General features: G+C 37.3%; 6 protein-coding genes and 1 pseudogene across 7 annotated transcripts; 4 read left to right on the top strand and 3 right to left on the bottom strand.

Moving 5' to 3' along the window:
- Nucleotides 1-2,310: 2,310 nt before the first annotated feature.
- On the top strand, nt 2,311-5,056 carry LOC147505408 (uncharacterized). Its single transcript, XM_086557942.1, has one exon. It carries the CDS (start codon nt 2,676-2,678, stop codon nt 4,929-4,931), a length of 2,256 nt encoding a protein of 751 aa, XP_086414068.1. The 5' UTR covers nt 2,311-2,675; the 3' UTR covers nt 4,932-5,056.
- A 1,579-nt stretch (nt 5,057-6,635) lies between these two features.
- Nucleotides 6,636-7,789, top strand: LOC147505407 (uncharacterized; annotated as a pseudogene).
- Nucleotides 7,790-8,110: 321 nt separating this feature from the next.
- On the bottom strand, nt 8,111-11,358 carry LOC147505406 (uncharacterized). Its single transcript, XM_086557941.1, has 4 exons — nt 10,957-11,358; nt 10,489-10,707; nt 8,705-8,730; nt 8,111-8,602 (listed from the first exon to the last, which is right to left on the bottom strand). The coding sequence occupies exons 1-4, from the start codon at nt 11,287-11,289 to the stop codon at nt 8,368-8,370; spliced, it is 813 nt and encodes a 270-aa protein (XP_086414067.1). The 5' UTR covers nt 11,290-11,358; the 3' UTR covers nt 8,111-8,367.
- Nucleotides 11,359-18,191: 6,833 nt separating this feature from the next.
- On the top strand, nt 18,192-23,319 carry LOC147505405 (auxin response factor 3-like). 2 transcript variants are annotated; one of them, XM_086557939.1, is made up of 11 exons: nt 18,192-18,652; nt 18,729-18,785; nt 18,953-19,132; nt 19,252-19,336; nt 19,463-19,553; nt 19,623-19,787; nt 21,309-21,428; nt 21,518-21,596; nt 21,687-21,843; nt 21,946-22,859; nt 22,969-23,319. In XM_086557939.1, exons 1-11 carry the CDS (start codon nt 18,332-18,334, stop codon nt 23,011-23,013), a joined length of 2,214 nt encoding a protein of 737 aa, XP_086414065.1. In that variant the 5' UTR covers nt 18,192-18,331; the 3' UTR covers nt 23,014-23,319. The 2 variants fall into 2 exon arrangements, with proteins under 2 accessions (XP_086414065.1, XP_086414066.1); XM_086557940.1 differs by having other exon boundaries at nt 18,193-18,652; nt 21,521-21,596.
- A 14,715-nt stretch (nt 23,320-38,034) lies between these two features.
- LOC147505404 (uncharacterized) lies at nt 38,035-38,736 on the bottom strand. Its single transcript, XM_086605535.1, has one exon. The coding sequence runs from the start codon at nt 38,734-38,736 to the stop codon at nt 38,035-38,037; it is 702 nt and encodes a 233-aa protein (XP_086461661.1).
- A 16,836-nt stretch (nt 38,737-55,572) lies between these two features.
- LOC147505403 (MLO-like protein 12) lies at nt 55,573-62,854 on the top strand. The gene is made up of 14 exons (XM_086557938.1): nt 55,573-55,770; nt 56,258-56,312; nt 56,426-56,583; nt 56,681-56,797; nt 57,601-57,661; nt 60,965-61,053; nt 61,164-61,238; nt 61,337-61,425; nt 61,522-61,571; nt 61,658-61,698; nt 61,809-61,982; nt 62,056-62,091; nt 62,187-62,315; nt 62,406-62,854. Exons 1-14 carry the CDS (start codon nt 55,642-55,644, stop codon nt 62,703-62,705), a joined length of 1,503 nt encoding a protein of 500 aa, XP_086414064.1. The 5' UTR covers nt 55,573-55,641; the 3' UTR covers nt 62,706-62,854.
- Nucleotides 62,855-66,212: 3,358 nt separating this feature from the next.
- LOC147505402 (anthocyanidin 3-O-glucoside 2''-O-glucosyltransferase-like) lies at nt 66,213-67,610 on the bottom strand. Its single transcript, XM_086605534.1, has one exon. It carries the CDS (start codon nt 67,608-67,610, stop codon nt 66,213-66,215), a length of 1,398 nt encoding a protein of 465 aa, XP_086461660.1.
- Between the last annotated feature and the right edge of the window lie 4,479 nt (nt 67,611-72,089).

The raw sequence follows: 72,089 nt of genomic DNA, 5'->3' as shown, positions 1-72,089 counted from the left end.
TTGATATGTCAGGCATGTGTGACTTGAGAAGAGTATTTTTCAGAACTTAAGCAGGTAACATTTTACTGATCCTCAAACTGCAGCAGTAGAATATGTAGCTGGACATTGAGATGTGATAGAATTTTGCTAGTCGCCACCATTATGATATGATTATAGTGGGTTTGTATAGAATTCGTATGAATCCTTCCACCGCAAACGCTATTAAGTTATTTCATACAAGTTTTGCTGTTTAAACTCTTGTAAAGTGCGGAACAAAGCTATGAAGACGAGTTGCTCACCACCAACACCAAACAAATACCTTGGAAGTTGTAACTTCTTAGGATAATGGCCTTCCATCTCATTGCAAACCTTGGTTTAATAATGGCGGTCATAGTATTGTACTTGTACAGAATCTGATTACACTATATGTAGGGTTTTTTATTTTATTTGTTGTTGTTGTTGTTGTCAGCTAGCTAGGTGGACCGTGGGGGTAGAAAGTCCCCAACCATAGCTAGGTTGGGATTGAAAAAAATGTTTCTTTAACCTGTGCTTTAGTTACTTTTGTGTTTACTTCTTGATATGCAAACTAAATTTATGGTAGTTTTATGATACATTGAGCTGCTTGGAAGTGATTTACTGTGAATTTGGGGAACCTAAAACTCAATTTCTGCTAGTTATATACTTATATGGGGCATTAGGCTGCTGGTAGTGTTTTACTGTGAATTTGGGGATGCAACATTGCAACCTATTACTGGCTTTGTTTGTTTTTGGAGATACCATCTGTTTGAGGAGATAGTGATAACATCTGTATTTTATTTTGGTTTGGCGGTGTTTTGCTTGCTGGTAAGTTGACTGGTTCATAAGTAGAGTGACGAAATTCTGAGAACAGACGAACAGTTGACCCGTGTCATGTACACAACTGCACAAGGTCACAAGCAGCATGCAATCCTTCATTAGTTAGCCCAAAATAAAGAGACCTTCATTAGTTGATTGAAGGCCCTTTGAAGTTAAAAATTGACACTAAACGGCTGCTGAATTTAGTTGGGTGGTGCCATCTTAATTAGTACAGATAAGTTGTCTTTATCTACGGACAAGGGTATTTATAGCCCAGAGCTGGTCTGTAATCTCCAGTCAAATTAGTCGTTTTGCATGGTACCAGTACAAAATGTCAGTCAAAGAATAGGAATTTGACCAAAAACTATGCAATAGTTAAGAATGAGTGAAACACTATTACCAAGGCTCATCTATGTTGTCTGTTTCAGACAAATAAAGAGGGCAAAAGGGTAGATAGTTGTCCATGTTCCTTCTTTTGGATTCTTCTTCTCCTACCAACGTTCACGGTTCAGTTGTTCATCAATCATGTGAGCAGATTTTAGAGATTCACCTTTTGTGTTTTTTTATTATCGAAAATGCCACTTTTGTTGTCTTTCTAGGAAAAGCATCTGTCCTTCACTGCACACGCGACTTGTGTTTGGGGTTCCCAATTCAATTACCTGATGACTGATATAATAAGCAAGAAGTATTCCACTGTTGGATCATGATGAACCACGTTAACCTGAAATTCACAATAATCGAATCCATCTGAGATCTTCTTTAAAGCCTGAAAATCTCTGCTCTGACTTATATTTCAGAATTGATAAAGAGCAACTTCTTAAGGAGTGCATCCATGCTACCCTTGTGAAAAAAGTTTGGACTCTTTTCCGTCCAACCAAAACCCAAAATTTGAAAAGGTTTGGTGGCCATATTTGTGAGAGCATTCCCAATGCAAGTGAGTATAATGGGCAATTGAAAGTTCTCACTTTTTTGGAGCAAAAAATTCTTGTCTAATGCAAGGGTGATAAAGTTGGTGAATTCTAACTAAGTCAAAACGAGAGTAGTATTTACTACCGAGATTTTTACTGAGTTGTGAATTTTTGAACAAAATATTTTATTATGTCTCGGTTTTTTTAATTTTTTTTGTTTTTTTTTCCGGACAGAAATGAAACATTCCGTCCCGCGTGTTTTTTCGAGTTTTTTTTAAACTTTTGATGGAATATTTTTTCAATTTTTATATTCATATAGAATCAAACATTTCATCTGAGATTTAAAATCACTTTTGCATTGGGCAATATTTTTTAATTTTTCACCACAAAATAGCAAAGAAGTAAAATAGCTCTATATGGAAGTGGAAAATAATCATTTGCAATTTTGCATTGATAATGTTTTGGAAAAAAAAAACGTAAAAACAAGAGTACCATAAAAAGAGTACGTTTCTCATCTTTACTGGCGTTGCATTAATACAACTAGTTTTACTAATAGCTTGTGTTACTGTTTCGAGAAACACCTCCTTGGTACATTTGGCCATGGATATGGATGGGCAGGTATTGGGCGTAGATAGCTGATCTGACTCTCTCTGTAAAGTACAAGATTATTATTGACTGAATCCCATTAAATTAAATGAAGTTAATCCAAAGTACCAAACAACATGATCCACGTGGAGAAGCAAAAAGAAGTGAGAAAATACAAAAGACCAAGGGGTACTTGTGTCACTCTAGAGTCTAGTGATCTAGTCATCTAGTGAGCTTTAACGGCTATCTTCTCCATTTCTTAACTCTGCAACTCCAGCCCTACCAGACCATAAAGATCAACACTTTCTTCTCAAATATCAGTATATATCTCATTTTTAGAGCTTTTTGAGTGAATGGGTCAAGTTTAAAATGGATTCTGAAAGACCCCATAGAAGTGGTACTAGTACTACTCCTACTAGTAGTGACCTTTTCATTTGTTTTACCTCAAGACCTTCCTTTTCATCATCATCATCAATGAAACTTTCTGGAAAATCAATTTTGAGTCCAGGTCGTAGTGACAAGTATAGAGAACCAACTTTGTCTTATTCTTCTTCAAGAAGAAGACTAGTTAGAAGTAATGGAAGTATTAAAGGTGGTCATTCTTCACCTATGTTTCAGATAGGAAGTAGGAAAAGAGGTTATGGTTTTGAGAATGCTGAACCAAGTTCACCTAAAGTTACTTGTATTGGACAAGTTAGAGTAAAAACAAAGAAACAAGGGAAGAAAATGATGAATATGAGATCTAATAGAAGGAAAATGGAACGTACCACCCCCCAAGGTGGGATTTTGCAAGAGAAGAAAGAAGAAGAGTGTTTGCCACATAGAAATCAGAAGTGGGTACATCTTCCTTTAACAATTTGTGAAGCTTTAAGGGGTTTTGGAAGTGAGTTTAACTGTTTTTTGCCTTGTGGCGGAAGGAATACTTGTTCTTCAAGGGACAGAGGTGAGAAGAGAAGGACAATGAGTTCTTGTGGAGCTGTTTTTGCTAAGTGGTTAATGGCTATGCAAGAAGGGGAAGAGGAGAAGAGAAGAGAGATAAGAATAATGGTTGGTGAAGAAGAAGAAGAAGAGAAAGGAGAGAAAGGAGATGATAGAAGGTTTGATGAAATAGTGATGGGGATTGAGGAAGAGAAGAGACTGAAGGAGAGTGAAGAGTTTGAGTTTGAAGAGGCGAGAGTGGGTACTTGTATTCCACCTAGAAATGCTTTGTTGTTAATGAGGTGTAGATCTGAGCCTTTGAGAATGTCTGCTCTTGCTAATAGGTTTTGGGCTCCTATTCAAGTTGAAGATGCAGATGATGATGGAGAGAGTGAAGATGAAAATGAGGAAGAAGAGAGATATGAAGAAGATATGTTGGATGAAGACTGTCAAAGGAGTGGACTTTCTGTAAACCTGGATTCAGAAGAAGTTGTTGAAGATCATGAGAACATGGTAAAAGAAGAAAACCCTTGGAAGGAACAATTGGGCCCAGCTGAAATTGTAGAAGAGCTTGAAAAATCAGTTGAAGAAGAAGTCTGCTTGATGGAAGAATGTGTTTCAGCTGAAGTTGTTGAAGATCAGGAAAGCTTAGTTAAAGAAGAAGACCAATTGAAGGAACAAAGTGGTTCAGCTGAAGGTAGCCAAGAACATGAAAATTCATTAAAAGCAGAAAACTCATCGAGTGAACAATTGGTAAAAGAAGAAACCCAGATAAACGGACAAGGGGGTTCAGCTGAATTAGTTGAAGAAAATGGGAGTTTGATTAAAGAAGAGGGGATTCCGTTGAAGGAGCAATGTGTTTCAGCTGAAATTGATGAAGAGCAAGAAAACTCAATGAGAGGAGAGATGCCATTGCAGGAACAATGGGGTTTAGCTGAAGTCGTTGAAGAACATGAAAAGTCAGAAAAAGATGAAACCCCAGTGCAGGAAGAGGAAGAGCAACACTTGGAGAAGGAAGATCCACAAGAAGAACAAGGAGCGCAAAAAATGGAATTCAAAGAAGTAACCATTATAAATGAGTCTTCTTTTGAATCTATTGAAGTAAATGAAATCCCAGAAACAGAAGAAGCCAAGATAGAACAAGGAGTGCTGATAGAAGAAAAAAAGGAGGACGAAAGTAACTGCTGTTCTTCTAATGAAGAAACTTTAGAAGGGATAGAGATCAAAGAGAAGACTTTAGAAGAAGAAGAAGAAACAGAACAAGAAGAACAGCTGGAGGGAGAGAGTCCAAAAGTACATGAGAAGAAAAAAACTGAATTGCCTGATTGCCTGTTGATGATGTTGTGGGAGCCAAAGTTATCAATGGAGGTTTCAAAGGAGACATGGGTCTGTAGCACAGACTTCATTCAACGTAGGCCAAAGCAACAAATCGTTCATATAGATGGTGGAGATGAGTCATCCCGGAGCAAAGACATCAAAAGCTCTAATCCTGCACAACAACTAAACCAACAGTCCTGTCATCCTGTGCCGTCTATGACCACTATGATAGAGCAGAAGCTAATGAATGCCGTGGCTTATGAACCTTTCGTGTTAACTCGTTGTAAATCTGAGCCGTTGAGAACTTCTGCTAGACTTGTTCCCGAGGCTTGTTCTTGGAAGAATCGGCAGCTTGGACCGCCTTCTTATGAGGCTGGAGTTGGTTTCTGAGTTGAGCTGATAGAGAGAGATAAGTCATGTTTGTTTGTTGGTTTTGTTACTTGTGTATATCAATTTTCTGGTTTACAATTTGATTTATCAAGATTTTAGCTTAACTTATTTTAGGTGCCTTTATCTGCCTTCTGTTGGATTTGGTTCTCAATTAGACCTTTGTGAGCTTAGCCATGCGTGTTTTTGTTTTTTAAGAAATACATTTTAGTAGATAGGTAGGAAACTTTATTGATTTTGCGAGATTGTGAGTGTATTTTCAGCCGATAATGCTCTCAGCAGACTCTCCCTGTCATATTAGCAACAACGTTCGCTATGTTAGAAGTTTAATGGTTTGGTTGTAGTTTGGTTCAGTAGCAGCAGCATCAAGAAACTCAAGTGCATCTTTTACTCCTGCTTTATGTTCCATTGTAGGTAGTTTCTGTTTTTCTGGCATAATTCTGCCTTCTGAGTAGTTTGAACATGGGTTTCGTCACTTTCGTGTAATGTCCTTTACTCTTCGAGTAATTTCAACATGAGTTGCCCAAGTCTGCGGCGCCTTGATGATGCAGGCACCACATTAATTACCTTTTCTGGGGGCGTCTCTGTATATATATGGATTGCTTGAGATAATGCAAGGCTTAATGCACATACCCCTGCCTTGTGATCTTTGATAGAGCACCAACGATTATGTACCCTGTCTAGTAAGTCAGTCATCCAGCTTCCAAGATCAGCGTCCAAGTTGCTTGGGCACCACCTGGTGAGAATTACTTCAAACTGGTGCCTTGGGTTGCCCCGGTCCGAGCTGGTATTGGTGCTCTACATTACTAACATGGTGCGTATTGTCCGTGCCTATGCTAGTTGAATTCATCGCCATGAAGACCAGACGCTGTTGTGGTTAAGGGCCAATTGTCAATGGAGAAATCGAACTATCCCACTCCACTTCTGAGGTTATTCATGTTTACTACTGTTTTTAGTAGGCAGTGGTGCAATCAGTTTTGTCAGAAAACCTATGTTGCTGACGTACTGGCAAATGATGCATCATCTCAAGCAACTGATATTGGATGTTCCATTCCAGATGTGGTTGCACCCAACCCCCTTCTGTTTAGGTTCCTTGTTGTCCCTTTAAAGAATTATGGCGTTTCACAAGTATTCTGTAAGAAAGAGCTATGACTCTGTGAGCAAACATTCTCCTAGTCCTTATGGTCCTACCAATGAACAGATGCGAATCTCAAGGATTAATTAATAAAATATGGATTATAATGATTTCACATTTGCACAAGTGCTTTGCTATTTTTTTTGGATTGGCATAGAGAATTATTGCACAAACACATTAAAAACTGTGGACAGAATTGGGTTGATGGCACATTGGCACCATGCTATATATCTTTCCTAGTTTGTCATGATAATTTTCATTTCTGTTCTTTTTGTGGGACTAAATATGCTCACAGCGAAGAGCTGGCTGTAAGCCTACATGAGCTCATGAGAATGGTAGTTAGTTCAACACTTCAACTATCATATATGTGGGGCAAATTGGTTATTATTTACAGTACAAGAAAACCATCTGACTTTAAGCTATTCTTGGTGGCTTTCATCAAGTTTAAGGCAAACTTTGTTTAAACAAACAGTAAACAGTGTCTCCAAATCGAGCTAATTAATACACTCCTAAGGGCCTTTCTCATATCATAATTAATAAGTTTAAAGTCTTAGAAGTATGGAGTTGAGAGAAAGAATTTGAGTTGGATTTGGCTTCTTTAAAGTTGAAAGACAGCCTAAAGCTCCAAAAAGAGTTGCAACGGTTTCGAGAACAACCCTAGAGCATTCGTTTAGCTAGTTAATTAAGAGAGAAAATGGAGTGGCACAAGAAATACCTCGATATGATGTTGGTTCCAAGTGGTTTGTTAATCATGTTAGGATACCATTTCTTCCTTCTCTACAGAATCATATAACATCCCTGGTGTACAGCTATAGGTTATGAGAATCATAGCAAGAGAGCTTGGGTAAAGAGGGTGATGATGCAGGTAAGACTAGGATTTTTATCGTCTTTTGTGTATGCTAATAATGTTGTTAACTTAGCCAAATTCTCTCACAACTTGAATGGATCTTTCCCAGACTGATCAGAAAGAGATTAGTATTGCTATTTCTGTAATCTCAAGCAACACTGGTGCAGCGACCTCCTTTCGTTACATACTCCATTACTCTAAGCTCATTCATTGGTGCACAAGTTGCAAGCTCAGACCAAAACTTCATCAATAATAGCATCAAATGTATACGGCGATAGAAGTTCAACAATTGTGACCATCACATTAGCATCCTATTTTCTTGTCGCGTTTGCCTCTTTCATTCAATCGGCAAGGTACTTCGTTCATTCTACCTTCTTAATAAGCACACGAAACACTGAAGTGCCAGTTGTGTACATGCAGCAGGATGTGGTAAGGAGAAGTAATTTTTGGTCACTTGGACTTGGCGCTCTTTACTTTGTTGTTACTTTGTTATTATGGATTTTTGGCCCAATTCCGATGTTTGCTTCCTCAGTGATCATGGTGTCAGTCCTATACGTCCTTGATGCTAATTCATGTCCAATGCATGAGTATCAATTTCCCAAATTAAAACTCACAGAAGGAAATGAGAGTAAGACTCCTTCCTTTGGCATCGACGAGTATGGTGGAGATAAAAAAGCAATTTTAACGGTCTCAGTGCAACAGTATTGCATGTGGATGACTCGAAAGAGATCTAAACCAGTTCCTGAGAAGTGGGAACACTAGGTAGATACCTCAAGGTTCAAGCAGTATAAGGCGTGGCAGAACTAATATTGCCCCACCCTTGTTTTGGTCCCTTTATTACACCCCCACCCCGAAATTGCACACAACAAAGTTAACAGTCAACTCAAGTTGACTGAGTTGACTTGGATGCGTAATATATTTGGGGAGACCCTAATTTACGATTGGGGGTTGGGGGGTGGTTGAACCCTTTTCTTTTTCTAGTACATGTCTGGATTACGGGTGCTACAGAAACAGTCATAAAAACTATCACTCAATTCTATGACGGAGAAGAGCCTGGATACAGCTGTGATAGGGTCATTTGGCTGTTACATCTTTTTTCTGGTTTACCCTCATTCAGCTGGCTTGGTGAAACAGACCTTTTGTAATCAATCATATTCTATATGATTGTAAGGATAGAGTTTCATAATCAACAAATTTAAATATTCGAAAAGAAAAAAATTTCAAATCTATAAGAGAATGTAATGAAGATTGTGCAGTAGCTCATATTTTACAATTCACAAGACAAAATATGCTACAAAAGATAGGTGATAACTGATAACCATGTGAAGAAGAAGACGCCTAATACCTCATCTTTGGAGATGCCTTTAGACTTAGACGACCTTGAACTTGAACAAATGTTCTGTATAATCCAAAAATATTGCAGCTTGAACATACTCAACATAGCAACCATATCTTCATTATTGAGTTGTATCTGATTTATCATCACCGCTGCCACTTGATTCCTTGTCATCTACAGTACCAGTAGTCACTGGATTTGTACCTAGCTTCCCTTCGTCTTGACTAGATGTGGCCTCACTTTTAGACCCATCCATGAATGAATTAAGTGCAAGTTGGCCCGAATAAAGAATTAGACCAACAGAGTTGATGCCGAAAACAAATGTTGCGAGATAGCATATTCCATTAATAATAGTTCTGCACATAGGAAATGAGTGATGTTCAGGATAAAAAATTATTGAAGACTGGAAAGGGAAGCATATACAGTAAGACAGAAATTGTGAAACCTTGTGTCCTCACCTTATCGTTATTGTTATCTGACGAACCTGTAAAGAAGTAAAAACATGGTCTCTTAGTAAGGACCTTGTCAACAATTAAAAGATATGTACCAGCTCAAGTGCTATTACATAAAGCAAAGACAGTGATCATGGGACAAAACACAGAGATAAGAATTCTCTGATCCAAGTTTGTAATTTTCCGAGAATATCTTCCTTTGGCATATGCATCAGGCATTTGAAACACAAGGAGTATTGAGTATAGACACACAATGTCCATTATTTGACTTCGAGGACCTATACATCTGAATATGAGGTCTTGGGTTCGAATTCACCAGCATCCTAGTTACTGACCACATTTAAAACAGGTTTGCCAATCAAACAAAAATAAAATAAAATAAAATGAGGGCTAGGTTACGGTGATGGAGTCGTAGCGAAACAGAGGAGTGGCTTTAGGTTTCAAGAAGTTCTGCTTGATCTGGGGGCAGTCACTAAGGAAATGAGATGAATCTTTAGAAGCTCATTGAACTCTTCTGCTTTTTCTCCTCTTCATATCAGACGAATAATTAAAATAAAGAAAAATTAATATTTTCAGGGATTGCGGGCAACCTAACCAATGATCAATCTGGTAAATGTCACATACAGGAAAGGTTAAGATAATAAAAACATCTGTTATTTCAGAAACATTTCCCTACATAGACAGAGTTTTTCTTCTTCGATATCTCAATGCATTTATTCCATTTTCTTCGTCAATAAATATTATTTACTTATTTAGTTTAGAAAGGTTAAGATGCATTACAACTACTAAGGTCAGTTGTTATTTATGAACAACTGAACATATACATTAAAAAGGATAAGAATAAGTTATGATAACATACACATTTCAATGGAATAACAAGAACAAAGAGACCGAAAGTCATTGAAAACATGAAGACAATCGACTTGATAAGCAGAAACAAAGGGTTATACAAATTAGAATGCAATACAAAACTTAATGCTCGTCTAAAGATGATCCAGGTTCACTTTCAGAGAAGATCTCCTCACCAAAAAGAAAGGCTTATTGGAAAAATCACTGATAAATTCCTCAACGCGAAAAGTTATTCATAGCATCCTAATTATTTATAATTAGATTAACATCTTAGGGTGTACACCAAATCTCTTTATATTCTCTCTTATGTATCTGCAATCTGAGACAGCACATAACTTTTACGCCATGAACACAGACCATATAATCAAGATACCTCTGGCGCATCAGAACATATCTAGGGTTCTCTAGAATTCACTGAAACAATATAAAATTATTAAGAAGGCCGTTGTTTATATATTTTTGCTGTGTGGGAGAAAATGGGATGGGGGTTTGTTTCCTTCACTAGTTGTGCTAGGTCATGAAACATAAATCTAGCTACAGAGTTGTATATATCTTCAAAGGAGCTCGCATCGAAGCCTCTTCTGTGAGGTCCACTTGTCTCTAGTAGTGTAGTCAGGTTCGGTAGTTTGCTGGAAGTAGATAGAGTCATGCCCACTTTGAGCATTCCGTGTAGTAAACAAGAAAAACATTCAGTATCAATGTCTAATAATGTAAGAAAAATATGGATCATTCTTTGTCATTTATGAAAGTGTTAAGCATTGACACTCCAAAAATAAAATTGTCTAAATAATGCGAGTAATTCAAGTAATGCTTTGTATGTGTAAACCGGAGTCCAATTCATGGTTCCGGAGCATCCAAATTTCCTAAATTATACTGTAAATACACTTGAGTTTAAACACAAATTAACCAAATTTTAAGAAAAAGGTGAAAGAGTTACAAACCGAAAAATTATCTGATATGACTTGGCGATTGAGACCAGCTTCAACAGTGGTAGCAAACTTGTAAAGAATGAGCGTAATTACACCAGCCGCTATCCCACCTAACAATGCTTGAGCAGCTGAAGGAGGGGCACTAGGGTCTTCTGTAGCCAGCTTCATTCCTTTCAAATTATCTAAAGCCTCCTCCTTAATACTTTTCTTAACACCATCAGACCTATATTTCTAAACAAACATATAACCAATTCATTCAACTTGATAATTACCACATTACCAACTTCATCAATATTAAAAATGTAAAAGATAGCATTTTTTTTTTCTCACTAGTGGACTTAAACCTCCAAAATAACACATACCCACATCATAAAAACTGAAATTAAATACAAACACATGAACTTACAATCATAAAAACTTAAAACACATGCCCACTTCACATAAGAATTTAAAAAATAAGACAAACAGTTAATAATATACCAGTTCTTTTGCGCGTTTAGCGCGACGACGGAGAGAGCGAAAGAGGAAGACAGAGATGGCACCAGTTAGAAGTACACTAGTGGCAACTTGTAAAGGTGTAGGGTCATCTGTAGTAGCAAATATGGATGTAGGTGAAGGTGGCAGTTCAACAGGTCCATCTGCTGTAGTTGTAGTTGGTTGTTCAGTGAGTTGAGCAAGAAGAAGACATGGTTTGGTTTGATGTTGGGGTGGAAAGGAGAGAAGAGTGTTGGGCTTGCAAGGGAAGTGACAAGAAGAACAAGGATGAAATGAGGTGAGAGAGTTGGGGGAGAGAAAGAGATGAGAATGCAGCATGGCAAAGTGATGAGGTTCACTGTCGAGTGTTCATTCAGTTCAGAAATCGTTTCGAGGTATATCCTCTATATTTTCAAATATGTTTTCCATTATTATGGACAGGTTCAGGGCCTAAACCCAACCCAACCCAACCCAAGACTTTAATAGGCCCAACTTAATCCAATAAAGGTCCAGAAATGCTCAACTTCAACCGCTTGGGCTTCTTATTTGAAAATTTGGATTTTCCGTACATACACACAAACAATTGCACCCCCAACAAAAAACACACCCTGCACTTTGGGGGTGTAATTCAAGTGACCCTTCAAGTGGGAGTATATGTCTGAAAATCCGTTGAGAAGGCTCTATTGGCCCGTAGAATAGAGTTTGTCAGTCGTTCTCTTTCAGGGAATAGAGTGTGTCCAGAATCTGCACTACTTGTAAATTCTCGCCCAAGTTCAATGGAAGAACAGGAGAAAAATGTTGAAACAACTTGAAGAGCAAAAAGCCCTACAAAGGTTATTAGGTGGTTGTTGGCACTCTACCAGTTAAAAGTTAAAACCAACTTAAAAGTGAAATATCGTGTGTCCAAACCGGACGACATTTATGTTTGAGCCCGCCAGCCAAAAGTTCTATATGGATAAATTTTTTTTTTTTTTTTTGCAATAATTATTCTATATGGATCATTGTGCACCTTAATTTTGTTCTCTTATTTTTGGTTCATAGAACTATAGAAGTGATCTTTTCTTGTTACTTCTTTTGTTTGGTTGATATTTTTTTTGTCACCTTGACTTGATCCCATGATCAACTATTCCATATATAGGTCACGGACTAATGGGGTCGTGGTTCATAGAAGTGATCTGAAGTTAAGAAAATAAAAGCAGTTCAACTAAACATTGCTACAACTTCAATACCGCGTTTGCTTGCTTTTTCTTCTTTTCTTTTCTGTTCTTTTTAAAAAACGTTTTTTACTTTTTCAGTAACAACCAAACATGAAATTTTTTAAAGTAATTAAAGCGTAAAACCTATATCTACTTTTTTTTTTCGATAATCAACCTATATCGTTTTTTACTTTTTCAGTAACAACCAAACATGAATTTTTTTAAAGTAATTAAAGCGTAAAACCTATATCTACTTTTTTTTTCGATAATCAACCTATATCTACTTTTCATTGATGAAAGGCCAAAAGTGATATGAAATCTTTACATTAAAATTCTCTTTAGATGATAGTTTAGAGTTTGGACTGACCATATTAATCATTATTATCCTTTGTGCATGAGTAAGTTAAGACCTTATACTTGGGAAGGATAAAGACCGTCAAGTGTGTTTGAAAATGATTTTGTCCATTCCAAATAGGCGCCATAGCATGGTCACATGTCATTGAAAATAAAAGACACGCATAGAGGAAGGACATTTTGTTTGATGTTTGAAGTAAATCTTGAACGACAAGAATCACACTTTAGAATCATTTAGTCTGAATCGTTGAATCTGTGATGGCTCACAAAGTGTTTGAAATCTCTACCGACACTGTATCTGTGATGTGCACGTCATGGAAGCCATGGCATATCCAACAATTCATTTCTACTCAACATTAAGTAAAACCACGGCCCAAAATATCGATATCGATGAATATATCGGTGTACTCAAAAACCGATATAGGATATATCTATTTTTTTGTGACCAGTCAAAATTTTGTTTTGTATATCGATATATCGGAAATATCGTATATTATATCGAAAATATCAATAATATATTGGTCAAAGTCAACAATATCAGTCAAAGTCAATAATTTATATCGGATATATCGGTCGATATATATCGTTATATCGGAAATTTCGATATATATTGAGAAAAAAAGGATTCTATATTCGATGGATATATATCGAAAATATCGATGTCGATGTACCAAAATACCGATATATATCGGCGATATTTTGGTCCATGAGTAAAACAAATGAAAACTTATAACTTTTGGCCATAGTTTTCATTATGCAAGTAAATCGCCATTACTTTGGTCCACGGATCATATGATTCATATCACATATACAAGGAAGAAGTTGGTCGAGGTGGTTCAAATTTTGTTTTCGTGTTTGAAATTGAAATTTAAGAGCATTCACAAAACTGTTAAAACTAACATCGTATCACCTAAGGGTAATAATTTGGCCCTCATGTTCTCAACCTGCCTTAATCCCGCCTAAAAAATACGTGTTAAAGCCCTCAAAAGTTAGCCCTCATAGATTTGAGGGCCGGGCTAGAGCCTAAATTTTGAAACCAGAAAATTGGGTATAGGTACACAGCCACAAATTTCTTAAATTAAGAGGAAATAGCAAAAAAGAAAATCGTTTTTCCTCCATAAAAACTAAAATTTGACATCTGTCTCAAATTTCAATACTGAATTTTACAATTTTGACCTCTTTTATTAGTCCCAACTAGGAGTGTAAAAAAAAACCGTTAACCCATCATCCGGTAGGACACCCGGTCTTCACCCGCCACCCAAACCCACACAGACCCGAAAATAGACCCGCCCTGCCCCGCCACCGTTTTTACGCGGGATATGGGTGTAGGTTCTATGTTCAAACCCGACCCGTCAAGCCGCCCAACCCGTACCGTGTCAAAACCGTTGACCCAATCTCTCTGACCCGCACAATTTCAAGACTCAAATATAATATTTTTGTATTTTGTTTATATTTTCTTTTAACTTTTGTAGGAATTTGGGAGATATGAACACAAACTTATGAATTCAACATCAATTTCAAATATTCAAGTTTGAACATTGGGCAAATATCAAAAGTTCAAATTCAATTTTCGAATTTTGAAGAAAACGGATTATTCATCCTTATATTAGTTTCGAATTCTTTTAGTTTATATTTTATTGTTTTGTACCATAGATCCTCGCTCCCATCTTCATTTTATCATGCTATGGAAAATAATCATTTTACAAATGGTAAATCACGAGAAATAAGTTTTAAATTTGCAGATATGGTTTTGGGTTCAAGTTCAAGTTTTTTTATTTTTGTTTATTTTTCATTGATTGATTCCATTTTTTTTTCTATCTTGTGAATTGGAAATATATTACTTGCAGAATTTGAAAGTTTTTTTTTTTGGTGAAATTGGATTAAAATGATAATTTCCGCCTGACCCGGATGACCCGCCCAAAATCCTCCCCGTAAGCTGACCCAACAGGCCGGGTAATGGTACTAAGATATGACACTTCAACCCGCCCTGCCTATCGAGAACCACTGGATTTGTATCCCCTAGACCCGTCCCGCCCCGACCCATCACTATTTGACCCACAGTTGACCCAACCCGCCCCGTATTACACACCTAGTCCCAACTAAAGAAGCAACTATTAACAAAAAAAATCTACGAACTAAATCAATTACCAAAGAGTAGTTGGTTAATCAAAATAACTAAAATTCATCCGAAATCTACAAAATTTCAATTAAAAGTGAGATGAATTTATGAGAGACCAAAACAATGTGGAAAACATCAACTTCAAAAATGGAAAAAATGTATGTTGATTACAACTAATTTCAATACAGCTTTAGCAATTTAAAATGCATCTCTGATAATTTTGAATAGTATGTTTAAGCTTTGTTTGATGTAATTCAAATTGTGAAAGGACAAATGGTTTTTTTTTATATAAGACAATTGTATTATTTATTTGTAGTACATCTTGGAGCAATACAAACACACCCTTGCCTGATGAGTGGCCTCGATTGACGCACACACCTACAGCTTGCGCATAGTAGATTTTCGTATTATTTATTTGTAAAAGAAATTGGTAGTTACAAATAAAAGGGTAAAAATGATAAATAAAAAGTTTTGAAAACAATTAATACACCCAAAAAGTGACGTGTTGCTAAAATTGGAGTAAAATCAAAAGATAATATTTATCTTTCTCTAGACAAAAGACACGCTAAAAGAAAGTGTCTGGAGCCCAATTTCTTGATTTTGAAACATGAGTCTCCCCTCACTTTGCCCTAAGTTTTTTTGTTATTTGACATTAACATATATGTATTCTAACTTAACTATAAAGAGTAGATTAGAACATAACATTTTTTGTAATTGATTGAAGGAGATCGATGTATATAGGTCATATATAGATAAACAAATAGGAAACCTAATCATTTGTCTTTCGGTTTGCTCTCCAAATGTCACTAGTTCGATTCCCCTTAGGATTATTGGTAAGGTTGGGCCCAATTGAATTTCCAACCAAAGCCTTGGGATTAGTCGAGGTGCACGTAAACTGGCCAGAACAAAAAACAAATAAATGAACATGCAATTCTAACCTAGCAACATGGCTAAGTAAAGAAAGTGTAGATATTGTAAGACTATCATCTCTATTTCTCTTTTTTAAAGATATAAGAATTAGTTTTATATTTTTAATTGAAATTGATATATATAATCAAAATTTGAAAAAAAATTAAAAACCACTAAAAAAAATAAAGAAAATTAGTGAAGTATAATTCGACCTGACCCAACCCTAAAAATGTGGGCCGAAGAGCGGATAAAGGCTTGAGTTTTTATGTTATGGCTCTACTCGACTTGGTCCTCTACACAAAAAATAAGAGCGGGCTGGCCAGGCCGGCAGGCCCTCAAGTCACAAGGGATTTTTGATTTGAGCGCAAGGATCACCTAGATTACCATCTTGACCCAATTCATCAAGTAATCTGTACTTGATTTTAAAATTTAAAGTATGACACTTGATGCATCAATCAAATAGCAACAGACAACCTTTTTACCAGAAAAAGGAAAAGAAAAAATCTCTGTTCTCCTGCACCAACCTTGGTCAAGCCTAAAATTATCATTACAAAGCAAATATGGTCAACCTTGGTCATATTCATTTCTTGATCAATTATTCGTAACAGCCTTCATCATTACACACATTCCTTAAAATTGCAATTTAAATTGGTTATCTATCAATCTCAAGGAACAATAAACAGACCCTTTTTTTTGGATCAAGGACCATATCTAACTGATAAATAATCAATGAGATACCGATTACCCAAAAAGAATCAATTCAATGAGATACCTTTGCATTCAATGTGACTATAATTAGTCAGACTAAGAAAGCTTTAATTGTTATACCAACGGGTCTGAAAAATGGGAAGTATATTTTTGCGAATTTCCTTAGTGGGTAAAAAGATTAAAGTTGAACGAAGATACGTAAATTGTGTTTAGTGTTTAGTGGATGGTAGACTGGTAGGTGAGGTGGAAACAAAAGAAGCAAAGTGAGCTAAAAAAGGAGAGGTGGTAATGGAAAACTGAAAAGGAAGTAAAGGAGTAAAAGGACTAGTTATGGACTTATGGCCTTATGGGCAGTGAATAGCATTGTAAGTTTGTGAGTCATTTTGGTCAGATTATTGAACCAAGCTCCAAACCACTAGATTTGGATCTATGTTCCTTAGCAGTTATGGGCTAGATAAAGACATTTACTTTTTTGATTGTGACTTAAGTGTCTATGCAATGTGAGTATATACCAGACCCTACTACTCTTTATTTTTGGTAATCAAGTATATACCCTACTACTCCAGCAGTGAAATAAGCTCCAACAGTGTATATTGAATCTGTAAAAGCTCCAAATTTGTATGTACAGTTGTTCACTCGTTTTCTCAGGCAAAAAACATTGAGTTGCATTTTAGGAGTGCAACTTGATTCCAAATAGGGAAAGTGGGAGTACTCGAGTAGAGCTGAGAGGTGATATATATTAGAAATTTAGAATTGAATTTCACAGCTCCTACTACATCATGAGGTCATTAATATATTAATATACTAAAAGTAAAAACAAGTTGAAATCTGATAAGAACCTCGGTATCAACCCGACCAATAAAACTGTATCAGGTGACTAGGTGAGCCAAACCATTCGAGTTTGGAGACACTTCTCAAACGACTCAAAGTACATAATTCGATCACCGCGAGATCCTATTTACATACTGATTTAAGTACTTTGTTTCTAGGCGATTGTTCGTTCGCCACGAGACACAAAACATCCGAGTAGGATGAAAAGATGGAACCCCCATTATGACATTTTTTACTTTAGGAAAGGGTTGCCACCATTCAACTGTTCAGAATACTAAAAAAACAAACAAAAAACTGTTCAGATTTCAGAATAATACTAAGTTCTTGCCCCCCTAGCCAGCTATAGTGCTATACTACAAATTCATGGTGCGCTACATACACGCCAACATTGATTGATCTTGGACCACTGTTTCTTTTCAGATCTGTCCACACTCCACAACCATTCTAATTGATTGTATTCATTTTTATGTTTGTGATTATGCGAACAAGATTCCACAAGATGACAAGATTCAGAGATATACTCTATCAACCACAATCAACAAAACCACTCATTGTTGAGCCGTACTACAAATTGCTTAAATTATTATTACGTTCAAAATAACAATCATGAATCACGAGCAGTTAAGTTACAAACTTTTTACAACTCTAGCTCTTCAGAATTCAAAGTGAACTAGTTCAGTTGGGTGAAAAACAAAATAAACATGCAGGCAAGATTTTGAACATGGTCAATGTAGTAATTTGGTGAAAAAGAAACCCCTTGTTAATAAGACTAAAAAAGTCCCGCAAATACAGGGGGAGTCTTAAATTTTGTCTTTAAAAGAGTTAAAGACACATGTATTTTATTTTTGCCACTGATAGCAACTTGACAATAAACCAAAGAACTGAATCTCTGCTCACTTTTTACTTTACTTTATATAATCACACACCTTCTGACTGACTGCTGCACACCTGCAACCCTCATCACCTGCTTCAGCCTTTTCTGCTCTATATGGCCTATTACACCACTACATACAATCCCAAAAAGCCATAAAAAGAAAGAGAGACAGTGATGGATATGATGTATGAATAGTGGTATTAGTACTATAGACAGTGCTGTAATGCGCATGGGGTTAAGTTCATTAAGTAGAGTTTTGACTTAAATAGTTAAGCTTAAAGATTCTTATAACCAGCTCATTTTAAGATATATATGCAGGCATGAGTAGTGTTTCTTTCTTGTTGCCACCTTAAACCACCTTTGCTTATTTGTCTAGAGAAGTGTTCTTTAATGGAGGGTTTAATTGATCTCAATAACACTGCTGTAGAGGAAGAAGAAGAAGAAGAGGGTGGTGCTGGTGTTTCTTCTTCTTCACTGTCTTCTTCCACTACTACTGCTAGTTGTTATACTTCAACTTTGTTATCTTCTTCTTCTGTGTGTTTGGAGCTATGGCATGCATGTGCAGGACCACTTATTTCATTACCAAGGAAGGGGAATGTTGTTGTTTATTTGCCTCAAGGGCATTTAGAACAAATTTCTGAAATACCCTTTTCGGGTTTTTATGATTTGCCTCCTCATGTCTTTTGCCGTGTTGTTGATGTTAAACTTCATGTGAGTTTGCTAACCTTTTTCCCCTTCTTTAAAATGGGCATTACATTTTTTATTTTTATTTTATTTTTTTTTGCAGGCTGAATTGGCAAATGATGAGGTTTATGCACAGGTTTCCTTGGTTCCTGACAGTGAGGTGAGTTCTTATTGGTAATATAATTTTCTTTGATAGTTGAGAGTGTAATAGAGAGATTTTCATTGAACGCTGTGATTGGTACTATTTATTTTTTCAGATTTTAGTAATAGTTGAACTGTTTGATTGGATAAAATGTTAAAACTTGAATCCTTGGTTTTTGGAACAAGATTGAGAAGAAATATGAAGATGGGGATTTTGAAGTGGACGGGGAAGAAGAAGAAGTTGATGGTGGGAGCAAGTCGATGACGCCTCATATGTTTTGCAAGACGCTTACAGCGTCTGATACGAGTACCCATGGAGGATTCTCTGTTCCTCGACGTGCTGCTGAGGATTGCTTCTCTCCTCTGGTAATAATGCTAGTTGCAATTTTTGGTGCATTGGATGTATAATGTTAGAATATATTACTTGTCCTTCTAGTGGCTGTTTTGCTAAAATTATCCTATTGTCTGTTGTGATCTTTATTTAGGATTATAAACAACAAAGGCCATCACAAGAGCTTGTAGCAAAAGATTTGCATGGTGTTGAGTGGAAGTTTAAACATATTTACAGGGGTACGTGGAGAGAAACACATCAAATAGAATTGCAAATACTTATGATTGGAAATTTACAGCTTGGATATGCACTTTCCTCATTCAACATTTCACTGTTTGAAACCGCATGCTTTCTTTCACTTCCAGGACAGCCTCGGAGGCATTTGCTTACAACGGGGTGGAGTGCATTTGTTAATAACAAGAAGCTTGTATCTGGGGATGCGGTGCTCTTTCTCAGGTATATGAATGTGTTTGCAGATTTTCATTTGTGTAGTGTTTTATAATGCTAAGCATAATTGTTTGGCAGGGGAGAGAATGGAGAGCTAAGACTGGGAGTTCGTAGGGCATCTCAATTTAAAGGGGGATTTCCCTTTTCAATGCTTTGTAGTGAGAGCTTGAGGCCTAGTTCCCTAACAGCTGTGGCAAGGGCCGTATCTACAAAAAGTGTCTTTCAAATCTACTATAGTCCAAGGTATTAATAAATTCATGGGGTGGTTTCCATCTTTACAGATTTCCTGTGACAGGTGATGATAATTGAAAATATATGGTACCCTAGTTTACAAGGTTTTTCATAATCGTTTCAGGAAATTGTTTTCCTGAATGAAACCAAATATGCTGTGAAACTGTAAAACAAAATGCCTGTCTCTTTAGAATTTTGAATGTTTTGTGATGCTTCTTTGCTTGTAGTTAAATTCTCTCAAAATTTTGGTTGTCGTGATTTCTAATGCTATCTTAGTGGTCTTCTCCATTGATAGTATACTTATTCTAGGAACTATGCACTTACCTAATTGTGCTTTTTATTGGTGTGAGTCATAAGAATGTCTTCATTCTTTTATTTGGGATACAAATACAAGTTTATATGCTTCACCTTGGGGAGTGTTGAGGTTTGAGCAGCAGGTTTATTTGAATAGAGTCTGTAGGCCGTAAGTACACCCAGGCATTTAGGAATATACCCGTAGAATATTATGTTTATAATAGATCACAAATAAACACCTAAAGTAGCCTCCAAGGTACCGTATGACGGTATGAGTATTCTATTTGTTTATGATACGAGAGGCTACAATTAAAATGAGTAAAAGAGGGCAAATAAAAACATTGCAATTGAAGCAAAAAAACCAATAGAAGATGCACATAGGACTGTAGGAGACTCCAAATAGTTGAATGCAAAATTTGCTTTGTAAATAGTAAAATACATTTACATGATTTCTCATTTGTTTTGTTATGAACCATGATTATCTATTTTTCCAATAGCTGTAGAGGATATCATGGGATGAGCATATATTAGTTGAAACATTATACATAGGCATCTGTTGGAAAGTGCCTCATACTCTGAAGCATGGTTGGTTTTTTCACTTTTTTGTGGTATTACAAGATAATGGAGTAGGATAAGTTTTAAGAGTATGAGATCTACTTTGGACGTAAGAGATGAACTAGTTCCAACGTTTGAGTTTGGATGGTTTGCGCCCAGTTATTACTATGCAGTGAGTGTCAGAGAGATACTGATATGCTCTTTTTTTCCTTTTTTCTGTTTTTGATGCTTGGGTGATGTATTTGGTTAGTTTAGTAACATTCTCATTCACACTAGTGAAATATCTCTATTGGTTTTTGCTTATTAATTGTCATTTGTGGTTTTTATTTCGTATTTACTTGTGAAGTATTAGTTATTCTGTCGCACCCGACAATCAGCAATGTGTCTACAAGTCAACAGTGTTCATTGTCTATTCTGACACTGCCATGTTTGAAATGGTAACTTATGAGTTAATGATAAACTCCAGGGAGGGACATGTTAATGAGAGTGAAAATATGATATATGCAGTGAAATGATTGAATTGTTGGTGGAGGTTTTTTTTCTGCGTGCAAACATTGGGCCCTTGTTCAAAACCTATTGTTGATTGTGATGCAGCTTATTAGCTCTGGGCAATTTTATTGTTTCCTGGAGGTCAGTTTTCGTTTGTAATTGTCAAGTTCTTTAAGCAACAAGAATGTGGTGCAGGGCAAGCCCATCGGAGTTCGTAGTACCTCTCCATAAATTCTCAAAAGGCTTCGATCATTCATTTTCTATTGGAGCGAGGTTTAAAATACGGATTGAATCTGAAGATGCAGCAGAGCGAAGGTCTGGAAAATTCCATTATAAATCTGAGAAGCACATTATTGAAATTCAGAAAAATATTATTCACAATTTTTTTGGCATTTCTTCTGTAGCAGATACACAGGATTGATAACTGGGGTGAGTGATCTTGATCCTGTTAGATGGCCGGGTTCAAAATGGAGATGTCTATCAGTATGTCTATTGACTAAATCTTGTTAATCTAAACGATCACTATAATAATAATTTTTGGGACACTGACACTCGTAAAGCTCATTTATACAGGTAAGGTGGGATGATGATGTTGAACTCCGTAGGCACAACAGAGTTTCACCTTGGGAAATTTTACCATCCAGTTCAGTTTCAAGTTCCAACATTTACTCCCCACCTGGCTCAAAAAGGAGCAGGATTAGTCTAACCAAATCAGATCCTCCGGTTCCTAGTAGGTCCTTGCCACTTTTCAAGACTAGTATCTTTAATAAATCTATTTTTCTTTAGTGTTCACATGCAAAAATGAACTTGGATATGCCCATTCTTCTTACAGATGGAGTTGGGTTTTTGGACTTTGGGGATTCTTTAAGGTTCCAGAAGGTCTTGCAAGGTCAAGAAATTTTGGAGTTTAACACTCCTTGCAATTTTACTGGATTGCTAAATCATCTGCCAGCTGAAATGAGAAGATACTTTCCTGGTTCAAACAGCTCTGGAATGGCTGCAACTGGAACTGCTTCAAGTAGTTCTGACATTTCCCATAATCGCATAGGCTTTGGAGAATCTGTTGGACTCCATAAGGTCTTGCAAGGTCAAGAAAATTATCCAAAACCGCAGCATGGAAGAGCTGCTGTTGGTAATCATGTTCAAGCTGATTATGACAATGTCCACAGATCTGTATCTGGAAGAGGATTGTCGTCAATTCTGTACTCCAATGATGGCGCTTTGCAGCTGCCTACTCCATCTTTACAAGTGTCTCCGCCGTCTTCTGTGGTAATGTTCCAACAACCAAGTGCTCGGGTCCTATACCCTCACTCTGCATATGCCCTCAATAATCAGGAGAAAAGGGAGCATAGTAACCTGTTTGATGCTCATGAATCCTTTGTTGACAAGCTGACATTATCTACACCTTACAGATGTTCCAATACTGTTAAGGATGTGCAGATGATTTCTCCTTTAGATCTCTTCAATGAGCATAAACAAATAGGTGTTCTCCATTCTAGTCCCCCCACTGTGACTGAAGCAGATTCAAGAAGCTCTCCACATTATGTTCCGAAAAATAGAAGTGGTTGCAGACTATTTGGTTTTCCCTTGACCAGAGAGATTCATGTAACAAATGAAGAGGAGACCATTGGAACTCCATTTACTGTGTGCTCAAATCTGGATGCTTCTTCATCGCCTGTTGCTATAAGGCATTCACGTTTGCATGCTCCCAAACCCAGTAAAGGATTTGGAGGCAGTTACACAGAAGTAAGCTTTCATGTATTCTGAACTCTGAAGTACCTGTGCATAATATTTATTGATTTTCAATGTACTTTCTAGTTGAATTTGACGGGCTAATCAGCAAGAAATTTTGCAGGCAGGACAATTGATCTCACCAAGCGTGATGCGTGTCCTGATGTGATTAGTGTACTGGAGCAGCTGTTAACTCCGGAAGGTTGTCACTTGTCATTAATTTTGAAAAGAATGGGAAGCCGTATGTATGAAGTCCATGCTATTTCATTGTTCTTGGAGATGAAGGCTGAAGCAACCGTTCTCCTTTTACAGATGTCGAGAACTGAGCTTAATTAGCTCTACATATGGTTTATTCATCTCTTTCTTTTCAAACTTGAACGTGTTCTTTCTGTATGTTGTAAGCAACTCAGTGTAATGTTTCTGCATGGATTTGCCAACATTGTTTCCGAAACGTGATATCAAATGATTTCACGTCTATCAGTGTGACGCGTCTTTGTTGTAGAATGTAGATAGACAGTTTACGCCTCTTCTTTTAACTTGTAAAAAGGGAGGCAAGTTGGAGACAAAAGAGCATCATCAACGCCCCGCTGCTAAAAGCAGTTGCAAACGCGCTGCTAAGACCTTATGTATGTTGGAACAATTCACTTATCTTTTCACCAATTGCAATAGTGCCTATTTTAATTTTCACCAATTCACTCAAATTTTTTTCATCTCTACTTTCATTCTTTAACAAAATGTCTTAACAAAAGTTTAGCGGTAGAGGAAATTGGGGAGGTAGAAATAGCCAACACTAAAACCAATAATATAGCCAATATACTCATACTCATGTTTAAGGTTCGTTCAAAAAATTTCACAACTGTAGAAAATGAAATTTTATGTAATAGTTCAATTTTTATTTCAAAAGATGTAGTTTTTGGAACAGGGGAAAATAGGTTTGTATTTTTTGAAAAAATTGTTGCGGAACTCAACAAACGTATAAGCGACTTTGGTTATGTAGGCCAACCACGAACTGGTAGATCAGTTCAAGCTCGTTTTCACCAAATCTAGTATGCGGTAAGTTTATTTCAAGATTTTCATGATAAAAAATCGAGAGTGAATGTTAGTGGTACTAATGCAGTTGATACAATGTCACAAGCTTGTAGTATTTATTCAACTGTTGGAAATAAGCCATTTAAATTTGAGCCCTGTTTTTGGGTTTTACTTTCAAGTCCAAAATGGAATCATGAAGCTAAGCTAGAGATGATAGTGGTTCGAAAAAACAAAAAACAACTTATAGTTGTGATGTTAGTGGTGGAGTCAGTGGTGGATCAACAACTAACAATATTTGAATAGCCAATATTTCGTTGGAAGAAGAAAGTCAACCATCGAATGAGGTGCTCTTTCTGTCAATCTTGTTGATAAACACCCAAAGGAAAAAAACTCGGAAAGTTTAAGAAAGAGATCTTCCTGATGAAATTTGATGGTTGTGGTGTGATTGAAATTTGGTTGTGTTTGTAAATGGAGAAGGTCGATAATAAACAATTAAGTTATTACTTTGAAATATCTAGAAGAACAACAAACCTAAAATGACAAATGCTTCTCTCAATGAAAAATGATAAAGAAGAGGAAAAATTGAGACTTGAAGCATAGGAAAACCAAGATATCATAATGCTTGATCTAAGTAAGTTTAGCGGTATTCAAGGTACATATTGAGAAGCTAAACAAACAACTATTTATCATAAGTGGGTTGAACAAGAACAAGGTACTCATGCTGCTCCTTATTTTCCTAATTATCTAAAATTTCCAACCTATCCTATGTTGGGGAAAACGATATTAATCGATCTCCACTAAGATAGCTTGCACTTGGACAATCTACTACTCCAATAAAAAAATCTAATCTTTCACTACAACCAACAGCTACAATCCTAAACTATGGATATATAACTATCACAAAACAAGCAATAAAAATATAGAGAAAGTAAAACACACCACAACACAAAGATGTATCGTGGTTCGGCCAATGATGCCTACTTCCACAAGAGCTAATCCTTTTATAAGAATGGGAAGGAAAATTACAATCTAATAGGACCTGGGCACACTTGAACTCATTTCTTCTCCCGTATGGAACTATAAGATTTTAGGTTCACAATACCCAACAATCTCCACCTTGAACCGAAATCCAAGGATCTTCATTTGTTCATCACCATTGCACGATATCATGCCAGACTTTGTAGGTGTCGAGAGGACAAGCTCCACCTCGAAGATCACTCCATGTCGTTGGATTCCACTCGGGGTACACTCTCTCTTGAGCATCCATGTCTTCCAAGAGTGCCATAGTGTATAGGGAAACAACTCCATCTGAGTTGCACCATCTTGGCAACTCCACCTTGAATGACTTCGTCTTCAAATTCTACATGATCTGTGCCGTTTATTTGTCCCAACCGAACTTCGGCTCTGATACCATTTGATAGGACCTGGGCACACTTGCCAGGCCTGGGCCTTCATGCCCATGGGATAACTAGTACTGATATTGTCCCCCACTTAACCACCCATTGGGTTTGGGCCATATCTTGGCCATGGGTGTGGGGTTTTATCCGAAAAGGCCTCTGTACTAGTTAGTGAGCTTCCCACTTTATTAACCCATGATGAACTCATTTCTTCTCCCATATGGGACTATAAGATTTCAGGTTCACAATACCCAACACAATCACTCCTCTCAAGTCTCTCCAAACTTATTAGATCACTTCTCTCTCTTTACAAGCTTTTTCTCTTTGCAAGGGTTTCCTCTCAATTTTGGTTGCCCTCAAAATTGGGTTTCTATTCAAGACTCCATTACTAAAAACCTAACTTTGGTTTTTATAATAATCTAAAATTTCGACGCGTCTGTAAAATTTCGGTTCCAACCAACATGCCAATGTCGAAATGTCATGTCTCGATGTGTGCAGATCGTTTGAAGCCAAACTTCTAGACGAATGGGCTCTTAACGATGTTTGCAGACCGCTTGAGCACCTTATGAACGACACCATGAGATCACTCAAGCTCCTTATGAACGATGTGAGCATATCGTTCGAGAAAGTGAATTCCAGACGAATTAGCTTATAACAACCCAAGCAGATTGCTCAATCCTTATGTGGGCAATGCCACCATGCCGTCTAGACTTCATTTAGAACGATGCCACCAATTCGTTGGTCACATGGTGAGGCCAACAATCTCCCCCTCCCAAAACCATGAGGGGGGTACTCCACACATTCCCGAATAAACAGAAGGAGTGTGCTACCATTCCGGCGGTAGCACAACAAACATCAAACTTTGGTCATCATATCTGACCCGTTCTTGTCGGTATATATGGATCTTCTCAATGCACAATTGCTTATCTTCGAGAACTTCTCTAATCCAATGATAACTCATATGTATGTGCTTGGATCTAGAATGAAAACTCAGATTCTTGCTCAAATGAATGACGCTCTGACTGTCACACAAATCTACAAACTGGTTATGCTTTAGCTCCAGTTCATTGAAGAACCTTTTCATCCATAGCATCTCTTTTCAACACTCTGTGGCCGCAATATACTTGCTTCTGTAGTGGAAAGGGCAACACACTTTTGCAACTTAGATTGTCAATAAACTGCTCCCCCTGCAAAAGTAAACAGATAACCGGAAGTGGATTTTATCGAGTTAACATCACCTGCCATGTTTGCATCTGTGTAGCCTTCAAGTAAAGTTTTACTCCCACCAAAACATAAACACGCCTTGGAAGTGCCCTTGAGATATCTCAATATCTACTTAACACCTTCCCAATGCTCTTTACCCACATTTGACAGAAATCGGCTTACAACACCAATGGCGAAAGCAATATCCGGTCTTGTACACACTATTGCATACATCAAGCTACCCATTGTGGATGCATAAGAAATCTTTTGCATTTCTTTCTGCTCATGCTCACCCTTTGGATACTTATCTTTGGTCATGCAGAACTGGCCACCAAGCGGACAATTGACTGGGTTCACTTGATCTATATTAAATATCTTCAACACCTTCTCAATGTAGTTTTCTTGAGAAAGCTATAACTTCCCACTCTTTCTGTCATGAGTGATCCGGATACCAAGTATCTACTTTGCTTGATCCAAATCCAATATCTCAAAGGACTTACTCAAGTCTTTCTTCAGTTTGGATATCTTGTTGATGTTTTGACTAACTATCAATATATCATCCACATACAACAAGAGCACTATAAAATCCCCATTAGGAAATTTATGAACAAACACACAATGATTAGAAACGGACTTCATGTAGCCATGCTTCACCATAAAGGACTAAAACTTCATGTACCATTATCTCGGTGCCTCCTTCAACCCATACAAACTCTTTCTCAGTTTGCATACCAAGTGCTCCTTGCCTTTGACCTCAAACCCCTCTAGCTAGTCCATGTAGACATCTTTTGCAAGATCTCCATGAATAAAGAAAAGTTGTCTTGACATCTAGTTGCTTAACCTCTAGACTCAGGAGGATGCACTTCTTCTTGCTCAGGTGGTGGTTCATGCACTTCATCTGCATCTTCTATCTCAATAGGTTCTATCCCATCATGAGCAATAGGATCATCATCATGAGCTTCAAACCCATGACTCTCTGTATTCTCAATGCCTTCTGCACGTTCCATAGTAGGAACTTCTGGTTTTAAGTTAACAATCTCATCAATGAAAGTTTCTAGCTTCTCACCATTCTCAAAGTCTGCTATTGTTTGGTCTTCCAAGAACATAACATCTCGACTTTGGATTACCTTCTTGTTGATCGGATCATAAAGTTTGTAGCTAAACTTCTCATCCCCATAACCCAAAAAAATGCACTGCTTGACTTTGTCATCAAACTTGGATTTCTCATCCTTGGGAATATAAACAAATGTTCTGCACCCAAATACCCTCAAGTATCCATAATCAACATCTCTACCTGACCATACTCTCTCTAGATAATCACAGACCATCAAAAACATTCCTAACTGGTGTTAGCACTACTGAAGTATTATTACCAGCTATTTCGCTCACCACAGTATGGTCTAGAACGGTATCAGCTAGCTTCAAACCCTATAGGTGTTTGGGTGAGGAATCACACAAACACACCAATGATCTTGTTAGAGAGGTTGATAGAGAGTGAAAGAGATTGTACCACCAATGGCTGCCTACGTATCCAAATTGTTCTCTGGAATCAAGTCTAAAAAATGCACGTAGTTCTTTGTTTGAAATGATTGTTGGGTATTTATATGAATCTTATTGCTTAAAGTACCCTTTCCTTATTTGATGAGATATTTCCCTCTTTGTATGAAATCTTTCCAAAAGCTTTATATAGAAAAAATCCCTTGACATATCTCCGGACTTGCTATATATAACTTGGGTGCCATATTAGTGGACAGTGTCATTGCTCCAATAGAGAGCATGCCCGAATGCCACACTAGTAGGCAAGTGGGACTGCCATAGTAGCGGGCAAGCAAGCCCGCCTCACTAGTAGGCAAGCGATGCCACAGTAGCGGGCAAGCAAGCACGCCTCACTAGTAGGCAAGCGGGACTGCCATATTAGTGGGCAAGCAAGCACGCCTCATTAGTGGGCGGCTCTTATAGTAGTGCCCAATGATGGTCGTTCGTAGGGGTACAAGTACACTGGTACATGCACCGCCCCCTATTTGCCGGATGGAGTTCGTTCCCTGCGGCGAAGAATAGACATCACATTACTGCAAAAGAATGAAATAGTGTGATCGAAATTTCTGCTATGCCATGTGAATAACTTAGTTAAGGTTAACTTAACTTAGAATGCTTTGTAATTGTGAGATCGACTGACCTAGCAGGTAACTCGGATCGAGTAAACTCAGTGACTTTGACCATGTGCAATTAATTACATTAGTAAGGGTAATTTAGTAAATAATGACATATGATTGCTAATTGGACCCATGGAAATAAGGATGACGGCAAATCAAATTAGGGAACATGTGCCTCACACTAATAAGCTTGATAAGTGCTTGCTTAACTAAGAAGGAATTAATCTAAAAAAAAAATTGTGACCGTAAAAGAAGGTGTGCCGAGGATCGGTTGGGGTTTGCAAACATAGAGTTGAGTGTGGGTACTTGCAAGCTTTGGCCTTTTGATATAGAAAGAGATATTCATGAAAATTGAAAAAAGAATCTACCGACCTTTGAATTGGGAGATTGAATCGTGGTTGCCTACCTATAAGAAGGTAATGTTATTTTGTACTTGCTGAATATTAAGTGCTACCCGTTCCAAGTATTTAAGGTTTCGTATACCTCAGGGCGATATGGTGAATGGAAAAGAAAACGGTGGTGAGATGAAGGCTAAAGCTGGTGGCAATATGCGGTGGACAATGATGAGTTTCACTGACGAGATGTTCAACGCAGATGGATAGAGCGTACAACCTTACCAACAAACAAATTTGCTCGTAGTACGACCTCTGATGAACTAACAAGAATGTTCCGCTTGAAGAACTTCTGCATTGAGCAGCTTTCGGAATATGACAAAGGACACCCGGTGAAGGAGGGGGAATTAGTGGTGACTTTTGCACAGCTGGAGTATGGGTTGATGATACCTCTTGACAAGGAGGTGTCTCGAGTTCTATCTGTGTGGCACATTCCACCGATTCAAGTGTCGATGTCATTATGGTTGGTCTTTGTGAGGGCACACGCTTTGGTCGAAGTATACCGGTGTCCCTTTGGGGCAGATGAATTATTGCTCTTGGTACGGCCGCAACGCTATATAGAAGAAGATGGGTCCTTAATGTTTCATGTGGAATAGGCATATCCAGAGATGAAGTTTAAAGGATTACCGAAGGGGTACCAAAACTGGGATAAGTACTGTTTCTTAGTATGTGGAAATTGGAACCCTTATGCAACCCGTGTCCCGAATAGGATTATAGGTATGGAACACGAAGGTTGCACCTGCACAATCACTATCTTGTGAATTATCACGGACTGTTACTGTTACTGACGTTTTTGTTTTTAGGTGATCGGCCAAGTATCACCTAAAATCTACCGTTTTTGGAACCCTTATGCAACCCGTGTCACGAAGGTTGCACCTGCATACTGTTACTAACATTTTTGTTTTTAGGTGATTGGCCAAGTATCACGGACTTTGACGTGAGCATCTCAGATTTTACTTTAGCATGGACAGGGACGAGAACATCTGGGACTTGTCATGGCCTAATGAAGTGCTTCGTAGCTGCCATTATAGTGAAGAAAAACATTGTGGACATGCCCTTGATGTTCCCAAGTGTCCATATGGGTCGCGATGACAGGCTCCCCGACAACAAGTAACCATGTTAGAAGCTCGACAAGTTGGTGATGAGCAGCGTGACAATAAGCAGAGGCCCCTTGTAACTGCGTCTCCCATTTTAGAAACTCGCTTGAAAACGCAGAAGAGAAAAATAACAGATGAAGCTGCCAATGATGGCGTTGAAGAATTGAAAGCTCTTGAAGTACTCCCCAAATCTATGACTTTAATGGAGAGGCGGAGTAAGCGCAAAGCGAACAAAGACTTTAACGGGACTCACCGACCAAAAACTATAGTTGCTAATAAGAGTGTGGAGGTTGGTGTGAAGGAAGTTACCTGGGCTGAAGGTACTCCAGATGATGGGCGTTGGCTGTCTCTTGTTCCTTTGACTAATGAAGGTACAGGGAGTAATATGATTGTAATTGAAAAAGACTCTGAAATTATCCGGGGACAACCTCAGTCTATGGAGATAGAGCAAAAGTCAGCCACCCCCAATGGTGCTATGGAAGAAAGAACTATGCGTGATACGACGAGTGTGTCCATACCTGTTGGAGATATTACCTTAGTTGAACCATTAGAACTTGTCTCGATAGTTTTTCTTGATGATGAGGTGATAGAGGCGTTAAGGCCTCATGCCGACATAGATTTTTCTACTGAAATGGTCGAGGAGTATATGCATAACCAACTTTTATTACCAGAATTAAGATCCAGTAACACGAAAGAGGTAGAGGAAACTTCAGAACTATGTATCCTTGGGATGCAGACGTTGCAAAAGGTAATACAATTATACCTGTTGCCTCTCTATATTACTTAGCATGGCCTATTGAAATCGTATTCAACTCGTATATATATATGTATATATCTTTATTTTTGTAGGCTATGGAAAATTTCGCTAAGCTGATGGGGGTGTTAGAGAAAGAAAAACATGCAATGCCAGGACCGTTGATGGCGGATTTAGTACAAAAAGAGAAAGAGGAAGCGAAGGATGAGAGTGCTAGAGCCTAGATGGAAATGATGCTTTTGCAAGAGAAGGTGGTAGCCTTGTCGTGCGAAAAGGAGGAGATGGTGCAGGCGATAAAAGGGAAAGATAAGGAATGTAAGAAGGTTATGAGAGAGTTGCGTGAGGAGAATAAGACACTATCTGAACTGACTCTTAAACTCTCATTGGCGCTGCTTGAGAAAGCTTAGTTTGAGGCTGTGTCAAAGAAGTACGTTGATGTGATAAGTCGAGCGCGAGATGTTATGAATGGCGCCTTGCAACATTATACTTCGTTGTACCAGACCTGCCCGAGGAAAGAGGTTTGCGGGATATTGCTTCCAAGTGCCTTTGAGGATGCAATAGAAGACCTTGGGCTTGAAGATGGAGTAGGCGAGGGCGCTATGGAATTGGGGGATGGTTATGATTCTTTGCCTTAAAATATGGCGATTTGGAGTAACATAAGTAGCTCTTGCGATCGTCTACTAGATAGGGGTTGGATAGGTTGGAAATTTTTGCACTTCGTTTTTTTTTTCCCTTTTTGTTTGGATGTAAAGTTGGAATGTGAGACGAATAAAATACTTATGTTGCGCCATAAATTCTGTATTCTTGTTGCAAATGACTGTACATGGACGACCCAGTGCAAAAAATTGAGAAAGATACTAGTTTGTATGAGTGGTCCATGTGGACGATGTAAGTCTGGGCTTCTTCTGAGGTTAGCAATGTTGTGTTGCTTGCCACTAATGATAGAAGGAGCCATAGATAGTTTTTTATGTTATGGAACTAGAACGTAGGACAAAAAATTATGACTCAGTCCATTTCGTTACCATAGATAGTTTTTTTTTTATGTATACTGGTGATTGGATTTATATCAGGTTAAAGAAAGTAAAAATTAAGAGTATACATAGCCAAGCTAAGATTGTAGGGACTATCGTCACTCTGGGTGGAGCCATGCTCATGACATTGTATAAAGGCCCTACTATTGACATGGTGTGGTCGAGAAGCTCAACAAGATAGTGGAACCAAAGAAGACTTCCACATTTCTCAAAATTGGGTTGTCGGGACGCTTAATGCTCCTTGGCAATTGTATTGGCTGGTCTGGTTTCTTCATATTGCAAGTAAGAGTTTTGTTTTAGCCATAGGGTACAAGCCGTTGGATTGCAAACCAACTTATATTCGTGTGGTAGAAAAACATGGACATTTTATTGCAATCGAACAGCTTGATCCCTTTGTCCATACGTTGAATTTTTACAATAAAAAGTATACTCTTGCATACTAATATATCGTGTTTGTATGCGTTTGTGTGTTCAGTCGATCACCTTAAAGGAATACCCAGTGTTTGACAAAACAACTTTGCTTAAAAGCCAATTAGCATCCCTTGCCAGCCTGAACTAAGAAATATTTTGCACCATGATGATGAGCTTGAATCAAATCATCTTTTTTGAAAAGACAATAGGAAATATGAAATTTAGGCCACTCCTAGTGTTTGACTACTTAAGGCTGCTCAGATGAATGTGATTTGAGGTTGCAGCGTTTAGCTTCTTTAATTTGCTAGCCAATATGGCATGTTTGTTTATTGGAATTGGAATGCTTTAAATTAAGTGCCAGTGCATGCACAGTCTCTTTTATAGTGAAGAACACCTAGGTGATAATGCAAAATTTGGGAAATAGAAATTCAATATTGTTGATAGACACGATAAACCATTTTGCATTTATATAGTCATTCCCGTTTGATTGCTATGTGATTTGTGATGAGTGGGGTAAGGTATTGCAAATGCCAACTCCACAACTTTCTGGTGCGTGGGGCAAGATGTTGCATATGCAAACCCCATGACTTCTTGATGCGTGGAGTAAGGTGTTGCAGACGCAAACTCCACGACTTTGTAATGCGTGGAGTAAGTAAGGTTTTACAAACGCAAACTCCACGACTTTTTGATGCGTGGAGTAAGGTTTTGCAAACGCAACCTCCACGACTTTTTGATGCGTGGAGTAAGGTTTTGCAAACGCAACCTCCATGACTTTTTGATGTGTAGAGTAAGGTTTTACAAACGCAACCTCCACGACCTTTTGATGCGTGGAGTAAGGTTTTGCAAATGCAAACTCCACGACTTTGAATTTGTGTAGGTTAAATACCAACCTCACCTAAACTAAAGTGGTGGTGACTGAACTAGAGTGATTTGATGTACATTGCTTTTGAGGAATTTATATACACTATGCATGCCTTGCTGAATGGAAGTAAAGAACTCAAATGTGGAAGAATGGAATTTTATTGATGATTTGAAATTTGAAACAACATAGCTAGTTTGTCTCATGGAAAAGCACTAAGGAGCTGTCAATCAAGCTACCAATTTGTACTAATGGGAAACCAATTTAACGATAAAAATGCCTAAGATGGAGCGTATTCCATGGTTTCGGGAGAGGGGTTCCCAAAATTGTGCGAAGGAAATATGCTCCCTTAGAGGCAGTACGGTCAATGATAAGAGGTCCTTCCCAGTTTTCGCCTAGCTTCCCTGCATCAATGATCTTTGATTGTCTACACAAGACCTAGTCGCCCGGATGAAAAACTTTCAAGCGAAGCTTCTTGTCATATTGTTTCTTCATTGCAGCTTGGTAATGGAGGAGACGAGCAATATTTTCCTCGCACACTTCACCTAGATTAGCCTTTGAATGAGCTAGTAATTTGTCATTATGACCATCATTTAAGGAAACGGTGCGGGTCGTCCCAGCAAAAATTTTCGTGGGTAATACTGCTTCTGCTCCATAAGGCTAGGTTAAAGGGTGACATTCCTGTCAAGTGCTTTGGAGTTGTTCTATACGCCCATAGAATGGCTGGTAACTCCCTTGTCCACTTGCCTTTAGCCTATTCAAGTCGACGTTTGAGGATTACTAAGATGGATTTATTTGTCGCTTCGGCTTGCCCATTTGCTTGGGGGTGATAGGGTGCAGAAAAATTGTGTTGAATATGGAGACTAACACAAAGCCTGTGTATTTCTTCTGCATCAAATTGCTTTCCATTGTCTGATATTAACTCAACGGGGATACTGAATCGGCAAATTATATCCTTCCATAGGAACTGTTTAACGTCCGAAGCTTGTATGTGCACCAAAGGTTGTACTTCAGCCCACTTGGTAAAGTAATCTGTAGCTATAAGCAGAAAATGAATATTCCCTGGAGCTCTAGGTAGGGGCCCCAATGATGTCTAAATCCCATTTTGCAAATGGCCATGGTGAGAAAATCGGGTGCAGCTCAGTGGCTGGAAGAGTACCCAAATGATAATGTTTCTGACAAGGAATACATGTCTGGGAAATGTTTTTCGCATCCAATTGCATATGAGGCCACCAATATCCTTGCGTCATTGCCTTATGAGCCAAACTTCGACCACCCAAATGATTTTCGCATATCACTGCATGGATTTCTTGTAGCACGGCTGCTCCTTCTTATGTTGTGAGACACCTCAGCATAGGAGACAATGCATTACCTTTCCTGTACAATTGCAGAGTTCCTATGGATGAAGATACGAAAGTATAAACTTCCATCGTCTCTTTTTGGCCGCTTATCTGCGATCTTGGTCTCGAAGGGACTATGCCATTCGTAGAAATGCAATGACCGGTGTCTTGTCGTTGATGTTTGCCATGACGTTTGGGTAAGTGAAGTTGTCGCTCTTTCTGCGCATTTAAATTGTCACCTTGATCGTTACTTTCAGGTATAGGGTAGGAGTCTGCATCATTTTTTTGAAGAGTCATGTTTCTATCTTTGTGGGAAACGTCTTCACTGGGCTTGTCTTGTAGGGGAATATCATACTTCCTTTTCCTCGTATTGACAATATTAATGTTTGATGGTAGATGTTTCTTATCAATATTGAAAAAGCAACACGCGTTGATGTAGATGTCTGCGAGTTGTTCTAAGGACAAGTCAATGCTCAGGTCTTGCTGGAAATCAATGTTAACTAGTCTTGGTCCATCAATGTCTACTGCTGCGGATAGATATGCTAAGGTGTCTGCATGTCGAACATCATTCCGAGACCTTTGTATAATCTGGATGGTTTCAAACTGGTGAGCAAGCCTGTGAATTAGGTCCAGGTATGCTGCCATTTTATCGTCTCGGGCTTTAAAAGAGCCGGAGAATTGCCCTGTCACCAACCGTGAGTCAGTGAAAATTTGTAATTTTTGAACTCCTAAGTCCAAAGCTGTGCGCATTGCGTACATGAAAACTTCATATTCTGCTACATTATTGGAGGCCTTGAACCCATAATGAACTGAGCGCTTAATGGTTGATTTATCTGGCTTGATACAAACACATCCTAATCCAGAGCCGGATTTGTTGTGTGAGCCATCCGTGTAAACAATCCATGAATCGGATGAAGCGTCAATATGCTTTGGTAGGGCTTCCTCGCCCCCAACTATAGCCGTTTCACTATAGATACCATTGTCTTGGTTGACTTCGGGGACAAAATCGTCGATAGGGAAATCTGCCATTAGGGATGCAAGTGCATGACCCTTTTCTAAAACGCGAGGTTCAAAATTGATGCTATAAGCACTTAAGTAGATGTCCCATTCCACGAGTCTACTTGATTCCTGGGCACTTCGAAAAACTTTGGGTAGAGGATATTCCATGTATACTTTGATCAATCTTCCTTGGAAATATGGCTTGAGGCGTCTGGCAGCATGAACTAACGCTAGAGTAATTTTTTCAATTCTTGAATATCTGCTTTCCGCCCCCGTTAGTGTTTTACTAATGAAGAAGATCGGACGATCGTCTTCTCCATCGATGAACATGACTGCACTTATTGCAGTATTTGTAGCGGCCAAGTAAGCTCCAACAGGTTGCCTTGTAGCTGGGCTGGCCAAGATTGGTGGCGAGACCAAGTAGTTCTTGATTGATTGAAAGGCATTTTCACAATCATCATTCCACCTTGCTAAGTCTTTTAATGTCTGAAAGAAAGGACGACACCGGTCCGAGTATTTAAAGATGAAACGATTTAGTTCTGCTAAGCGCCCTGTGAGATGTTGAATCTCCTTTTTTGTTTTTGGAGAGGGCATGGCTTGAATGGATCGGATCTGTTCTGGGTTAGCTTCGATGCCTCGATGAGTCATCAAATACCCTAGAAATTTTCCTGATATCAGTCCGAAAGCACATTTCAAAGGATTTAGCCGCATGTTGAATTCGTCAATTTTGTAAAAAAACTGATTGTAAGTCAAAGATGTGATCGCCACTGTGCTTGGATTTTACAACCATGTCATCAATGTAAGCCTCCATTGTCTTGCCCAACATATCTCCGAATATGGTATTGATCATCCTCTGGTACGTATCCCCTACGTTTTTTAAACCGAAAGGCATAACTTGGTAACAAAAAATCCTTTGGTCAGTGATGAATGCAGTTGCTTCTTGGTCTTTAACAGCTAGCGGGATCTGGTGGTATCCCGAATACGCATCCATAAATGATAAGCGTGGGTAGCCAGACGTGGCATCTACCAATTCCGATATTTATGGAAGAGGGTCGGGATGAATCGGGCAAGCTTTGTTAAGGTTTGTAAAATCAATGCACACTCTCATTTTACCATCTTTCTTGGGCACTGCAACCACGTTAGACAACCACTGCGGATATGAAACTGGTCGTATAAACTGAGTTGAGAGTAACCGATCAATTTTCTCTCTGACTTTGAGTTTTCTATCCAAGGCCATGCACCTAGACTTCTGCCAAACTGGCTTGATGGTAGGATCCATGTCAAGTGTGTGGCATGCAACTTTTGGGCTAATTCCTGGCATCTGCTCGATTGACCAAGCAAAGATCTTTTTGTTCTTTCTGAGGAGTGCTACCATTTCTTTTTGTTCATTTTCCATAAGTTCTGCCGATATGAAAGTTGTTTCTTCGCCTAAATTCCCAATTTGAACTTTTAAGAGGCGGTCGATAGTCGGCGGTCCTTCATTTTGTGAACTAACAGTATAAATACTGTGCGTGACTGATTCTAATTTAGACACTGCTTGCGAATTACTGAGAATTGTATTTCCCCGCATATCCGACTGACGATATTCCTCCAAGAATTTTTTGTGACAGCTGTGGGAAGCCATCTGGTGGCCGCGTACCTTACAAATTTTGTCAAAAGATGGGAATTTTACTACCTGGTGAAAAGTAGAGACTACTGCGCCCATGCTGTGGAGCTAGTTTCTTCCTAGGATTGCATTGTAAGGGGACTTGCAATTTATCAGGAGGAATTCAATGTCGATGGACTTGTCCATGAGCGTGACTGGTAGAGAGACTCTTCCTACTGGGGTTGTTGCGGTTCCGTCAAACCCAATGATTGGAGTATTTTCTGTAATAATTAAATTTTTCCGACAAATGATGTTCTTGTAGCAACTTTGCAAAAATGACGCTTTAATGTAACTTCCAAAGATCTATCATGATGCGCTGAACTTGCCATAATCCAATGAAAGCTGAGATGATGACAACATCATAATGAGGATGATGGACGCCAATTAGATCTCTATCACTAAAACATAGGGGACCAGGCTCTGTGGTTTCTGAAAGAATTATTCCTTCGACAAAATCAATGTTATTGGTGTGATAAAATTCCTGCAAGAAACCAAACTTGGCTCATTGTTCACACTTTTTCCTTGTTCGTGAAACATCATTGATTTTGGCATGACCAGCTAGTATGACATTGTGGCTAGTCATTGCTACATTTTGCTTCACAGTTTTTGAAAGCACAAACTCGTCTAATTGTCCCTTGTCGACTAGCCTCTGTATTTTTCCCTTGAGGGATCTGCACTCTCCTGTTTCATGGTCAAAATCATTGTGGAAGTGGCACCAAAGATTTTTGTCACGTTTAGACTTAGTGTTTTCAGGCAAAGGTAGCGGAGGAAAAAGTAAGTTGCGTCCCTTGATATTTTCATATATCGCATTGTACTTGGCATTTAATGGAGTGAGCTTCATTTCCTCACCAACTATGTTAACCTTGTTGTATTCTAACTTCTATTGTGGCCCTTCTGATATGTTTTGCTTCTGTTTGCCTTTACCTTCATTTGAGTCTTTACTCCGAAAGTCTTTGTCTCTTGAGGCTTTTGATCTAACATCTTCTTCCACATTAATGAACTGCTGTGTTTGTGTAAACAAATCGGATTTGGATTGTGGGGGGTCCCGTACATGGGAGTTGTAGATTCCATTTTTATCAAAATGGACTCCTTCCTTGAATGCATGAATGATCATTACGTCAGGAACATCGGTGACCTCTGCTTGCACTTGGCGGAAATGAATTACGAACTTTGCCAATGCTTCATCCTTTTGCTGCTTGGTGTTGAGCAAGATGTTGACATCCTTAGGACGTGTCCAATTATGCTTAAACCGATCTGTGAACTGGTTTGCTAATTCCTGAAATGACGCGATAGATTGAGCTGGCAAGCTGGAAAGCCAACGTAGAGCTTCTCCTTTTAATGTATACGAAAAAAGTTTGCACAGGAGGGGGTCATCTTTGCGCCATAGAATTAGCCTGCTTTTAAATTCCATAACATGATTGTTCGGGTCACCTCCTGATGCTTCATTGAACGTAGGAAGGTCTGGCTGTTTGAATCCTTTCTGATGCTTTGCATTTTGTATCTTTAGGGAAAATCTCCCGACGACATCTTTATTCACTGTAAGGTCTTTCCATCGTGCTTCAGTGACACCCACATTGGTCATTGTTTTCTTGATGATGTCTTTGATTTGTTGTTCTGTGAATGGTACTCCCGTGGCTTATAGATTTACGATTTGAGGAGTAACTTCACTATGTTGCATCTCACGGTGTTGTCGCCCCAGCTTTTTGCTTTGGTTCCTTGGAGCTTTTTGTAGACCTATCCCGATAAAACGGGCTAGGCTATCGAACTGGGGAGCCATTTCTTTTGTGTCGCCATATTCTGGGCTGACCGTCGTTAACCTGTCTGTATCGGTTTGCTACATTCAAGCCATGTCTAAGGTCATGTTGCAATTTGCCTCACGAGGTCCCCGATCTTGGCGTTCAAAGATTACGCCTTATGGTGGATGTTGTCCACCTTTTTGATGCGCTATGATCAACATTCAATGATCTTGTCATGTTATAACCACTTCTACGCCTAGTGTTGTTGGTATTTCGAGATCTGGATCGTCTTTTTGAATGGGATGAATGTCTGCTTGACCTTGAGTGATGATACTCAGGGACATGCTCCAATGGATGGGATGTACCGTAATTAAATTGTAGTCGGTTGGATACACTCCGGTTTTCACCGAATCTGGGAGCTCTTGCCGGTGTGGAAGATGCAGCATCGGCGTCATCCCTTTGTACTTGCTTCCTTTGTCCAGTTGCTTTTGCAAGTAGTTGCTATGCTCTTTCTCTCTTCTTAACCTCTGACGCAATACTTCTAACGGCACGTCTTCATCTCCTATCTCCATATTTCCTGGATCTACTTCGTTTGCATTTGTAACATCTAGATCTTGAAGGTGAGTTACTAGAGCCTAAGATGGCAGACGTCTAGATCTGGGTTGTCGTGGCACTTGGAGTTGAAAAGGCTGATCTTGCAGATCTGTTGCAGTAGGTTGTTCTATCACATCCTAATTGATTACTACTTCCGGATTTTCGTCTTGTTGTTGTTGTTGTTGTGTTCTTGCATTCTTGTTCGCCTGAGACCTTGTAGTTTTTGCCATTAATGGTGCTTGGAAGAAGGAACGTGGAAGAGGGTCCATCAATAAGGACCACGGACGGCGCCAATTATGTTAGGGTGAGGACTCACACAAACACACCAATGATCTTGTTGGAGAGGTTGATAGAGAGTGAAAGAGACTGTACCACCAATGGCTGCCTACATATCCAAATTGTTCTCTGGAATCAAGTCTAAAAAATGCACATAGTTCTTTGTTTGAAATGATTGTTGGGTATTTATAGGAATCTTATTGCTTAAAATACCCTTTCCTTATTTGATGAGATATTTCCCTCTTTGTATGAAATCTTTCCAAAAGCTTTATATGGAAAAAATCCCTTGACATATCTCTGGACTTGCTATATATAACTTGGGTGCCATATTAGTGGGCAGTGTCATTGCTCCAAATCCTCCAATAGAGGGCATGCCCGAATGCCACACTAGTAGGCAAGTGGGACTGCCATCGCCACATGGCAAAAGCGGCAAGCAAGCCCGCCACTAGTAGGCGATGCCAGGGATGCCACACAATGGCGGCAAGCAAGCACACCTAACTAGTAGGCAAGCGGGACTACCATAGTAGTGGACAAGCAAGCACGCCGCATTAGTGGGCAACTCTTATAGTAGTACCTAATGATGGTCGTTCGTAGGGGTACAAGTACACTGGTACATACAGTAGGATCACCAAGAAGTTCATCATAATTAACCACGAAGTCCTCCTTTAAATGCTCAGGTGACTCACTATGATCATCAATTGCTGCTTCTAACTCCGAAAAACCTAGCCATCAACTTGGTCATTACCCTCCTCACAATTCTCCTCTCTTGATCCCCCGATTGTTCTTGACAAGCTCCAGTAATTAGTTCTTCAACAACTATTGCATTAATATTAACCACATTAACTGCTTGTTTAGCCAACATTTGTTTTTGTAAAAGCTCATGGTTGTGTGCTTCAGATGCAGCATTAGTTTCCACATTTACAACCTCCGCTTGTACTTCTCATCGAGTCCCCATTGTCTATCACCACTACCGTTGTGTTATCCACCATTCTAGGGGTAGTCCACCACTACAACCACGTTGTTCATCCCTAAGGGAGTAGTGTCCACTACCACTTCTTTGCTCTTGGAAGGATTCTCCTCTTCTTTTGTCATCCCTTCTAGGTCATTGGTCTCCATTTTGTTAGTGACTTAAATTGTTTTTCCTTGGATTTCAAGGTCTTCCTTGAGAAACCGACAATCGATCAATGTGCCCCACACTCTTGCAGTGATTATAGAACTTCGCAATTTACCTAGCTTTATATCTTGCCGTATCATATATACTTATACGGATCATGGCTTTCATGCCTTCAACCTCCACCCAAATCTAATATGGGACTAACTTGGCTAAGTTGATGTCGCACAACACACTTGAATTGCATAGTACACCATATCTCTTGAGGCAGTGGTTGCGTCAAGATGAATATGCCTACCAACTGCTCTACCCATTGCCATGAGTGTGCGGACCTCCCAAAACTCCAAACTCAATCCCGGAAATCTAAACCAAACAAGGGCATTAGATTGGGAGACCTTTTCAGTAGAAAAGTTATGCTTCCACTTAAAAAGTTTGAGTACCTCATTGTTAGTATACTCAAGCGCCACAAGACACGCCATGTTCCCTTGCTCGACCTAGCAACTGTAACTAGATGTCGTAATAGTCGTTGGTCCGCTTTGGTTACTAGATCTTGTGTAATACCAATTAAAAAGACCTCCAATATCTCGCTCCGTATGTGTGCTGGGCTGGAGTCATCATCTACTTCATGAGTTTTACAATCATATCTACACTATTGTTGTGTTGTCTTACAAAATCGACTTATTGGAGAAATGTATGATATGAGAATATATGATTATTCTAGAATGGTCTAGATTAGGACATTCTAGAATAGTGGAAATCATAATCATAAATTGGCTATCTATTTAAAAACCCAGCCATTTAAGGGATTGATGTAATCATCCTATTTTTTTACAATAATAAAAATCCTATTATCATTTTCTTTAAGTATTAGTGTATTACATACATAGGTTCCAACTCAAAAATGTTACCAAGTATCATTGAATCGGATCATTTCTATATTTTTGATCAAGAATGTGTTGCACTATTTCTTAAGTTGAATATATTGTTCATTCCGCCAAGGTTTTCAAGGTACATGGATTCCTCTTTTTGCAATTCAAATTCGTATATCTACTTAATCAATTGTCAGAGTATTGGAAAGCTTGGTTGTTGGTGATGAGAAGTTTGGAAACCCGTTTTTGTGCAGACAATGACGTAGTAGTGGAACCGTATTCAGAGTAAAAAAAACACAAAGCAGGACATAAAAGAAGAAAGGTCGCAAGATTGACTGAAAGCTTACTCTTGGGATGGTTGCTCCTAGTGTTGAAATTAGGAAGGGTTAAGTAGTATTACACAGTTGGTAGTACAAACTACAAACTACAAACCATACAAGATGCCAAGGGCATCATCGATGTTATGTGTCATGGTAGAAATAATTCCTATGCTCGTAAGTTGTTGTTTGGTAAGTGACATTTCAATACATCATTATTTTCTATATATAGTTTGAGATTTGTATCGTATGGTATGAAATTATGAATTGAGTGTAGAACAAAGAGGTGGCAAAGGATGTCTCAAAATGGAAGACCTTTGGGTGATGATACCAGAGGTCTGGGGTTCTAACCCCGCTACACACAATTGAGTTACTGATCTCTTTAAAAACAGGCTTGCCCACACATTTTTTTGTAAGTGCCTTCTAGCTTAGTTGGTAAAAAACCATTGGGTGATGATACCAGAAGGCTGGGGTTCGAACCCTCTACACACACTTGAGTTATTGATCTCTTTAAAAACAGGCTTGCCCACACATTTTTTTGCAGGTGTCAACTAGCATAGTCTATAAAACTTTTGGGTGATGATACCAGAGGTCTGGGGCTCGCACCCTGCCAGCATCAAAGAGTTACTGATCATCATTTAAAACAGGCTTGCCAATAAAAAAAAAAAAAAATGGAAGATTACTAAAGAATATATGTAGATAATCTGCTAAAATGATAAGAGATGAGTTAGATTAACCTAACAAGGAATATAATAATATAAGAAATAGAACTGGGAAATCAAGTAAAAGAAAAAGGAAAAATACTACTTAAAAACCCTTCAAACCCTAGTTTTCTCTAAGGTTAAAAAACAAGATCATGCCTTTCCCGTTAACCAAATATTCTCTCATCATCTTTATTTATTAATTAGGTGCAATGAAATAAATAAATAAATAAAATAAAATCTCACCATTTTATGTTAGATTTTGATAATTGGGTTCAAGCAAGTTAGAATTTAGAGGTTTGTTTCCACTTTTGATTTTTTGGTGACAATTTAAGGGTTTTGGTGACAATTTGAGTTTTGCGAAAATTGCAAATTTGATCAAATTTGATTTCTGTTAATTTAGCTGACTTTAAAATGCGTGGACACTATTTTTATCCGGTTTCGCACGACATGTATGGTATACTTGCACAATCATTCGTACTCACATCCGTATGGCTAGGTAAATAAATTAAGAAAAATGTGGCCAGTTTGATTGAAATTAGGTTCATCCATGTGGCCAATTTGATTGAAATTAGGTTTAGGTTCATCCATGTGGCCAGTTTGATTGAAATTATAGGTTCATCCAGCCACCAAATGACTTTTCATATATTATATATATATATATATATATATATATATATATATATATATATATATATATATATCCGCTCTTAAAAGGACCTTAAATAAGTACCAAATATAAAACAACCACAACTTTACCTACAAAATGATTTAAAACCTAATCTTTTGTACATATGATCTACTAACAATAAAAAATATCTCTACAAAAATTCAACTCGTTTGACAATTTTAACATTGGTAAAAGATGATTGCAAAAACTAAACATTTCTGGACCGTTATATATTTTTTAAAATGGACAATAATTTTTATCTAAGTTAGAGAATATCAAACGAGTTGAATTTTTGTAGAGATGTTTTTTATAGTTAGTAAATCATAAATACAAAATATTAGGTTTTAAATCATTTTGTAGGTGAAGTTGTGGTTGTTTTAGATTTGGTACTTATCCTACTTAGTTTAGACTAAAAAAAGACTTACAGTTCATCCCAAGTTCCCAACTAATTAATATATTCCTAGAATGACCTAGTGCATGACCTTTAAATGTCCTTAAGGGTCACCAGTTCTAGGATTCTAGTTTGTATTGGAAGAGTTTGATGACGGTCACCAGTTGTTTATTTTTTCTAGTGTCCAATTCATAGTTAGCGATTCAGCGAATTATTCGTGAATAATTCGTTTAATTTGGACAATGTTTAAAAATGTTGTATTTTTCAAAGATACAGAATAATTCGTTAATTCGGAATGAAATTATTAATTCTCGAGTTATTCGCTAATTATTCGTATTTTCACTAAAAGTCTGCTGAGTATGCTGACAAATTTTCTCGTATTTTTTTTTAAATTTTTTTTAGCTTCGTATTATACTTTTTTTTTTTTGGTAAGCCTGTTTTAAATGAGATCAGTAACTCTTTGATGCTAGCGGAGTTCGAGCCCCAAACCTCTACTATCATCACCCAAAGGTTTTACCGACTTTGCTAGTCGGCACCTGCAGCTTCGCGTCGTATTATACTCGAATTACTTACAAACCGAACTTTTACCGTTTTCGTATTTATAATCTGAATTGAAAAAACGAATTCTTATCGAACCTCAAATTTTATTCGAATATTTTTTGTATTGAATTTTTGCCACATTACGAATTGCTAACTATGGTGTCCATGGCTCCATACTAGTTAATCTACGAGTTGTATTAGACTATAAGGTTCATTGGCATATGGGATTTTCAATAAAAGACGTGTCTTATTTATCAAAGTGATCATTATATAGACCACGGTTTTACAAGCTCATAGGTATTAAGGCTTTTCATTAAGAGATTGTTAGTGTAATTAGGCTCATAGGTATTCGGGCTCTTCATTAAGATATTGTTAGTGTAATTATCAAACTCCATTAAAAGAGACAATGCGCACAATGAAAACGTAGTTCTTGTTGTAGAGATTCTAATTGTGTACTCTTTAGTCGAGTTCTCCACGTGACCATAGATAGGTTTAGTTGGCCATCCGTTTTTTTTTCTTTGCCCTTTCTTCTTCCTCTTTAGTGTAACTACATGGTTTGCAAAGCATATAAACTATAGAAACTATTCACCAATACAAAGCCTGGTTTCTATTTTGCTAATCCAAATATAAAAAGAAGTAGCAGCCGAAACCAAAATAGCAACGTATAAGGTAAACATTTTTTGTTTGCGCTTTTATAAAAAAATGGATTTACAGCTGTTGAAAACCTCCAGTGCTTGGTACATGAGCAGAAATCAAGTTCACGTTCTCAATAAGCTAAAACTTCAACCTAGCCAACCTATTCCAAGACCAATGAAGACTATAGTACAGAGATTGTACAGAGAGAGACCACACATATTGAACGATGTTTTTTAAATAGCTCTCTCTTTGCATAATCTTCCCCATCGCCACTTTCTTCACTACCTCTCAACCTTTCTTCTTCATTCCTAACCTTTCTTCTACTTCATGGCTAATACAATCAAAACCTGGTTAGTTTACAATCATCTTATTCAACTCATGTTAGCGTTTGTGTCCCTCTTGGGTTTTATCATTTCGAAAAGTTTGCAGTTTGGGGCAAAATCGTCAGTCCCACTTTCAGCTTGCATATTTGCCCTAACAAGTCTCGTATGTTTTTGGTTCAATATGAAAGAATGGTTGCAATGGATAGAGAATATAGGGATTCTTGTTTTAGTGGGATGTGATATAGATGGATATAGGGGGTGCGTGTGGGGGAGGTCGCACCCCCTGAGATTAGAAAAGCTCCACTACCACATAATTAATTGTCTTAAAAAATCTTCAAACTATAATGACTCACACCCCCAATTATTTTAGCAAACTTCTACTATCGCACCCCCAAAATTTTTATAACTATAGTGAGAATATAATCAACAAAAAAATTAGTATGAAAAAAGAGACTAATAAAAATATTCTAATAAACCAACGTTTTTTTTTTTACTTCTCTTTTTGCCCTTATAAAATTATCATTTTTCATTTATTTTGAGTCCAAAACCATTAAAGAGGGACAAATGTGGCTTTGAATGTTTGATGAGTTAATGAGACTAAAACAAATAGTTAAAGGCCCAAAACCCAACCGGTCATTTTGTATAATTCTAATCACCCATAACAAACCCGTAAGCTCTCCCTCTTTTCTTTCACTCTCAATACTTAAACAAGGGGCAGACCTCAACCCAAACAAAAAACAAAAAACAAATTCAGAAGGACTTGCGGCGTAGTTTGTTGTGCGCTTGTCCTAATTATTTGTAAAACTCATTATCATTATCAATAAAATTTTCACTTTAAAAAAAATAACAATGTAATTTTTTACTTTCAATGTTAATCTTTTATAGTTTTATCCACATGATAGTATGATTATATAGACTGCTTATAACATTATAGGAAGTTAACAATTTGTTGAATTGTTGTAGACTTGTGGACTAGATTATGTAGATATATATAGACATAGTAGTATCAATTAATGACTTAAGTGCTTAAGTAGTTAACTTCATCAATCTTTATTAAATTCTTAGTAGTCAACGCACTCTAGTTTTGTGAATTGAAATAAGTGCATAATTTTGTTGATCTTTATTATTTATACCTTCTAGAAAAAAAATAAAAAAATATTGCATACTTTTGTTTTTGGGGATGGGGTGTGTACATAATCTGGCACCCTAGCTTGGAATCCTGGCTCCGTACGTCCCGTGTGTTTTTGCTCTAGACATGCCTAACCAAGGTTTTATCTTTAGTTAGAATTATTTTGGGAATCTTGGTGGTTCTTATGACTTTGGTCAAAGCAAGTTTGATTGTAGCAAAACTCGTGAGGCGGTTTAGAGAATTGTCAAGTCGCCTGCGTGGACGTACTTTTAGGAGACGGGGCTCTCCCGAATTTCATTTTGGCACCACCACGAACATCATCAGTTAATCCCTTGCCCCAAGTCCCCCAAGCAACTCTAGATGAGTTTCAACATGTGAGGAAAGCCAAAAGGTTGTTTACTTCTTTGCATGATAATCAAAAAGTTATAAAAGGCATATTGAAGCTGTTAACAGATGGACCAATGTTTAATAAACCATTTTTTGGTTCATCATATTTATTTGAAGTATCTCAAATATTTAAGTCATTTCCTAGAAAATAATTGGTGGATGTGTTAGTAGAAATATCGAAAAATTAAAATTTATGCTTTATATAACCAATCTATTAATGGAAGAGTAAATACCCATAAACCAAGGTTTTTTTTACCAAATGAGAGAGCCAAATGGGAGGCATGGAATAATCTTGGTGATATGACTAAAAACTGAGGCTACAATCCAACTCAAAGATTCATTAGCAAGGTTCATTACAAAGGAGGATGATCTTATTCTCTATGGGTTGTGTAAGATACAAGAAAATAATGATAAAATGAATCAATTAAACTTTTCTTATTCATTAATGGTGTTTACACTTTTCACTATTTCTCTCTTTGTTTACATGTGAGAAATAGAAAAAGTCAGTGTGGGAAATGAATCTCCCCCTCTCTTTCTTTTGTCTCAACTTCTTTTATAGTTGCTCCACATGTGTCCATCTAATAACTTTTGACATGTGTCCATCCTTGTCTCTTTCTTTTGTACCTGAAATTTATCATGAATATATCAGCCCACATGCCGATATTGTATTAGAACTTTATTGAAATAATGGTGAATATCGGTATGTACGATATTTGGCCATCACATCGCTCCCTCTCGAAATTTTCACATTTTATAAGAAAAAATTTGAAGATTTCGAGAAGCAATAGAAAATAAACTTGAAATTCGTCATTTTTTTTTTCTTACTGTTCGTCGACACTGTTCAACCGATACTATTCTTTTATCCGATACTGTTCATCCGCACTTTTCATATACACTATTCATCTTATATATTTTTTTATCTGATACGGCGCATCCGCACTTTTCATATACACTATTCATCCGATATATTCTTTTATCCGATACTGCGCATCCACACTTTTTATATACACTATTCATCCAATATATTCTTTTATTCGATACTGCACTTCCGCACTTTTCATAAACACTATTCATCCGATATATTCTTTTATCCGATACCGCGCATCCGCACTTTTCATATATACTATTCATCCGATATATTCTTTTATCCGATACTGCGCATCCGCACTTTTCATATACACTATTCCTCTGATATATTCTTTTATCCGATACTGCGCATCCGCACTTTTTATATACACTATTCATTCGATACTATTCTTTTATCCGATACTATTCATCCGCACTTTTCATATACACTATTCAGAGGCTTCGAAGGTGATAGGTTAATCACATATACGGCTGTGCACATTGCTTCTACCCAGTAACTTCTTGATAATTTAGAGTGAGACAACATGCATCTCATCCTCTCGGCTATACCATTTTGTTGCGGTGTATCTTGGGAACTGTCTGCTCATGACGAATCCCATGACTCTTGCAATACTCTTCAAACGGCCCAATGTACTCTCCCCTATTATTTGAACGAATACACTTCAAAAACTTTCATGTCTCTCTTTCTACCATGCTATGGAAAGTCTTGAACACGCCAAATACTTCATCCTTGGTCTTCAAACTATATGCCCATATCTTTCTTGACACATCCTCAATGAAAATCAAGAATTACAAAGCTCCTCGTGGGACTTCACTTTCATAGGACTACATAAATCTGTGTGTACTAGCTCAAGGACATTCTTCTTTCGGTGAGAGGGGAATCTTTGGAAAGACACCCTGTGTTGCTTTCCAACCAAATAATGAGTACATCTATTTAAATGCGTACCTTTGATGTTTGGTAAGACCTTTTGTTTGGCAAAAACTTTCATGCATTTTTATCCCATATGACACAGTCTCTTATGTCATAGTTCAGATGAAGCTTTTTCTTGTGCCGCATTTAACTCTACTTTACACAAACTAGCTTGTGTCTTGTAAAGTGAGCAAGTTTTATTCCCTTTGGCTATTTCAATGGAACCTCTGCTCAGTTTCCATACCCCGTTACCAAACAAGTTTTGAAAGCCTTCATCATCTAACTTCCCAACAGAAATTAGGCTTAGTCGAATGTTAGGAACATGTCTTAGATCCTTGAGTGTCAAGGTGTAGCCGACATTAGTTTCTATATGAACATCACCAATGCCTATAATCTTCGAGACTCCACTGTTACCCATTTTCACTTCACCAAATTCACCACATTTGTAGGTAGTGAAGAAACTCCTGTGCGGTGTGACGTGATAGGACGCCCTGTATTTATCACCCACTCTGTATCCTGGCATGAGGTACTAACACAACACTCACCACAATCTAACACAATCCCCACTAGATCATCGTTTACTATTACAATAGTATCTCGGCTTGTACTCCCGTTCCTCTTTACCATGTCTTCATGTACACAGTTATTTTTCTCATCCCTCTTCAGTGTTTTACACTCATATTTGAAGTGAGCCTTGGTGGCACAATAACAACATTGTCTCTCTGCCTTAGGAGTTCTAGCTTCACCCCTAGATTTTCTTCTATCATCACCTCTAGAATGAGATGGTTTTATACTCTTACCTCTCCCCCGCTTCTCTGTGACAATGATCTATGAGTAAGAGGAGCTTCTTCTTGAACCACTTCTTGTCTCCTCATTCAACAATGCCCCAGTAGCCATCTCCATGGAAATGATTCCATCCTTAGCGGCTTCGCCAAGAGAAACTGCTAAAGTCTCCCAACTATTGGGTATAAAGTTTAATAGTAACAAAGCCTCAACTTCGTCACCCATATCAATCTTCATCAAATGCAACTGATTGATGGTATTTTGTACTTCATTAAGATGCTAAGACATTGAAGAACCTTTTTTGTACCTCGTGTTAGCAAACTTTTTAATGAGTAGTACCTTATTTTCGGCCCACTTTTTCTCATAGAGGTCTTCGAGTTTCTTTCACAAGCTAAAATCGGTAGTCTCTTGGGATACATGGTGGAAGACACTATCGTCAATCCACTGTTGAATGTACCTAATAGCTTTTTTGTCTAGCATGCTCCACTCAGCCGCGACAATTGCATTTGGTTTTACTCCTCCATTCTTAATGGGTTGTGTCAAGTCCTTGCAATAGAGCAAGTCTTCCATCTTGGCTTTTCAAATAGTATAGTTACCTCTATTCAGACTAGTCATGCGAGTGTTTATAAAATGATCCATCTCAACAAGCTATTTCAACTCAAACCTCCTTCCAGGAATTTTATCAAGCACCTTCCGAGCAAGATTTGGATAATTATCTTTGTGAATAATCAAACCACGGCTCTGATACCACTCGTTGGGAAAAACAATACCAATTGATCTCCACTAAGATAGCTTACTACTCCAATAAAAAAACAAATCTAATCTTTTACTACAACCAACAACCACAATCCTAAACTATGGATATAACAATCATAAAACAAGCAATAGAAATATAGAGAAAGTAAAACATACCACAACACAAAGATGTACCGTGGTTCGGCCAATGATGCCTACTTCCACAAGAGCTAATCCTTTTATAATAATAGGAATGAAGATTACAATCACTCCTCTTAAGTCTCTCCAAACTTACTAGATCACTCCTCTCTCTTTACAAGCTTTTTCTCTTTGCAAGGGTTTCCTCTCAATTTTGGTTGCTCTCAAAATTGGGTTTCTATTCAAGACTCCATTACTAAAAACCTAACTTTGGTTTTTATAGTAATATGAAATTTCAGCGCGTTTGTAAAATTTCGGTTCTAACCGACATGCCAATGTTGAAATGTCATGTCCCAATGTGTGCAAATCGTTTGAAGCCAAACTTCCAGACGAATGGGCTCTTAACAATGTCTGCAAACCGCTCGAGCACCTTACGAGCGACGCCATGAGATTGCTCAAGCTCCTTACGAACGATGTGAGCAGATCGTTCGAGAAAGTGAATTCCAGATGAATTAGCTTCTAACGACCAGAGCAGATCGCTCAACCCTCATGTGGGCGATGCCACCATGCCGTCTAAACTTCATTTGAACGATGCCACCAAGTCGTTGGTCACATGGTGGGGGACCCCAACATCTTAGTCTATACATTCTAACCCCTCCTTCTCAGTCATTTGGGTCGCTTTATGATTATGGATCAACAAGCAGTGTTAGTCAGTCTCGTGGTAGGCGAACACGCTCTCCCACTCCATTTATGAGGGATGAAAATAAAGAATATGAAGCTTATAATTTTTAGTTGTAATGTTTTTAATTTGAAGTTGCATTGATTTTAATTTAATTTAATTTAAATAAAGCACAAATTTCTACCAAATAAACAACAATCTTATTCAAACAAAAAAAACTTGATGAAAGCACACCAAGAAAATACAGTTAAGACAAATCAAATTTAGTTGTTCTTTTGGTTGTGGCGTGCACCATAACGTACCCATTGATGTTATTTCCATAAGATCATTCTTCAATTGTTCATTAGTAGTTCCACAACAAATACTTAATGTCCTGGCTACCATATTTTGCACAAGCACATAGTCATTACTCTAATCTACATCTCAACTTCATGCCACAATCATTCATCTAAAGGTGGTTTCCACTTTGCAAGTTGTACATTACGCTCATTCTCAACAATCATGTTGTGAAGTATAATGCATGTCTTCATTATAAGAGATAGAGCTCCTCTGTCCCACTGATGAGCTGACCTGCTAACAATTGCAAGTCTAGTCTGTAAACACCAAAACCATGTTCCACATCTTTACGAGCTTATTCTTGCATTTTTGCAAAGTTAATATCCATGGGACTAGCCAGAGATGAGATTGTTTGAATCAATGTAGCCCATGGTCGATATATTCCATCATCTAGGTAGTAGCCCATATTGTAAGGATTTTATTGTTATTAACTTGATGTCAGTACCCTCCCACTCTCAACCACTCGTGGCAGACCACGTGTCCAGACTACAAGCAGGTCGTGCATACGACCTAAGGTCAGGTAGTCCAAACGACCTAGGAAACGTAACCGCTGCAAGCTAGTCAACAATATCATTAATAATAGATCATTACTTCGTAACGGAAGGAGTAAAAACAATCATCAAAACATTGCAAAAGGGGGATCTACGCCTATAAAAGGAGGCGTCTTCTCCATTCTCTAATTCTCCATCTTCTTGATCGATCATCTATCTTCATCTCCCCTCCAATCAACCAATCAAAAGCTGGAACTACGTCCGACTTGATTCGAGTTCACTAAAGAACTCGATACGTAGGTACCTCGACATAACCAAGTTCAGTCAAACAAATACTACCTCTACACTTGATAAACACACACAAATTGGAGCTGTTCCTTTGACTAAATTATCAAATAAATGAGAATTATCTAACACTTAAAATCATTACCCGATCTAGCCATTCCAAAGTATGCGTGCCAAAACAATAGCTCCTAGTCTACAACTGCTTCCAAAATCACAATTGTTTTTCTGGCATGGCCCAAATGAGTTCCATGCCACGCAGTTGGACAATTTTTCCATACCCAATGCATACAATCTAAACTACTCAACATTCCTAGTCAACCACGCTCTTCACCAATTGCAAACAAGCGTGTTACATCTTCTTCCGTCGGGCTTCTCAGGTATTGTTCTTCAAAATAGTTGACAATTGCATTGTAGAAATAATGAAGTGATTCACGAGCTGTACTCTTAGCAAGTTTTATCTAGTGATCCATAGAATTAGCTGGACAACCATAAGCAAGCATCTGTATTGCCGTTGTCATCTTCACCAAACCAAGATTGAGCATCACAAGAAGGCTTAAATAAAATATGGATCAAAATTAGTTACAACTTCCAATATACGGAGAAAAAGTGGTCTTCTCATACAAAACCTACGACGAAACTTACCAGCTTTATAATTGGGTTTAGCAACAAAATAATCAGCCATCAACCGTTCATGTGCACTAACACGATCGCGGTTAGTGCATGTACGTATTCTCCACCATCAACAAATCCACCCCATTTCGGTACAACTAAAGCGTAGCTGGAATCATTGACGTCACTAGAACTAGAACCCATGACAAAATTTTTTTTAAAAAAAAAAAAAAAAAAAAAATTATGTCTAAAAACTTAAACTGATGAGATGAGATGAAGAAAGAGATGGATGAATGGTGTTTCACCGTCTCTATCTCTATGTATATTGCCTAGAAAAATGGAGGGAAATGATAGGCGCCAAAATGAGAAATTGGTGCCAAAAAAATGGAGGGAATAGTGGATGAGACAACTTTTCCCGTTTGAAAAAAATATAATTTTGGACCGGACAACTATTCCCGTCCAAGATAGAAAATAACTATTTTTTTATTACGCGTCGGTACATAACGAGATTTTAGCAATTTTTATTGACAGAAAAAACTGATGTGTCACAATTTTTTTTATTCATCAATCAAAACACTACACATTGCTAAAACCCATTTCTAATGTGACAAGTAGCAATTTATTTGACAATTTGGGCCTCCAACGCACTGCAATAATAACCTCATTTCTATCCCAACAATTGTTAAAATCGAAACCATTTTCCTCAAAATTATAGAAATGGTTTGGACGGCTAAAATTTTCAAATAAGACAAGAAAATTGTTTTATATATGTAAAAAATTATTTTAAAATTGAATTAATTGAGACGGCTAAACTTGTGCCACTATTTCATGAAAAGTAAAATTAACAAAAATGGCATTAAAACATAAGAGCATCATCAATGCGCTGTTAAAAAAATTGTGACACATCAACATTTTAACTCGGTCGAAATTGGTAAAACCAGTTTATGTACCAACGCGTGCAGAAATTTTGGTTTCTTTTTCGGATGGCAGAATTTGTCCCTTGCAAATGCAATTTTTTGATAAACGGGACAACTTGTCCCATGCCTTATTCCCTCTATTTCCTTGGCACCAATTCATTTTGGTACAAAATCCAGTCATTTTTATTTTTTTATTAAAAAACAATTGAAAAACGTTATGGACGGCAAAAGTTGACACGTCCAACTAGGGCAAGGATCGGGTCGGATATGGCTATATCCGAATCCGAATCCGAATAGCTTCATAATATCCGAACCCGAACCCGATTATATCCGAAATTTAATATCTGAACCCGACTATATCCGACTAACCCGATCGGATAACACTAAAAATTAAAAAAAAGCCCAAAAAATATATCCAAACCCGACTCCGACAGACCCGATCCGAATAAATAAACGGATATAAAATTGACCCGAACCCAAACTATTCGGATTCGGTCAGGTCGGATTCGGGTCAAACCCGACCCGATTCCCTGCCCTACGTCCAACATTTGGATGCCTAAAGTTGTCCCGTGCGAGTGGCTGCTAAATTTTTGAGTATTTTGGTCGAGAATTTAACAATTGTTGAGATAGAAACGACAGTTTAGCAGCGCATTGGTGAACATAATTGCTAGAAAAATTGATACCTATTACCTTGGCAATCAAAAATAGCATCACGTTGATGATGCTATAACATGAATTTTTCACTTTTTCATTTCTTAAAAAGTTGACGAGTCACAATAAATCTAGCAATTTGCGTTGATGATACTCGAACTACCTGTTAATAGAAATAATAATCTTACCACTTTTCAATGAGGATGTAATGAGGCACTGAGTTACCATTCTCTTCAAAAGTGTACACCAAAATGACAAATGCTTGCAATCTTCAATCTCATTTGTAAAACATGAAATGAAAAATGAATCTCCAAAAAGAAGACAACCAGAACTAAATTAACAGTACTGCTAAATTAATTGCCTTCAACTAGCCCTTTTTTGTTTTTTTAAATGGGTGTGGCATCATAACTGGTTTAAAAACCTATTACATACCTCCTGCCTAGTTAGAAGTCTTTTACTTCCAGCCCACTTGGCTAAAGTATGAGCAGACATATTATAAATTCTGAGAATAAACCTGAATAACATAGAATTAAAATGACATAAAAGACTGAAAATATAAAGTAAAGGTAGTCTCCAGGTCCATAAAGTTGCTGCCTCAATGTTTCTACAAGCTTGTATCACCACTCTGACATCTCCTTCCAAAATGACCTCTTTCCATTGATTGTGATTTGTGAAGTGCAAAATCTACTCCCAATTCTGCTGCAAGGGCTTTTGGCCTTTTTATATTAATAGGTATTTTCAGCCCAAATTCCTTTTCTCAGGGAACATGAGGAGGATGGAAGAGTAACAGGTAAAACAATATTAGTCTAATGATACTAAATTGCTCATTTTTCCTATAGATTATTTAGTTACAACTTACTACATACATATCCATTAGGGAAATTTTTTTTGTTGGCGACAGTTGGTTAGATTTTCAATTTTTCACATAACATCCACACTCCGGGTGCCTGTCAATTGGATTGATGTTAGATATAGTATATCTAACCTATATTCGTCCAATTTGCCAGGCATTTAAGCACACCTTCAGTTTGACAAAAATAAAAAAGAATCATATACAATTCTGATTTTCAAAATCCGAAGTAAAATTCTCTCTAAACAATATTTACAGAGGCAATGACGGAAATATTCATTCATCGACTTCACATCTCAAACGCTAATTAATAATACCAAGTAGATTTGTTTTTTTAATCTAAAGTATAAATTTTGTGCGTTATTCAACAAAATGATTTGTACGTGTATGACGGTTTGACCACAGGACTTGCACTTCCCATCATCACACAACACGTATCACCTAACAACGGAAAATATATCAAGGCACAGGATTGTGAAAATATATCAACTTTTCATAATCCAAGTCTTATAAACTTCTCTGCGACATCATACAATTAGAAAACTAGCTATCTAATATGGCTGGAGAAGAAGCTCAAGCCACATCATCTCTCGAAACAACACCAACATGGGCTCTTGCTCTTGTTTGCTTTGTTATAATTTTCGTTTCATTAATCTTTGAACATGTTTTCCATCTCCTTCAAAAGGTACGCTTACATATACTAAGTACGATGTTCTTCATCACCACTACACCATCATCATGCAGACTTGCTTCAATATGCTTTTTCAATGGCTATAAAGATTGTGTTTTACGGGAAAATAAAAACCACTATCAAGAATGTATAACACACAATACATTCTACGTACTGTTATTCTTATTCTTATAATTTGACCTTTAATTTTAAGTTGCTTCAATTCAGTTTTTATAGTCATATATAGTACAACTGAAATCCATACGGATGATCGGTATGCATCATGAAATCCAAAGTTGCGCACTTGCAATTGCACGTCCTTTCATGGCCACTGTGGTTATGATGTGTGTATATATAGATGTTTCCCTTGCGGAAAATTGAAAAGCATCAAGTAAATTTGAAGGAGCGCAGCTACAACTTCTATACATATTTTCTTATTCATTAATCAAGGCCAATGCCTGCCATTAACACTTGAAAACGTTATCTACACTTTGTTTTGCAGTTCTTAAATAGAAGGAGAAAGTCTCTCAACAAAGCTCTTTACAAGATCAAATCAGGTACCATTTTATATGAAGATCTGAAATTATATTGTATATTTCCTCCTTCATTTGATAACTGCTGAAATCTTTTTTTCTTACTGACTTCTTCTCCTTTCTTTGTGAGCCTATAGAGTTGATACTTTTGGGGTTCATTTCTTTGTCACTAACTGTCAGCCAAGGGGCAATCTCAAAGATTTGTATCCCAAAGAGCGTTGGAGAAACCTTTCTTCCTTGCCCAAGTACAAAGATTTCGAGCGATATCACTGAGGAACCAACTTGCCAAAAGAGGGTCAGCATGCACACACACGCGCACGCACACACACACATATTGAACCATTTTCTTAATTAAAGCTCATCTTAGTTGCTTTGTTTCATCTTATAAACAGGGGAAAGTTTCTCTTTTGTCCAAACAAGGAGTAGACCATCTCCAGATGTTGATCTTTGTGTTGGCATTTTTCCATGTTCTCTCTTGTGTTCTTACTTTTGGTCTTGGGATGGCAAAGGTACGGTATATATAGTTTGTCTATGGCTGCCGCTCAAAATACTTATTAGATTCTGTACTTCAACAAGCAGAAAAGTTGCACGCCAGCTGAGGCCTAACTCCTAAATGTCAATGTGTATATCACTATTGAGTGTCATATGGTATAGTACAAATCTATACTAATACCTCTAGTCGGATTGATCTATGATCCCTACTGAGATGAAACCTAGTCTTGAGATATAGTTCCACATACATCAATAGCATTTGAAGCCGGCTGCAGCGGCAGAGTATATAAGATCATAAGGCCAATCCCCTTAGCTTATTCAGAACCAATTGGTTAGATGAGTAAGACCTATAACATAAAAATCAAGCTATTTCGTGAAGAGGTATGGTAGTTCCTAGAGGTTGCAGAGATCTGACCTCTACAACCGGGGGCAGATGATCCAGAAATCGAAAGTCATTTTGTCAAACTTGTTCTCACTAAGTTGGAACATTTGTCATCATTAGGATTCACACGGACCTTTCATCGGCACGGCACATTTATTGAACGCGGTGCCCCCAACAGGTGGGAACAAGTCAACTACAATGACCTAGCAAAAATCGTTACGCTTTTAACATCTTGATCATCATCATTGAACATTTATACAGTCTCTAGTAATTACTATTCAGTATAGCAGCCAAGAAGGAACAGGGGGTTATTAAAACGTTTCTATTAACGCATCATTAGCATTGGTGAATTTATATATGAAAAAAGAGTTTGTTCTAAGGACGTGCTACTTTCTTTGACTAATTGCTCTTAATTGTTGATTTGATTTTTATCAATAGATGAAACGCTGGAAAGTTTGGGAAGAGGAGACAAGATCACTTGAATATCAATTTACTCATGGTAAAGTTTATATTAAGGTGTAATTAATCCACACATATTGGCAGTTTGTTGCTAAAATTTTCTAGCAGTAGGGACACCAAATAAAGTGATGACAAATCATTAAGGTGATTTAATCGGGCACTCATCAAATTGCATTGGGCAGCCTCCGGTCCAAGCCTGACAACTAAGTCCAACAACAATAGCCTAATACACTCCACCTCAACGCATACCGGTTACTATTTTTTTCAAACCTTTTTAGCCGATATCATCTCTCTCGTGAGACTGAACCCCAAAAAAAAAAAAAAATCGAGTTTTTTATCGTGTACTTCGAGTGTTGAGTTGTGAATCAAGAATGTGAATTGAAGTTGGCGACTTCACCCAATTCAAGTCGTGTCCCGTTTGAGTATATACTCAAACTTGGTTGAGTTGATTAAATTTGATTGGGTGGAAGATTGGGTTGATTAAACTTGATTGGGGTGGAAGATTGGGTTGATTAAACTTGATGATTTCAAACTTGATGTTTTTTTAGAGTTTGGGTGGAAGATTGGGTTGATTAAACTTAGTGATTTCAAACTTGATGTTTTTTTGGAGTTTGGGTAGAAGATTGGGTTGATTAAACTTGAGTTCGAGTTTGCCCAAGCTTGATGAAGTCGTTTTCGAGTTTGGGTTGATTAAGTGGAAGTTAATTTTTAAAATGAACATCGTGACAAACAAACTGAATTTTTTAAGTCCAAACAATCCAGCCACATCGCCCAAGAGAGCCCCCAAACGACCCTGCCATGTTGTCCTGGAGACAGCCTAAACGACCCCGCCATATTGTCTAGCAAAAAACCAAAAATTTTGTCTCAAACAACACGCGTATACCACTTGAGTGTATACTCAAACTATATGGTGAGGTTATTTGAGTGTACATTCAAACTACATGACGAGATCGTTTGAGTGTACATTCAAATGACCCTGAAAAATTTGTTATGGCGAGACCTGTTGGATTGGTTGTTGGGCTTGGACTTTGATGACAAACTTGATCCTGGAGTTTAATTTGGTTCAAAAAAATTATGAAACTTTGAAACACAAAATACACCAACACCTTAGCATATGGACTTTGGAATAAGAATGAGCAGCCACACTTAGCTTGTTATCTATTTTTGTATGACAAGCTTATGACCAAAAGTGCCAAAGTGTCTCTTATTATCTCTTTCCCTTCTTTGAAATTGAGTGTGATGTAGTTGAACTTGACTCCCAACTCTTGATACACAAAAGGCACATAACTGTGGAGCCACCGAGCCAGTTTCTGATAAACAAAACTTGTGAGTTTTATTACCACAGGTAAATAGAACATAATTCATCAATATTAGGGGTGTTTATGGGTCGGTTTTAAATCGGTTCTTATTGATTTCGGTTCTAGGTCTATTTTTAGCGGTTCCTATCGGATTCGGTTCTTTCAGGTTTTTTCTTATATTTTGAAAACCCGACCCATACCCATTAATTAAATCGGTTCCGGTTCCGGTTCCAATTTCGGTTATTTATCGGGTTATATATTTTTATTGCTAAAATTATTATTTTTTAGTTATATAACCGATATAAAAATTGGTTTACGGCGACTATAACACTTGTCATCAATATTTTTGTCCTCTCATAAGAAGTAATGGTCCTAAATTCAATAATAATATTTGAAAGTTATCTAAAAATTTTAAATACATTCTCATACATTATACGCATGTATATATTTTAAATCGAACATATGTATACTATACGTAATGCGTCATATATAGAATAAATACCACATGTACTACAATTGTTAGTTAACATACATATAATATATCAAGCACGTACACGTTCATGCATTAGTTAATATAGACAGTGCATTAGTTAATTCATAGTATATGACTATACATATAGACGTAGACACATAAACATTAATATTAATATTTATAATACACATATTTAATGTAATATTATAAAATATGCATTTAATAACACACATTTACTATTATGCTAAATGGTATATATATTTAGTATAATTTTACACCTAACAAATATAGACTATATATAATAATAATGTTTGGGTTTGTCTTTATTTAGTGTAATATAATACTAAATTTTATATATCAAAATCAAACTAATCGGTTTTGGTTCGGGTATCCATCGGTTTTTTACTATTCGGTTCTAACGATTTCGGTTCTTTATCGGGTCGGTTCTTGAAGATCCACTTTAAATGGGTCTAACATTTTAGGACCCAGATCCGCTATAAATGGTTCCGGTTTCGGTTCGGATTCGGGTAATTGGGTACCCATGCACACCCCTATTCAATAAAACAATTCAACATTTGATATTATGACAAAACAAAAAAAAACAATCAACTTTCACTTTGGTTTCAAAAAAAGTAGCTTATTTTTTTTTATTCAGAAAAACAACGAATTTTGAAAAAGTTTCAATTTAAATGTCGCCCAATTGAACGGCGAGCTTTAGAGCATTCCCAATGCAGGTGGATATGATGGGAACGTGACAATATTCACCTCTTTATGGTTCAAAACCTTTGCCCAATGCAAAGGTGAATGTAGTGGTCACTATTTTTCCAAGTCAAAACGAGGGTGAAACTTTCAACCGAGATAGTGACTGAGTTGTGAACTTCGGACGGATGTTGGATTCTGTCTGGATTACAAAACTCATCAGACATAATCCAATATCTCGTCTTGCTATATTTCTTTTTTTCCAGATGGAATCAAACATCCCGTCCGGCTGGAAAAAGGTAAAAGTGGGCTGTTTCACATCTGTTGATATTAGACTCACTAGATGGGATGTTTCATTCCGTCTCGTTATAAAATACCAGACATGATGTTACATTCTGTCTCGATAAAAAAGTCTCGAGACGGAATCCAATATTCCGTCCGAGATTATTTTTCACCTTTGCATTGGGCAGCCTCACCTTACTTTTCACCAAAACGGTGGAAAAGAGGAAAATACTGCCTACGTGGAGGTGTGGCTTGCATTGGGGAAATCAGCCATTGTTATATATCGAAATTGGAATTTTGTTTAGTGAAAAATCAGAATTTTGAGATGAGCTGCCTTTGTGAAACATTAGCCAGAGTCCACCTCACCCAAGCCACATAAGCAAAACAGATTCGGGTTTTTTTTAACGGCAGTCTTCTTAATTGGACGGCATGTCTAAACAGCATACACTTTGTCTAATTTATTTATTTTTAATTTTTTACTTTTTACTTTTTATTATCTGTACCAAATATTCACATGTTTCTGTTGTTCCCTTGTACATGTTCATTCATATATGCATTTTCTTCTTCACTAAATACTTTCTAAACTATATAGATCCACGGAGGTTCAGACTTACTCATCAAACTTCGTTTGCAAGACGACATTTGAAGTTCTGGAGTAACCACCGTATACTTCGTTGGCCTGTTAGTTTCACCAAGCAGCCTTACAACTCATTGTCGTCACTATAAAACCAGCATATGCCTTCTTCTCTTGCATAAAAATCAATGTATTAATTGGATTTATGTTCTTGCAGGCTTGTTTCATCAGACAGTTCATTGGGTCTGTTTCAAAAACTGATTATTTCATTCTTCGACATGGCTTTATCATGGTAAGCCAGTGATAGTACGTGTACGAAACTTAGTTGGTGGTACTCCTCTAGGTAGCTTGTTTAAAACACCTTTACACATTATTTTTGGTTTTTCTTAGGCCCATTTTGCAGAAAGCAGCAGATTCGACTTCCAAAAGTTCATTAGGAGAGCTCTAGATAAAGACTTCGAAGTTGTGGTGGGAATGAGGTATATAGGAAAGGCTAGATGTTTCATGTGAAAAAGATGGCACCATTTCTTTCCTGGAAATCAAACTTCACTAATCTGATGATTTACTTGTTGCAGTCTATGGGTCTGGATCTTTGCCGTATTGTTCATATTTTTCCATGCTTATGGTAACAACTGTTTCCTTTTATTAGTTTTGCAGAAACAATTAATACTAGGAAATTAGTAAGCTTAATTAATTTTACTACTTGCGCAGGATTTTACAACTATTTCTGGTTGCCGTTTATTCCTCTAGTGGTAATATACTCTTGTTCCCTGAAACAATCCACACCGTTTCTCTTAAATTTTATTCGCAATAGTGGGAATCAATTTCATCCTGAGCTGCATTTGTTGTTAGGATATCGCAGACACTTCTGTTGGTTGGGACCAAACTACAAGTTATTATTACTAAAATGTGTGTGCAAAGCCGCGAAGAGTCAAATGTTGTTAGAGGAACTTTGCTTGTGAAGCTCAGTGATGATCTCTTCTGGTTTAGCAGACCTCAGTTGCTTCTCCACCTTATGTATTTCATTCTATTTCAGGTAAATTATATGTATCAACCATTATTTGCTATATATTAGTATGTTCTTACTTATACAGTGTTCTGTTTTGCAGAATTCCTTCCAGTTGGCCTTCTTTTCTTGGACCTGGGTAGGTATTTCAAGTTGATCAGCACCCAATTAGCTTTTCAGATTGTTAATTGGTCTGACTAATAGTTACTTTCTAATTACTTTGTCCCCTCGCAGTACAAGTATGGTTTAAGATCTTGTTTTCATAGAAGGACTGAGGACATTGTCTTAAGAATAGTTGTGGGGGTACTTGTTCAACTTCTATGTGGTTATGTTACACTACCTCTGTATGCATTGGTCACACAGGTAAAAAATAAATGTCACCGAACTAAACTCGAGCTCATTATATATTCTTTACTTATCACTTTTGTGGAATCAAAATTTTATTTGAAGCAGATGGGATCAACGATGAAGAAAGTTGTATTCACAGAGCAAGTCATTGAGGGTCTAAAGAAATGGCACAACAAAGCCAAGAGAAATGTAGCTACAAGCAGACACAATTCTACTCATACTTCACGGGAGCCTTCACCATCTTATACCTTTGACACTTCATTGTCAGAGGAAAAAGAGTTTCAAGCGGTGCCAATCGATCGTAGTCCATCACCAGACAATGAGAATAATGTGAGAGACGACAAGACGGTACAGAAAGGAAAGGAAAAAGAAATCTACAACGGGGAGGTCTCTTTTGGGTGGTAAAGGAGGAAAGAAGGAAGGACTGCAATTCTTTTGTACATTTAGGATATACATTGTAGTTTTCAATTACCCTGTTTAGAAAGGATTATCCATCTTCAAAAAAAAAATTATTTGAGGTAAGATCGTTATTCAATTAGCAGCAGTTTCCTACATTTATCATATCGTTCCTCTAAATCAACTCCCCACAAGCAATATGCGAAACATTAAAATAATTTCTAGTAAATGCATAATATCATAAGAATAGACAAAGCTTTATCTACACCATATACAGTCTTGTTCTGCATTAATACTATCAAGGGCTGATGGTTCAGCTGCGCGCATGCCTCAACATGCAAATAGCTAATGTATAAAGATGGACAAGAATAAGTCTCACCCGTAAAAACAGAGTTCTGGTACTAGGCAAGCACAGAATTGAACCGTTTTCATTTTGTAACATTATTCAGTACCAATGCACCGTCTAGCACTAACAAACAATGAGTACATATATGTCATAGCCCGATTTTCTAAACATTTAAAAAAATGAATAATTGAAATATAAATATCTCAACCATCACTTGGTTCAATTGTTGCAGTTGACGGGGATACAACACATGTCAAAACCTAAAACCCACATCACAACAGGATCAACTTAACAACAAAAAAAAACTCTAAATTCCTCAACTATCACTTTATTAAAAACTTTCTTCCATCCCAATACAAACATAAACAAACTTTAAGAATAACAATTTCCAACATCGTATTCTCATGTCATATAAAAAAATGTAACCTACGTTATTACATCCTTCCAAAAGATTAGACCTAATAAACTAAACTCCCGTGACCGCCTCCAAAGCAGAATCCAAATCACACGCCGCGGGTTCCACCACATATGTTCTTACCCACGCTGCCAAAGCAAACATGGGTCAACAATTTGTTCTGAGTAGACTAACCACGCATTATCATACTTTTAATTATCCAAACAATCACTTTATATTTTTCCCATAACTTAATCATTCACAAATTTGGAACCTCTCATTTCAACCGCATAGATTCTTCCCAAGCCAGCATTTACTCATTCTAATAACTTGTTTTAATAACTAAGTCATTTAATTAAAACTTACCGATATCCAAATAAGGGTAGCTCTCCTCCTTGTGGACAAAATGTTATTAAGTCCTAACCAGTCCCTCCCATATAAAGAAAGTTAGAACTTCTAACATTTGTCGATATCCTATAGGTATTCAAAAGTAAGCCCAAGCACACTCGCACAATCAAATTAATTTATCTTATTAATTAATCAATTTCTTTTCTTATACACATATTTCACAACCTATGTACCTTAGGTCATTCCCACATTCACCACCTAACCTTACATTCCCGTGTATTACTTAAAGGAATACAACTAACTCCGGCTTGAATACCTTAGTTCCTCTCTGCAGGGTCCAAACAACTTCATTCATGTCACATTCAGCTCCAATGGAGGTTTCATAAGACATTCACCAATACCCATAGATAACGCCATTTATGACCATTCAATAAATGCCCACCTAACATATGACATCAACAAATATAAAACTCAATTCTAAAACTTTAGACGTGGAGTTCTAAAAGAGGTGGTAAATTTGTTTACGATTATCAACTTTATTGTATATATCATTTTTCAGAACAAAGGAGTATCTTGATAAATGTATTTTTTTTGATTTACGCGTTATTAATTTCATGGATCTCTAAGTGTCATAACGCTGCATATCATAAAATAATCGCAAAATCACATAGTAGTTAATACACATACACACATATATATAGAGGTCTTAGCCTAAAGTCAAGTATGCTAATAGCCCTAGACCTATCTTAATAACACAAATCATAATCCGAGTTAAAAGGTCAAATTTGTCAACTGGTCAAAGTCAACCCCGGTCAATAGTCAACTCGGGTCAAAGTCAACCCCTTCAAAGTCAACCATTATAATCGGGCTGCTTTCAAGTTCAATGCAGTCATAGCCGTGGAATGGCTAAGGTCATCGCATGGCTCATAGCTCATGACTAAGTAATGATTCCCCAACCGCCGAGCCCAAACCCCAAGCCTTTAACCCGAAGTCTAAAACATTTAAAGACCCAATTAGATCTATTTTAAGTCCCATGGACTGCCCCCAAGCAATATTAAAACCGCCCAAAATGCCGCTTAAGTGGTTCGGGTCCAAAATTTAACTCAAACCGCCCAAAACTTTAATTTAAACTAGTCCACAAATAACATAAAATCGGCCCAACAAGAAATAGAACTTGGCCCAAAGAACTTAAACATTTCGCCCAAACCCAATAAGTGGATTTGGCCCAAAGAAAACCGACCCCAGCCCAAGCCCAAATCGCCATCTTCTCCAAGTTCTTCCACCACCAAAGAGCTGAAGCTCCACCACCATCTCCCATTTCATCAAGTCGGTTCGATACACAAACCCCACTACTTTAATTAACACCAAAACCTCAAATGCTTAAATCTAGATTTACCCAAAACTAGATCTAGTTCAATTCGGACCACCATTAATGGCTTCCCCAACCTTTCAACAATACATCCTTTCTTCCATTCCAAATGATTTGAATCCTCCCCAAAACCCAACACGCCAATACCACCCAACTCCAATGTCATCACTCTTCAAAAACGCTGTTTTGACGCTTTATCGGACCTTCAAGCTCCAACACCACCCATGTCCAAACAATGACCACCACCAAACCATCCATTCAAGCCGACACATTAAATATAAAACATCACGAAGTTCGACCAACATCATAACACAAGAAATCTAATACTAACGGTTCAAACTAAAATTATCGAGGATGGGCGTCGCCATTGACGCTTCTAAAAGCTCAAAGACCCACGTAAAACCCTCCAACCACCAATCGAATCCCACTACCTAACCCACACCACCAACAAAGAAAGTTTTCTTAAATAAAATCATGAAGTTCTTGTTGGCACATCAGCTCATTGAAGCTCCCAACAAAATTCTAAATTATAACCGACTTTTACTAATACAAAAAAAACAAATCATGGACCAGAACGAACAGAAAAATCACGAGAAAACATCAGACTTCTCAGAAAACTGTTATACTCCCGTAAAACCAAGTATCTATGAATAAACCAGATAGGGATATGAAAAAGAAAACTAAAATACTCACAATAACAAATTTATATGGACAAGAATTCATAAATTCTAAACAGCGAAAATCATAGTTCTAGTAGTGGTGAGAGTTAACTCTACTCACCTCAGTAGTCAACCAGCCTACCGGGAAAAACCTTCCTTTCCTTCCTTCAAGAAAACTCCCATTTTTTTTTTTTTAAAACCCTTGTGTTTTTTTTTCCAAAACTCTACGTCAAACTCCCCCGAAAAACAAGGACAACACTTATCCATTTACCTACGGCTTTTATCCGATCTCGATAGTTATCATCTATCCATTTTATCTATTTTCATTATTATTATCTTTATTATTATTATTATTAGGAAAATAAAATAATAAAAACACGGGGTGTTATAATATACCTCCCTAATCGACAAGATCTTGCAGTTTCTGAACCAAATTATCAATATAACAAGAATCCAAGCTTTCTTGCAACAAGAAGTCCTTCCACTTGGTTTTATTAGCTCTTACTTCAGTTCCAACCTTGCTATCTTCGTCCATCACCATCTTAATTGCCTTCAACACACTTTCCCTATTGAACCACCCATCCTCTTCCCTCCTCTCTATTTCTACACCAGCATTCAAATATGTACTAATCCTTCTTGCAGATAAAAACTGCTCTCCTCCTTGTGGTAATAGCACAAGCTGACAGTCGTTAACCAGTGCCTCCCATATAGATGCTGCCCCACAGTGGCTAATAAAACATCCAACTGAAGGGTGTCTTAAAATCAATTGTTGCTGCACCCAACCACCATAAACCATTCCTCTTCCTTTCACCCTCTCTTGAAAACCTTCTGGCAGGGCTTCCTCTACAGATTCAGCTCCAAATGGAGGTTTCAAAGCCACCAAGAATGGCAAACCTGTCATCTCAAAACCCAACAACAACTCCTGTAACTTGTCCTTTTCTAAGACGCATTCACTTCCGAATGCACAATACACAACAGAACCAGTCTTGAAACCATCTAACCAACTAATCCATCTCTCCTCCAAAATAGAAGAGGACGGAGGAAAGTCTATAACTGGGCCGGCTAGTACAATTTGTTTCTTATAATGGGTCTCAAGGCAGTCAGAGAAGGCTCCATCAATCTCTCGACAAGTCCTAAAACACCAAGCATCACACTCTTTCAGACACTTCCTTGCAAACTCAAGAGTCGTCATGCCGCTTGCGAAATCCTTGTAATAATCCAATGAACCACGAGCTTCATGAAGATGGAGATATATTGAAGAGTCTGGAAACCCAGGTGGAGGTTGCAATAGCTGAGTCTCATCTAAGTCTTCGCCTTTCGGGAGCTGAAGCTCGCGTATTGGAAGAAAAAGGTAAGCAACTGTTAATGCATCGAGAGTGGAATATAAAATGGATTTGACACCAAGAGGGCGTGCTAACGATGGAATCCAATGAAAGAAGTCGTAGAAGACTATATTAGGCTTAAGATCCCGTAAAACTGGTTCGACCTGGATTGACATTTTGTCTATCACATTTAAAAACAAAGGAGCCATGGAACGCGATACATCAGCCATAGTCTCAGTACCTAGTGGAAGTCCATCAATATGAGGAACAGCAAGGGGAATGAAAGTGATGAGATTTGGGTAGAGGTTATATGATTCAAATTTTAGCTTAGTTTTGTTGGTCAAGAGAAAAGAAACTCTGTGACCTCTCTGTGCTAACTTGTTTGAGAGTTGGAGGAATGCTATTTGATGACCAGCAGCCAAAAATGGGAACATAGCAACATGAAGAAGGTTACTGCTTCTCTGGGAACTAGACATCTTACACAATGCGTCTGAGTTCAACATCGACAAGTTCATATGTGTATGAAATCAAGTACAGACAGAAGGCCGGCAACATATTTTAAAATTTTAAAATAGACAAATACAAATACACAATTGCACAATTCCTCTTTATAATGGGCAAGTTGTAGCGGCAGCGAATGGAAAGGCAGAGCACAATACAATTGCAATTATTGAGCAGCAAGGGATAAAGCTAGCAACTGAACACAACATAAGAAGGATCCAAGCCCAAACAAATATGGTTTCATTCATGAAAGCCCACGGGAAACACCCCTGGCAACCAAAGAATATGATGGACGGCATAAACCATTATGTAGGATAGTTGGATGATTTCTTTATTGTCTTTATATATACTAGCATAGTGCACGCCCTCTGGGCATCAAATTGAACCAATCTTAGTTAGAAAGACATCAATATATGTTACACAAAAAAATATAACATCAAGACAATTAATTAAATTACATTAGTAAAGCAGAGTAATTAAGTTAAAGGCGCCAACATATAGAGCTTAATTGTTTTTCTAAATGTTTCACTTGAATAACTCTAACATGCACACCTTCAACTCCAATTTTCAGATTTTTATCTTCCGAGCAATGAACTTCAAAGAATTTGAACCTCCTAAAAAAAGTGTCTCGCTCCCAAAACCCCAACATATAGTAACTCCATTGTTATCACTGTTACTCTCACCAGAAAAAGACATCAACCTATAACTTGAGTTCCATCAGTGATTTTTGGCCAGTGAATTTGAATGTAGAGTATCAAAAGGCACATTCAACACAACCTCCTCGTATTACAAAGAAGCATTTTGATTCCCATTAAGAACAGGACTCCGAATTGTTTCCGTTGTCATGCATGTCAATATCAGTATTATTGCCTTGTTGTTTTGCATGATTTCAAAAATTCTACTCTTCCCAGCTTCTACTCTTCCCAGCTACAGGTAAAGCGCCTCATAAGAAGAAACAAATGTATAGGAAAAGTATTTGATAGTGATTGATTCCTTTTACCTTGCTTAAACCTTCACCCGTATCAACAAATGTGGAGCCCCTAGCTCCCCCAGAAAATTCAACCGGAATCGTCTTAGAAGCTGATAAATAATATAAGTTTTTATACAAACGGTGAAATCTATTACCATAATTGAGATCTTACTGGGACTATCTCCTATGCAAAGGAACCACTATTTTGAGTAGCAATGCAATGCTCAAAGCTCTGAGCATAATCATCCTGTAGGACTCACATACAAAAATGCAATTCAAAAAAGTAATAATCCACATCAACCAAATAGAAGAACTACACAAAAATGAACAACTTAAATCAAATAAGTTGTATGATGATAATGTTATTGAAAGCAAGGTACCAATAATAAGGAACATCAATAATAAGGAACATCGTTGAGGTCTACACACAAAGCAAGTACAATTAAATATGAGATTTATGGTGCTCTACAAAGCAAGCAATTCTAACCCTTTTTATGCTACCTAATTAACATAACATAGAAGTAAAAGAATATTCGCTCTACATTATGACAACAAATTTCAAATTACAAATCTAGGAAAGGAAGTTCAATTAAGCCAAGCTTAAATAATACTTGAGTAATTGACAAATAATGATTCACTTCACCTGAATGAAATCAACACCAGGAAAACTCTAAAGGAAGTAATGTATAATCTTCATACACAAAGGAGTTGCACCATTTCAAACTTGTTTCAAAGTCCCCAAATCACACCTCTCTAGAGCCTTTCTACTTATCAAAGCCATCAATAACGGCGGAAGAGTTGGCAAGTGTGTGACACTATGCCGATTGATAGCTCTAACCATCTCATCTCCATTAATTAAAATTCCTAATAACCACAACATTAGAACACAAAGACTTTTATTGTATACTATTCAATATTATGTGATTAATGCTATTCTATTGACTCCTCACACAGTCCTAGCGATGCAAAATAACCGACAAAAAAACACCATTCAATAGTTATTATTTTAAAAAAGTCATAATTATTTTAAATAAAACAACAAATATACCTAAACTCAGTTATAACCATAGAAACCATGCATCCCTAGCATAAGAAACTATGAATATTGCTACATATATAATCTGCTATGTCCAAAACTATGCTCATTGGGCTATTAACGGCAGTTCCTGGTTCATAACTCATTTCATCCCGCAAAAGATGAACACTTAGTCTAGGATTAGCTAATTCCAATTCGGGTAGGAAAAACAACAAAAATGGTCCAAGTGCAATGCCATTTAAGAAGGGCATGCGCAGAGAAGATTGATGAAAGATGAACTAAATAATTTAGGACATACCTGAACCGAAGTTAAAATCAGAAAATCAATTCAGTCTTTCTCATATTTGTTTGTTGTAATTGGTAAACGCGTGGGTTTCTCAAGAATAATCCATTGTAACTCTTCATAAAAAACACTCAATCTCTATTCAGTTGGCAATATCCTCCATCTCTAAAATAAATTTCAATGGATCTCCAAGTCCAGCTTTGACTCAAATGAGGACACTTGGAAAATTAGCAATGTCTGTACATTTATATGGTTTTCTGAATCTGAAAAACCAATATACCTGGCAATATACACTGCACAAATAAAGATAATCACTGCTTGTACTGGACCTCGATATAATATAAACAACCCATAGCAGTTCATTTTATAAAAATTACAGTGGAAAAAATTCAGAAAAAAAAAAACCTGAAAAATACTTCAAGTATGAACACATTTTATGCAATGACTTTCAAGTCACGAGGAAAAAAAACCTGAAAAATACTTCAACAACTTCTTTTTTAATAATATTGATTACTCTATAACCATAGCAAATTGAATGGCCTTCCCTCCACGAAAAAACAAAGGGTAAATGTGTAAGAGCAGCCATTCTAGATATAAAAAGTGCGAAAGTCTGGCGAGAATTTTTTGTCTCACTCCTTGCTAAATGGAGTACTAAAAAGAAGTCATTCTAGTGGCCAACCAAATTAGTTCAATCAAATTCCAACGCCAAGATAACAAAGTTGAATGCATACGGGCAAGAACTCTCAAATAGTTTTTTTTTTTTTTTTTGTAACACTAAACTATATGAAACACCTTGAACAAATTGATTCAATCAATCAAGATTCACGCCTACAACAAATCTCATCTCACGAGTATCATATTATAGGTATATGCATAACATGGAAAAAAAACTGACTAACACACCTAATTTAAAAAACACTAACAAACAGAGCAATGCTTCATTTTCATTGGGCATGGTCAACAAAAAAGAGATGTGGTCTCTCACATAAAACTACCGAAATGGTCCGGACCCGCGTGAGGGAGATGAGTCACCTAAATTCCAACGCCACTACAATAGTAGGCAACTAAAAAAATCCTCGTGGGCAATATTGAACTACATGAAACACCTTGAACAAACCGGATTCAAGATTCACATCTACAACAAATCTCATCTCGCTTTACTAACATATTATAGGTGTATGCATACATAATAATAATACAATATAATAAAGTTTATCAATTGCCATTATTAATAATGGAGTTTAACAGTTTAGCCAAGGGGGATACCCAATGAAATATGTAATATAGTAGGTGTGGTTAAACTTTCGCGACCTTCAAGAGTTGCAGGCAACCTCTTCTTCCTTTGAACAACTTGCTTTGGAACATTGATATCAATAGCAACAAATAAATTCCAACTATATAATAACTTCAAAGCAACAATTGATCATGCCATTAAAGTGAGATTTGTAGTTCTAAAAATTTAAACACCACTACATTCAATTATGATTAATATCAACAAGACTAATAATTAAAAAAAAAATATAATTCTTCCGAATCAAGAGCTAACTTTAAAATTTATACTTCATGCAATGCTTACTATGGAGAACAAAAGAAAACCTAAAGAAAGATTGGTCATTGTTGTCTAGGCAACGCTTTTATAGGCAATTACTAAGGAAATAATGCTTACTTAGGGTAATGACAAATGACATGAAAATATTAAACTAATGACACCAATAAGGAATTCCTAGGATAGAAATTATTTATGATACTGAAATTCCTAGGATGATGATGAATGCCTATGCTATTAAGCTATTGACACCTTGCCACATAAAGATCAAAAACTATTGAACACACACACGAAGATACATATTAACAGAAAGTTTACCTGTTGCACATGCTAGTTCCTTTTAGAAATAGTTTAATGCTATACATTAAAAATTAATCAAAACGTTCCATGATTTGTACACTAATTATATTCCATAAAAAAAAAAAAAAAAAAAAAAAAAAAAACTTGATTAACAAATTGAATAGATATATTTGTTAACAAATTGATTAACAAATTAAAAATTGGTACAAATGTAAACTTTGGTATGCCAAATTACAATAGAAATAAATCATAAGATATATTATCTAATAAAACCTTAAAAGTACATATTACCGCCAATAATTGGAAATTTATCTTACAA

This window comes from Coptis chinensis, chromosome 4 (assembly GCF_015680905.1).
Source record: "Coptis chinensis isolate HL-2020 chromosome 4, ASM1568090v1, whole genome shotgun sequence".
NCBI lineage: Eukaryota > Viridiplantae > Streptophyta > Magnoliopsida > Ranunculales > Ranunculaceae > Coptis > Coptis chinensis.
This window is presented reverse-complemented; position numbering and strand designations above follow the sequence as displayed.

Bases quoted from the DNA above. Each gene is read 5' to 3' on its own strand.
- LOC147505408 (XM_086557942.1), top strand. From the start codon at position 2,676: ATGGATTCTGAAAGACCCCATAGAAGTGGTACTAGTACTACTCCTACT.
- LOC147505406 (XM_086557941.1), bottom strand. From the start codon at position 11,289: ATGCTGCATTCTCATCTCTTTCTCTCCCCCAACTCTCTCACCTCATTT. The intron at 10,708-10,956 runs GTATATTATTAA...ATGTTTGTTTAG, and splicing joins CTAAACGCGCAAAAGAACTG to AAATATAGGTCTGATGGTGT. The intron at 8,731-10,488 runs GTTTGTAACTCT...ACTTCTTTACAG, and splicing joins TCATATCAGATAATTTTTCG to GTTCGTCAGATAACAATAAC.
- LOC147505405 (XM_086557939.1), top strand. From the start codon at position 18,332: ATGGAGGGTTTAATTGATCTCAATAACACTGCTGTAGAGGAAGAAGAA. The intron at 18,786-18,952 runs GTGAGTTCTTAT...TTTTGGAACAAG, and splicing joins CCTTGGTTCCTGACAGTGAG to ATTGAGAAGAAATATGAAGA. The intron at 21,597-21,686 runs GTATGTCTATTG...TCATTTATACAG, and splicing joins CAAAATGGAGATGTCTATCA to GTAAGGTGGGATGATGATGT.
- LOC147505404 (XM_086605535.1), bottom strand. From the start codon at position 38,736: ATGACCAATGTGGGTGTCACTGAAGCACGATGGAAAGACCTTACAGTG.
- LOC147505403 (XM_086557938.1), top strand. From the start codon at position 55,642: ATGGCTGGAGAAGAAGCTCAAGCCACATCATCTCTCGAAACAACACCA. The intron at 56,313-56,425 runs GTACCATTTTAT...GTGAGCCTATAG, and splicing joins TCTTTACAAGATCAAATCAG to AGTTGATACTTTTGGGGTTC. The intron at 61,054-61,163 runs GTTAGTTTCACC...ATGTTCTTGCAG, and splicing joins ACCGTATACTTCGTTGGCCT to GCTTGTTTCATCAGACAGTT.
- LOC147505402 (XM_086605534.1), bottom strand. From the start codon at position 67,610: ATGTCTAGTTCCCAGAGAAGCAGTAACCTTCTTCATGTTGCTATGTTC.